This window comes from Myripristis murdjan, chromosome 6 (genome assembly GCF_902150065.1).
Source record: "Myripristis murdjan chromosome 6, fMyrMur1.1, whole genome shotgun sequence".
NCBI classification, from domain to species: domain Eukaryota; kingdom Metazoa; phylum Chordata; class Actinopteri; order Holocentriformes; family Holocentridae; genus Myripristis; species Myripristis murdjan.
Window position 1 is genome coordinate 25071930 of NC_043985.1, and position 60948 is coordinate 25132877.

The following is a 60948-nucleotide window of genomic DNA, read 5'->3' on the forward strand; positions in this document are numbered from 1 at the left end:
CATTCTTCCTTTTTTCCCCTGTGGATCATATGCTAATCAAAATATGAAGTATTAAAGATGACACTAACGGGCGTGATAAGTGGCTAATGAAAGAGGGGCGGCAAGCAGGATAGTAATAGACATACTCCGGCTAATAAGTTCCTGTTCATTAGAGCATGCACACTGTACCCTCCTCCTGTCTTGTCTGTTTCTTCTGACTGACAGCTTTGACAGCCTTTTCTGTCAAAGAGAAACTTTTGACCGCATCCTCAAATAAAGCATTAATATTTCACAGCACCAGTAAGCAAGTCATAAGCCTCTTTATATATGGATCAGCAGAGTGCTATTATTGGAGGGTGACACAAACCTCTACTTGACTCTCTATTTAAAAATAGATGACACTGTCTATAATGCTAGCATTTTGATGACATTCTCTTGTCTGGCAGGATGTCTTTACTGCCTCTCACTATGTTGGTAGGCTGACTCACACAGAGTGGAGTTGATATGACAGACTTTGATCTCTCCCACTCTGTCTTTCCCTTCTGCTATTCCCCCCCAATGGACTTCTGCATATGTCGACCCACATCCACCCTGAAAAAGCAGAACGAAGATCCATGAAATGAGATGCCAAATACTAGACTCTCCTTGTGATACGGCAAAAGAACTGAGACAGAGAAGGAATAATAATAATAAAAAAAAAGAAGTTGCGAATAGGGAAAAGCAGGCCAAGCCATTGGCCGTAATGAATAGTGTGTGACTCCAGTTCAGTGCTGATGGGCGTATTAATCTTGCTGCAGTAAAATCTGGTCAGGCATTCACAGTGGGACGGCACCACGTGCGGCTTAGGCCCCAAATTACACCCTGGAGGGGCTTTACCCTTTAGAAAGAGGAAGGAAAACTGCTAAAAAACAGCCGGAAAATAGCACCTGTGTTACAAATAGGCAGCAGAGGGGATGTGTGGAGGGCTGGAGGCAACTAGTCTGTAACCCATGTAGGCAGGAAGGTGCCAGGGAGTAGGAGAGAAGTATGAGTGGTGGGCTTTACCAGTAGGACTGGAGCTATCTGGTGCACATGAGGAGAAGAGAGGAACTCTCAGAGATAATCATGCTAATGCTGAATTCCCTCATTACCTCTGAGGCTGAGCTGTGGGCCTAAGTCCAACTCTCACACATACACGCAGAGGGAGAGCGAGGGGAAGAAATTGCAGAGGGCAGTATATAACTATGCAGAGTGAGCTCTTTGCGGACTCTGGGGAACAGAGCCAGTATGTTGATCGTCGGGATCTATGGTATGCGGAAAGGCTATTTGTACCAGCCTATAGGGATAATAAGATATGCTGTTTGGAAACGTGATGCATGTCTCATATAGTGCTGATTCTCAGATGATTAAAGTGAGCACATATTTGAAATCTAGCTTGATATATCTATATTGAATGATGACAAAATAATTGGGTTTATTTATTCAGTGTCGCCTATTGTTTCTGCTCTATACAAATGGAACTTTGTGCTGGAGAAGCTCTGACAGAAGCCTGACATACTTTCCTCACAGACTTCTGCCTGCTTGAGCCTATTATACAATTCAGCACCGCTCAAAGTCACTTCAGTTACCAACATGATGCTGTTAGCGCCCCCAAACACGTACAGATGATCCCCAGAGGTTTTTGTATTGGTGCAATGCTACAGATCAGATAGATCTCAGATCAAAGATGTTACATTTTACCCAAACCCTAATTGGCGTCAAGCAAAAATAGAATATTTGAACTTCCTCTGATCATTGTCAATATAGGACAACAGCACATATAAAGAGTGACAAGGTTCACTAAAGTTGCTGTTGCAACATAATCAAATTAAGTTTCCCATTCAATTTAAATCTGCATGAGTATTGTGTTTGATCTATTTTATCTGCACAGTTTTAATATTTGCTGAATGTGCCCGGTCTAAAATGAAAACCAGGACTTTTTCAGTAATGTGTACAATGTAATTAACTGACAGTTCATTCATTGCTTATTATTTTAGCACAGCAACTCCATGCTGGTGAGCTGAATAGAGACTTGATTGCGGATTACAGTGAATGAGCGCTTACTTAATTCGCTATCACACGTCAGTTAATATTTGATGTCCTCTTCAAAGACAGCTCATCATGTGAATGACATAAAGGGAAATACATGATAACTGAAAGAAGAGAAACACTCGGCATGGTGCATATGAGCTCCAACAAAGAATCCACATATAATAAAGCCACTTTTGATTCTCCCTTCCGGTCTCTGTTTTGCATTACCTACTGGGATCCACAGGACACACACCAAAGCTAATTGTCATCTGTCTGTCTATGCACAGATACCTGTAGATCACAGCGTGTTGGTGGAGGCGATTTGGAGAGCGGATCAAAGTCTGAGGTGATTGACTGCAGTGAGGCGGTCATCAACAGCTCTAGGTGAGACTAAAATAAGCTTGGCCTAAATAGCGATTATCACTCAAAGAGAAGCAAAACTGGAATACAAGGAGAGAATTCAAGACTCAAAAATGCCTTAAAAAATATATAGCTATTGAAAATCAAGAGCTCTGTAAATTTTCTAATCCTTGAGAAGGCATTTTTGTGTATTCCTTTTAAGTGCACAAGCACACATGCTTTTTTAGCATGTGGAACAAAGAAAAAGAAAAAAATATATATTCTCTTAGGTCCTCTTACCTAAACTGTCAGTGCCTCATTCATCATGATGAAATAAGGAAAACAAATGTTGTGCTACATAATAACACAGGGGAACATTTCTCCAAAGGTTAAACACTATTTTAAGGTAGCATATGAACAATGACTTCAAGCAATTTAAGTTTCCCTCTCTGGGCTTTTGGTGTCTTTATGCATGTCTTTGTGTGTGCCATCGAGAGTGTGTGCTTTCCTGTTTGTTTGTTGCATGTGTGTGTCTGTGTGTGCGTGTGTGAATGTGTGTGTGTGTGTGTGTGTGTGTGTGTATGTGTGAGAGGGAGAGAGTGTGTGTGACTTTGAGAGAGCAAATGAGAAAAAAAAAAAAAACCAAGAGGCTGTAAAAGTTTCATCAGGTGTGCGTGTGTGTGTGTGTGTGGGTGTGTGTCTGTTGGAATCCACCCCAATGCAAATACCTACCTGCTATGAGCCTGGCTAGATAGCCAATTGGAGAAGGATAAGGAAGTTAGGAGAATAAAATACCCATTGTGGTGGGGCAGCACCTAGTGCGTCTGTGTGCTGACACCTGTTAATTGAACATTTTGGAAGCAAGAGAAGACACAAGTCCTCTAGAGCACTGGAATCTGCCAAAACTTCATTAATCTCTATTCACCGGAGTGGGACTACGTGACACCTCTCATCCTGTCCCAGGCCTGGTCAGACCCCATTCTACAGCTCTGGTAAGCTGCCATGTGAGAATCAGTGCCAGGCTACAAGCATTGCTCCTGTGTTGTTAACATGACTTGAATGCAGCAAAAAAAACTTTGGTAGGCTTCATGTTTTTCCTAGTAAAACATGCATCCGAGAACCCTCCTTAAGCTCATTCTGACACTGTTTTTAGGCTCTTTTTATGCATTCATTTGGCCAACATTGTCGATTATCTGTTCTGCAAAACTCTGGAAAAGGAAAAAAAAAAAAAAAAGATAAAATAAATTGGTTATTTTCAGGCTACGAAAAAATTTGGAAAGTGCACAAAATTGTTTTGGAAACAGATGGAAAAGTCTGTGTATGGGTTTAGAGACCCAGCTGCCTCATATACTGTCACATTGTTGTTGTGAGGAGTAGAACTCATGTGGAGCGATGCCATAGCTAATAGCGGATAGAAAGTGTTACACTGGAAAACCAGGAAACCTGAATGCTGCAAACAAAGAAAAAGAACCTTCTGACCCATACAAAAAACATATTTTCCACTTACATTAACTGAGAAATTATAACCTTGAGAAGCACATAATACTATGCCAAATTAATGTGTTAATCTATTATTTATTATTTTCTGCTATTTCTTTCTTTCTTTTACAGCACTCTTAAAAAATGTTACCAGCAAAAAACCTCCATGGCTGTTTGGTGTAAACAGGCTGCGTGTTTCATGGCACCAACAATAATCTTAGAATAGGGCTCATACCTAATGTTGATGACCTACTTCAGATAAAGCATGGCAAATTGCCACCTGTCTTCATAAAGGCAAAGGGTACATGAGCACATGAGTAGGGTGTATTACAGCATGACTTAGCTCGTAGGATATTGATCCATGTGTGTGTGTGTGTGTGTGTGTGTGTATTCTCTCTTCTGTGTTCTGAGCTGGTAAAACTGGTCCATCGTTGTGGTATTGACAGAAACTTTTGGTGTTTTGTTGATAAGATACCTGCCTGACAGAGACAGACAGCAGTGAGGGTTAACACATAGCATAAGGCATTTGAGGACACTTGGCAGACTGTCAGCTGTGCCGCTGATCTAACTTGTTATAGCTGCGTGTGTCACGTATCTCCTGAGGAAATCTCAGCCGGGGATCTTGACTTAGGTTCTCGGAAAACTGATTTGCCTAATCCTAAAGAGGATTCTTTTCTCTGCTATGTCAATAATGTGTTAGCCTGTCACTCAAAGTACAATATTTACAGTAAAAATGTGGCGTTGGACTTAGTGTAAGGTGATTTGGTTTTGTGGCTTTTATAACCTGCTATAAAGACATTGCCTGATCCGGCTCAGATGAGGTAAAATATGGGTCTCTGTAAAGAGCTATTGAGCAACAAACTGAAACTGGTGTTGCTCACCATGTTAACCTTTGGCCACTTTGACAGACCAATGATAATATGATAACTCCATGTGACTAAAATTTACAAGTAAACCAGGTAAACCAGATAAACACACACCCATTCCATTATTTGTTCATGTGAGTCATCTTATGTTGAAGATTAGACTTTTCTCAAGGGGAAAGAGCCAAACTATGGGAGCGTTGTTTAAAATTAGGAAAATGTTAGTTCATGGAAGAGGGTTGTGGACAGCATGATCCAAAGTATGGGTATAAATACCACAGATGCAGCTGAGGTTTATTTTGACATCAGTATTAATAGCTTACATTTATATGAGGAGGAAAGGCAACAGTCTGGCATTTGCTGACTCATCTCTGAACCCTTACAATATAGTTCCAAGTAAACCGAGCACTGGAGTACCATTGATCTGGATGGTGATAAGCAGTGTCAGATGTGACTTGGCTATTGTGACCAGCAGTCTAAAATACATTTCCACGTCATGCTGAAGTTTTATTTACATGGAATGCAAATACACCTGTGGATAAATTTGAGCCATGCCTCTATTTACCCCCATATACATACAGTGCAGAGAACTCATCAATATTATTTACAATGTGAAGCATGTGGCGCTAAAAACCGACCTGTGAAATTCAGCAGGTACAGGTGTGTAAAACTGCTCTTCCTTAAGGAAACCATAGTGGCAACATTAACGCACAGTAAAAGCCTTAAAAAAGCCTGCCGTGTCTTTTTAATTAAATTCCTTGTCTCTGTTGTACGTCAGCCTTGTGGGCTTTCTGAGAATTTCTACTCTGAACTACAGATACGCCAGGCAATCTAAGGCATAAACATAATTACTCAAAGATTACATGGAAATACAGGAACTGTAAAAACAAATAAGCTTCTATTTTTACAGAAAGAGTGACAGACCCAGTAGGCTTTCCTTCAAACGTGCAATAAACAGCAGGCAAAAGCCATCGCTGCTTTATAACTACACCATGCTAACAGAGAATCCCTTTGTTTTAGCACAGGTGCTCTCCATAAGCACCTTTTTAGAAAGCTTATTAACCATAACTTACATATGCTAAATAAAATAAAACAAATCAAGCAAATTTAACCTTATACAAAACAAACAAATCTCACTTTATTATAGCTGTTTAAATTTATCAACAATGTTTTCTGTTAATGAAAATAAAATCTTAATTAAAACATCCCAGTATGTCAAGAGTTATTTTGTGTTTTATTCAAACAGAGTTATTTTGTGTTTTATTTAAACAAGCTACATAAATGGAATATTGAGTGTTGTTATCGAGCCATCCATAAATCCACAACATTTCTCTGTATGACTCTGGTCTCCCTCCGCAGCCTCTGGGCCATGGTACATCACAGTGCAGCAGCTGCAATATGAGCATCACTCCATCCACCATCCTCGAGAGCCAGCTGCCCACTACGTGGAGCCCTAACTCCTACCCTGATGGTGAGAAACATGACCAAGACCAAAACAAACACTCAAGCCATAACGAGGCCTTTGTTTCTCCTGCTGTAATGTGTGCACTCTTCACTGAAGTGCTGTAGATCAGTTAATAAATTGTCTGAATGAGTAATGTTTTAAGAATGCCTCAAGAAAATATGATAATTTTGTTTTGCTGAGTGGTTATGATTGCTCTCTATTCAGAGACTGCAATGTAAAAAGCCTGTTATGTTTCTGGTTTTGAAACTACTGTGCAAAGTGAAATTCTATTCAAGAGCTGACAAGTGGCACTGAAATATGTCCTCATCACAACCACAATTGGATTAAAACAGAACTGATTCACAAATACAAACAAATGTAGCTTTAAACATGTATTAATACACCCCCACTTTGTAATTTGACCTCTAACTGTTGATCTCTACCCCCAGTTTCAATGGTGATGTCTGGTTACCCCAGTCGTTTGTGGTCCCATGACTCCCAGCCGCAGTACTGGAGCAAGTACCAGGTGTGGGAATGGCTGCAGCAGGTCATGGACATGCATCAGATTGATGCCTCCAACATTCCCTTCCAGAACTTTGATATGGATGGCCGCCAGCTCTGCAGCCTGAGCTACCAGGATTTCATCCGTGCCGCTGGCAGTGTGGGACCCCTTCTCTTCCACAGCCTCACAGAGCTCAAGTGGAGTGGTGCGTTTTCAAAGGGGCCTGATGGAAAAATAAGGAAAATGATTTGTCCTTGTGAGAAAGGAGCTGGATGATTCAGGTTGGGTTTGGTTTTGGGGTTTGAAATGCTGCTGTGAGGTGATCACAGTGCTGGTCAGGGGTCTCACTGCATGGTGGTGCAAAGAAGAGGAGGACTGCTCAAAGCAAGGGGGATGATGGATTCATCGTTTGCTCTTGGTCTGTGCTTCCCCAGGAAAGCACAGAGCTTTCCAAGGGAAGCACAGAGGGGGGTGTGGAGCTAGGAAACAAGCTGACAAATGGTTCAGGCATCTGTGTAATTGGACTTCCAGTTAGGGAATGTGAAGCTTTAAAGGAGCTGGAGTTCATCGGCCCTAAGGCCTCACCTTTGGGGCAAAAACTGAAACTGTTGTTCATGGTCAACATGTGCAGCAGACAAACTTTCTTAGAAGACGAAGAAAAAAAGATCATGCAATAAATCAAACGTGATTTGCATCAAAAAAAATGTGGTTCAAGGTGGCAGTTATGGGAAACACAAACAAAGCAAAACAAAACAAAACAGGAACAGCAAGTTTAACCTCCGAGGTGCAACATACCAGCTGTGCCAAAATTCAGGTCAAACCACACTAGAGTACAATACTACAGTTGTTGTTATTGTTGATTATAAGAGACTGCAGTACTCAGAAATGCTAAGCAGACTATAGCGTTTGAAACATCAATATATCATTATCAAAGAAAAGATTTCACTTTGATATATTTATCGCAAACAACTGATATTATAGTGCAGCGTCACACCAGTGGCCTTGATTGTGATAGCTGTCAAAATTAAGACCACATTTCTCATAAACCCTGTTGATTGCTGTTGAAAATGGGCCGCTGCTCCTTCTTTGCTGAAAAACCTCTCCCCCAGTATGACGGATCACAGTTTTAATTTTTTCATGGGCTTCCTTTCACCATCATGTTCTTAAAGGTTTAGCTCTGTGCGCTCCAAGGCACTAACAGAGGCCAGCAGTATTGTCAGCGACGGTCTCATTTGTTTGGTGGTAATTACATTAATGCCTCAAAATTAATGCATCAGTGATTTAATGGTATTTAAATTATACTGGCATTTTTTTTTAATACCTTGATTTGTGGTAATGGCTACAAGTGCACACACATGACCTTTTCCCTTCCATCACTACACAGGACAGTACCATGTGGAAATAGGACAACTGGAAATCAAACCATCAGAATGTAAGAGTCTTTAAAACTAAACTCAAGTTATCAGTCAAAAAAATGGTCAGCTAAGACAGGCATGTGCATCAATCAAATTTATTATCACATTCTTATTAACACATTATGTTATCTGTTTACTTCTTTTCTTTTGCAGTAGACTTCTCTTGTCCATTTCCAGATGCCAGTTATCCACCTGGAGGTAAGGCAGTCTTTAGTCATATATAGCCTTTAGCCATGTATAGTGCCCTTTTGATATGAAATGACTCTTATCACAGAGAGATGAAATGTTAACTTCTATTTTTTTCTCTTTTAATTTAGAAATCTATGATCCCTCATTTCAACCCCTTGCACCTGTTGCTTCTCCCACTCCCTCTAGCCCTGGTAAGACATTCATTACATTCTGCATAAAGAACAATTATTCCATTAATCCACATCTTGCTGCTTATGGTAAACAAATAGTGGTGTTGCAGGCTATAGCTTCACACAACGACTTGTTGGCACTTGTTCATATTTGTTCAAGCTGGGCAACACTCTCAAGCAGCTGCAGAATAAATGTAATGATTGAAATATGTAAGACCGGATGATTCAGTAGTAACTCTGTTCCTGTTGTGTCTACCACTCAGACATAAAAAGATCCTACAGTCGTCCTCATCAGGTCAAAAAACACAGTGAGTAAAGTATATGTTGTCCTTTTGTAAATATATGACCTATCAGTGATGCATGGTATGCAAATTTTATCCAAATATGCAAATCTACAACTCTTTTCCCATAGACCCAAGGGGGACACACTTGTGGGAGTTCATCAGGGACATTCTGCTGAACCCGGAGCGCAACCCGGGACTGATCAAGTGGGAGGATCGGACAGAGGGTGTTTTCCGCTTCCTCAAGTCAGAGGCAGTGGCACAGTTATGGGGCAAGAAGAAGAATAACAGCAGCATGACGTATGAGAAACTAAGTCGGGCAATGAGGTATGAGTATAGTAGGACAGATATTGTAAATGTGCTTACACTAATACAAACCTCATGTCTGCACACTATAATAGAGGAAGCACACACACACATACACAAGAAGAAGAACACCAACATCAACTCTCCCTCTCTCTTAATAGGACATTAGGCCTTTGGCTCCACTGGAGAGATGAAACACTTTATTTCCTCAGGAAATTGCAGATGGTGTTTCCTTTTAAGTGCTGGAAATGCTTTTACAGACGCTAGTTCACAATCTCCCTTAAGCTTTCATTTGGAGATCAGATTGCTAAGACAGCCATGACATTCAGTTCACATCGATTTTAAATGCTCATCAGACTATTTGATGGACATTCATGCCCCGACGAAGCGCTTGAGTCCATTAAGTGTCAGAATGCAGGTGGTTGCAGAGCTGGTTTTGTGTTTATTTGCATTTACTTCTGCCTCAGAGAGATAAAAATCAACTGAAATCTCACCTGATAAAATGAACTCCATGCACTTTCAATATAATTATATCCTTCTTTACATAGGGGGCTTGCTTTATTTTGGCAATTGCGTGTAAAATCTGTGATCAGGAGGAAACTGAAATTCACTTGTTTCTAATCCAATTTTCTTAATCAGCTTATAATGCTCTCGCTATAGAAAAGATTCCTGTAACGACTAAGAAATTTACTTGAACCAACTTTGAAACAACAGAGTTACAGATCTGCAACCAACTAATCCAACTCTCTAACACAAACAAACCATTTTCTATTGACAATGACCTAAATGCACTAATTTTTTGGACTGCTGGATTTTTTTGAGCTTTTCCCCCCAAATGAGCTGAAATACCCTTCTCAGAAAATCATCTAGGCTTCTGCCACAGTCACAGCTTTACATTCAAATGAGCTCATTTAATGAGCTTAATTTCATTGTAGTGCAAACAGTTAAGAACCAGAAAATGTGCCCTCAGGTACTGTCACTGTGTCCACAAAGCTGATTTTCTATTCCCCATGGTGCAGCTCAAGGATTTGCACTTTGATGACATCACCAAGAGAGACTGCTTTTCTCCTTTCTAGCTTTGGCCCATTGTTATAAGATTTTGTGGTCTAAGATTGTGAAAAAAAATGAATTTCTGGAAGTGTCTGGATATCTTTTTTTTTTTTTTTTTTTGGATTGATTGGTTGGTTGAATCGAATAACTACTTAATTAACCAAATTTGCTCAATTTTGCAATACTAGTCAAATGCAAAATGTAGGAATCATAGATAAAGGAGAAAAAAATCTAAAGTTGTGCTTTGAGTATTGAACTTTTTTTCTCCTTTACTTGGCTTAAAATCAAAACAAGGTCACTAGCAACTTCCTCTTTGAACACAATGAAATGAAGGATTTTTTTTTTTTAAGTTACACAACAAAATTGGTGATCCTGCTCAAAGTCCTGTGAATGGCTTGCCAATTCATCACTCATTTATTAATAAAGTTCCTCTAAACTTATCTTTCATTCATTGGATGGAGAGTAACTGAACTGCTGAAAGTTATAATAGATCAACCAGAAATAACAGGTGTCTACCTGGTCTAAATTATACATTAGATTGGAGAGTGGTTGAGTGTGATGGGCATACAGTAATCTGATTTAATAAATAAATAGATACGGTAAATAAATAATCTGATTAAGTCCACATTCACAAGAGGAGGCATTACAGTGCATTACAGTATACATTACAACTTTAATCATGTAATCAGTGATGTGTTTTGATTAAATTCTGCATGTACCAACTAGTCTTCTGCCTTCTCTTACAGATATTACTACAAAAGGGAAATCCTAGAACGAGTGGATGGACGCAGACTGGTTTACAAGTTTGGAAGGAACGCAAGAGGATGGAGGGAGTCTGAGAAGTGAATTGCTTGAATTTCATTAATTTATGTTTTATTTGGCTTTGTATGCAAATGTGACATTTTACTCGAGTTTCCACAGACCCCTTTGACTTGTAACTTAACGTTTGTAGAAATGTTTGATAAAAATGTGTTTGAACTTGTTACATTCTTGATAACTTCTGGTTTGCTTTATTACATTTTTTTTTTTTCCAGTTTCTGTATGTTTGTGGCGACACTGCACTGAGATGTCCATTACTGTGCCTTAAAATCACTGCTGATTTTACCAAGACGATATGAAGTAGTCCCCACACACATTTGTTTACATTGTGTTTCACAGAAGAAAAGCAGATGAAAACTGAAAAGAAATGCACTTCTATTTCCAGTTTCCTGTCTGTTTCCATACCAGATACTGTATAAAAATCTCAGTGAAGTATGCGTTCATATAGGATTCAACAACATGTGGCTAAAGGTTTTGATATTCCTGTATGTTGAGTGTTTTTCGACACTGATACTGTGAAGTTTAACTGCTGCAAACAAACCAGAAAACACGCCATATGCCTAATGCACCAAAACACCAGCAAAAAAAAAAACAGAACAGGTAACAATATTTTTAATTTACAAAAAAAAAAAAAAAAAAGCACTGTATGTAAACTAGATTGTAACATGTTGTCCATTTCATTCCTTGCATTCAGAATTTAACTGCATTGACTTGTAAAATAACTGTTTTTCTGAGATGATAATGACAAATAAAGGCTGTCATTTCTTTCTTGTTTTTATGAAAGCCATTTGTCAAAATTCATGTCTGCCATTTCAGTGTCACCGTGTCAAAATCGAGACAATGCAGGAAACATGTGGGGCCTTTCAAATGAATCTTGGCAGTATTGGTTAATTGTCATGAGGCCAAGAGACATTATTCTAGCAGTTCATCAGTCAGATTTTGACTACACCTGAGCTCTGGTAATGTGGAGTTTTCTCTCTTGATGCAATCACAGCCATTTGTTCACTCCGTGTTGGGGCCTCTTGCTTTCACAAGGTTTGCTGAATTGGATCCAGCACGGCAAGCCTTGTCTCATTGCACCTAACATCACAGTTGACAATGAAAATCCATGCATTTAGAGATTGAAGATTGAGATTGAAGTTTTATCTTCATGGTGTGAAAAGCCGCACAGTTCATTGTTGGCTGGTGCGTGCCATCCTTGCCATGCAGGTGCCTGGGCGGTGATGGTCAATGCGATAAAAGCGGTGTCACCACAAGGCATCGTTCTCAAGCCTGTGTTCACAAGCAAATCTGTGTCTAATCTCGACTCTGCTTTACCTCTCTGTCCCAGCCCTTCTTTACATAGAACTGATTGACCCCACAGTCTGTTGTTGGCCCATCCTGATGGCTTCAAAATCAACCCGTTAGTGCATCCATGTTACTCTGAGTTTTGTCTCTTTGTAACAAGTTAAAGCCATTACAATCATGTTAGCTGCAGGGAAATCTGTGTAAATGTAGCCAGCACTCAGTATACTCAATATGTGCTCATCAAGAACTAGACATTAATCCTCCAATAGCGGACCTAACTGACAACATTAACAGAACATCTGTTTCTAATTGTATGAAACTGTGATTAGAGGAGCCAGCTATAATTTTGTCACTTGAGACTTGATAGAAAAAAAAGAAAGAAGGAAAACTGAGAGAGTCCACACTGTGCGGGCGGGAGTGACTTATTCTTTACTGGATTATGATGGTAGCTACTGATCCTTGTTTTATTACATACAACAACAAGGTAAAATGAAGTGCATACCCATCATATTCCTCTGCCTGGATTGAAGTGTGTGCTATATAATTATTCACAGGGAGCAATAACACTTTGTAGCATCTCTTGAACACCTCTTCTCTTGTCATGCTCTCACACATATTACACTACAATAAACATTATGATTATACCTTCTATAAATATGAAATCCCCACGAGGCGTGGAGGTTATGAATGATCACACTACCTTCGGTGTGCTGCATGTGTGTACTGAATCACAAGAGCTGTCGTTAACCAAAAGTCTATCATTACAGAGAGGATTCATGTATCATGTCTCATGTATCGGCCTCCCAAGCACTGCAGATTACAATGCCTCATTGTATTTGCATACCATACCGATAAGACACAAGTCATTCTACATGGACATTATTATAGCGGAGAGATCAAGGGAGATATTAATGATAGCATCCATCTAATCAGCACAAGCAGAGGACAGCATGGGCATTGGAAATCGGGTCTCATTTTCAATTTTAAATAATGTGGATTGTCACTGGGAGTTCTGATATAGGGAAATGTTTGAAGATGTGACACACAGAGATAACTGAGCACTCAGGCAAATTGTCTAGACTAACACAGCCTCTATAGTACAAAGGGAGGGCAGCTTGATTTTCCTAACCGACCGCTGACTTGTGAATGACTCAGTGATAGGCAGACTTTACATACCCTCAGTATGTGAAGAGCCATAACAACCGCCAACATCTGATTCAAATTGTATAGTTATGATATGCATATACTGTGCGTGTGTGTGTGTGTGTGTGTGTGTGTGTGTGTGTGTGTGGTGGTGGTGGTGGTTGGGGGGGGTGTATGTGCATGTGCATATGTGTCTCTGTCTTTGTTTCATGCTGTAATCAGTGTCCTCGTTGGGAATCAAGTCACCGACAGAGAATAATGAGTCATTCTTTTGATTTTGGGAAAGAACCTGTAAACCAGCAAGACAGGGACTTACGGGACTTGGCTGTAGGGCACTGGCATACGGCACCAGCGGCACTTGGGCAAGCATGCACCCAAACCGGTTGTAATAGATCCAGTAAGGTCACAAACACGTAAACACCTGGTGGAAAGAGAGAGAGAGAGTTTATGTGTCTGCGTAGTGATATTTAATCTCAGTGTCTCACTTTGACAGTGAGTGGCTTCATAACGCAGAGAGAATACAGCAGACATTGTCTGGGAGGATGACAACAGATGTGTTTACTGGTAAAATTGCTAAATGGACTTATGCATTGTGTGCAACAATAGACAAATGGAACAATAAGTCTGCTTGGTTTTGCAAGCAAAAAACAAAACTGTGTAATCTGTTCACCACCATCTCTATCTCTTATTGTCACGAAATTATTCTCAAATTTGAATGAGCCACGGAAGGGCTATTTTATTATTTAAAAGGGACATTAATGCAATCAGATAGACATTGGAGGAAGAACAGGGAAGTGATGAGAGATAGCCTAAGTGTGGGCATAAAGACAACCAGCTGGCACTGTCTGTGTCCCATTCGTGGCTCAGTGGGACTATTGTGCTCTCACAGCACACAATCAGAGCTTTATCAGGACCTCTTATCGCTCTCTCTTCACACTCAAATGGACCTCTAAGGCATTCAGCCCAAACTGGAATTTAGTTAGGCTTTAAACGTGGTGAACAAAGTGACTTTATTTTACTTTTTGGGTGGAACTGTGTCACTGTTGACTGCCCATTTAGAAAGTACATACTCTGTTTTTGTTGTTGTTGTTGTTGTTGTTGTTTTTAAGACAAAAATGATGATGGTAATAATAATAATAATAAAAGACTGTGAAAAAAATGGAACAATAACGAGTCAACAAATGATTCTCCAGTGCTCAGCATGGAGTAGAAACCAGCCTGGCATAATTCTACATGGCTATGCACCTGTAAAATACTGATGAGCTGTAATTAACACTGCATTTACAGTATCCACTGCAGTGTCTTCCCATGGAGTATTTTTGTTGGGACCAAATCAATGAGGAAGTAATGAAGACAGTGCAATGATGGTGCCAGTCATGTCCAGCCAGTTTCCTGCTCAGATTTTTCTGGATTTCCCTGCATGCTTCTTTCACTTTGCACTTTTCATTGTTCACTTTTATTTATAACCAAACCAGCAGTTATCTGGGTCACACAACAAAATCTAATGGGTTTGACTTGAAGACACTCACATAAGATACAGCACATATACATTGGGTACAATCAGAATTGTTTGTCTTTTTCTTCTGAGAAAATGTATGCCTCCCAGCCTCAGCCTGCTTGTTTGGAAATCTTAACTCCAGTTTGAATTTTTACATGGTTCTTGTTAAAACTAATGTGCAATTTGTTATATCAAAAGAATCCCAGAGAGGAAAATATGCATAGTTAACAGACTTATCGTCGATGCACATTTTTCATCCAGTGATAGCACAACAGATTACATGTGCCTAAATAGTCCTAATCTCAGGGACTCCTTATGTAAGAAAGAGCTGATCCAGAATTTTCATATGAAACACCACAGGGAGTCACCAGTACCCAGCAGTTACATAAATATGTAACTACTCAACAAAAATAATCCTTATTTACATATTTATTTAATGTTTACATTTCAGCATCAGTACATATGCAGTTTCAGTAATGAGGCACATATGTAAAAATACAGAATTATAAGCATTACGTGGTTTGAGTCCACTGCCAAGGACGGTTTGTTTTCATTATTTATCAACAAATTATGTATTTTCACATACTACTTATTCAAGAATATGTTATTTAGAAATGATACAAATAGATTTGAGAAATGCTTGTAAAATCCATATAGCCCACTCTCAAACATGGTAGTGGAAATATTCAATATTCAACGGTAGGGATGGATTGTCTATTCTGGAGTTGCTGATGTACAGAAAAACCCTCACACTGACCAAAGAGAAGTCCCACTCCATTCTACAAAAAAAAAAACAAAAAAACATGTCATCATTAGTGGCTTAAAATTGTGTGGAAGACGTTTCATTTTCCAGCAGAACAATGACCAAAACATGCATCAAAGCCATGTCAGACCTGTTTGAAGTCCAAGGAGGAGGATAGCACGGTGTTTGCATAGCTTTCCCTTTATAGTCATCCCCACTGAGCACCTTTAGGAATCTGAAAAGGGAAAATGTCATGTAACATAACAAAGCAGTCTTTGGGGTGATTCAAAATAATTCGGGAATAATGTGGACACTTAAATTCTGCAAAATCTTGCAAAATCAATGCTGAACTGCAAACCGTAATTGGCCAATGATGGACATAGGAAAGTTTTTATTTTGAACAAATAGGCCTGCTTTTTTTAATTACAGTACGTCAGCTGTGGAAAAAAGTAACCATGTTTGAGAGACTTTTTTTTTTTTTTTTGATAAATGATAAAACAATGATCACCCATCAGCCTATTATGGTTTATATAGTCTTTGTTGACTCTAGCAGCGCCTCTACTAATGGACAACCATTTCTGATGCATAGAAATCCTCTAACCCAAGGTATTGACCTGAGGCTGGGAATCCAAGGTCTATTTGAATGCCATTTAATTTGTAGTTTGACACACCAATATGGCAGCTCTACGGGGCTGTTGACTATCACTAATAATCTACTCACTGCATACTAATGACTGAAGGGCTGATCAATCAGACGACTCACTACTACATCGAGTGGGCTGATGATCCGGCCTTAGCTGCTCTGCTGAAGAGGAATCAACGAAAGCCCTGCGGCCTCTCAAGGGAAATCACACACTTTACCAACTGGTGTGACCAGCAGGTCTTTGATACGAACGTCAGCCAAACCAAAAATATGATGACATCTATAAAGAGAGACAACCTGTTACAGTCCTAACTAAGTGTAGGCGATCAATATTGTAACCCATTTGCCAGGATAAAGCCTCTGGACAATATCTGGACAATATCTCCATTTGGTTGCATGTCAACATTTGGAGCCTGCATCAACATGACTTATACCATAGTCTGTGAGTGAACACTCTTTTCTGATTGGCCAGCGATCACCGTTATAAATTCATAAACCACCCAACTTGTAACCATAACAGCATAACAGCATAAAGCACAGCTGTCAAAGCTTATTCACTATCAACCACAACAAGCACAGCTGACTTATCGGCTTGATAAACTAACGACCAGGAAGGAAAACACAACAATGGAATTTTTTTTTTATAGTTTCCTCCTCTTTCCTTTAAATTGTTGGCAAATGACCATGGTCTAAGCTGGGTAATGAACTCACTGGTGTGTTATTTTTCCAAGGTTTTTTTTTTTTTTTTTTTTTTTTTTTTTTTTATGAATTTTAAGGTAAATTCAGTTCCCTGTTTTATCAGCCCTGTTGTGCAGGGTGTGCTCACCTTTGTCTGTTGCTTTGGATCCAATACAAATCAGTGAAAGCAGTCTGCTGTGCCAGTAAAATCACAGCCTCAGGCAAGGATCCTTGGCTGGCCTTTACACTAAGTTAATGTCCAACAAAATTAAACAGGTCATGCAGGACAGCATTCGTTTACTGCAAATGTAACCAGTGTTTTAATGCAACAGGTTTATATTTCACCAATAATCCATCCCCCATTTCTGCTCGGGTTTTGCTGTTTTTCCATGTATTGAATTGAATTGAATTGAATTGAAACCTTTATTTATTCTCGGAAGACAGTTGAGGTTTCCCTCTTTTACAATGCCGCCGAGATACACTTTAAAATACATCAACAACAAATAGGATATACCTCATACATTATAATGACAAGAAATACACATAATAAACAGAAGAAAGGGAAATACACATAATACACGTTAATAAATAAAGTTATAAAACTGGCTCATGTATATAAATGTTTTTGCAGGGCTACTTCAGTGAGCGCCTGCATCAATGTATCGTTGGAATCAGAATATCAGAATGTAACGCTGTTGTAGTGGGAGTATCTAAATCTTACCTGGATACAGCAATGCTATTTTCTGATTGGCTGTTCGGTAGCTGTATTCTTTTTATTTGATTAGCTGGTGTGTGGCAGGGCCTTCTGAACTTTACCCAGAACTCACTTGATTCCTCTACCTGTTCCACTGTTATAAAAAATAGCAGCACAATTTGCTGGGCGTTATCCTGATCATTTCTCTGTGTGAGAAATACAAGGTGTGGCGTGTGAACGGGTTTAAATGCATGTGTCTCACACCCAATGCATGAGACTGGAGAGCTTTGTTTTTGTGTACGACCTTTGACCTTTAACATTTTGGCAATGCCGTTTGCTATGGGTTCATGCTGTTCTCCAAGTAGGCCACCCTGAGGAGAGTTGAAACCACATGGTTGCTCATGTCAATAGCGTGTTAAAAATGTAGTAAAATCGCAAAGCTGGGGCACAAATCTTACTTTGCACTGGTCACAAACACTGGGCTTTGTTTTCAAAATGTTTACCACAACGTGTAAATGTATTTTTTTTAATCCATGTGCAGCACTTTTGTGTAACATTTTCCTTAAAGTGTGACTCCCCTTTATATTGGTAATTTCATATTTTTATAAACATAGCATTTTTTATGTATGTATGTTCACATTTGAGTTTAATATTATTCCATAAATTACAAAAATTGTTGCTGGTGGCTGGGGAAATGGCTTTTAAAGGTTATTCTAACTATAGGATCAGGATGATGTGTATGTTTGTTTTATTGTTTTGGTGAAAGATTAAATGTAGTGGCACACAAGTCAAACTGTGAGTCATGTGAAGCTGCTGTACAGATATTATTGTGTTTTCACAGTCTTTGAGAGAATAAATCCCCCCTGGCTGGCAAGGCAGAGGTTGTCCTCGTCTCATTCGTCGTCATCATCATCATCATCATCATCATCATCATCATCATCATCATCATCCACAAATACAACACAGTTTTTTTGTTTGTTTGTTTGTTTGTTTTTGTTTTGTTTTTTTCTGACATGGATGCCAACATGGATGTCCCTGTTTTCAAATGAATTTTCCCTCTGGAAATGAGAAATCAACTGTGGGCTTAAATACAATAATAATAAAATAAAATAAAATATTTCTTTGTACAATATGATTGCACATTCCCCTCAGCAGATGGCAGTAGCCTACTGACTTTTGAGGTTTTTCAGCCATAGTTCACCCAGTAGAATAAGAGCTCGAAGGCCCTCTAAGGACCCACAAGATGTAGTTATTTCCAGCCTAGTTGTTTAGCTTACTACCAAAATTGCAAATGGTATAAAATATCAAATCAGCAGATCTCTTATTCGATTAGTTACAAGATTTTACTGAGATTTGATCGTGCCTAGAAGATTTATATATATTGACTGCAGTGTCACCCTTTTCCACGGCTGTTTATTTACTGTCAGGCACATTCATGGGCACCTCTCACCGAGCGAGGACGACAACATGGCGGCCTCCTTGCGTCTGGGTCGTCAGGGAATATTATTTGGCCTCAGATTAGCGCATGTAAAACAATGTTTATGGACGTCACCGTCATGGCAGGAGCATGTCAGGCTCTTCTTTCAGTCGCCGTGTTTTCTCGGTGAGTGTTGCTGCGTTTTAAGCCCGAAGTTATCGACTTTTTGTTGGCAGTCGACGGTTGTGCTGCTGTTGCTGTGCGGGCTAACGGAGTTTACCTCTGTGCTGCACCGTGCGACAACCTTGACATTGCCCAGTGTGTTGGCTATATTACATGGCGATTACTGCCAAGGTTTTTTAAATGGAGGTGGCCTTAAGCACTGTAAGATAACACTGAAGCAAGCCTGTTAAATTGTGGCTGTCCATCTTAAAAGATAGGGAGTAAAATGATTTACGGTTTATCCTCTGCTAGCTGGTTTTTGGCTAGGTAAAGTAAGTTAGCGTCAGGGTCAAGCCGCTGTCAAGAACAACAGAGAAAACCTGAGACGTCCAAACATGTGCCGAAAGAAAGACCTCCCTTGGGGCATCTTTAAAATTTTGACAGCTCATTTTTTCGGTCCACGGAAATTGCAGCTCGGTGAAGTTTAAATGAAACAGATGTGACTCTACACATACCTCTGGGAAGCTTATACTGCTGGATATTCCCACTCTTAGCACAGAGCTAACTGTCCCTGGTTTTCAGATGGTATCCCCAGAAAGTCAGGGTTTCAGGGTGTGGAGCCTAGAAATTTTGAAATTCAGTCTGTTGCAAAATGTTTGTTGCCCAATCAAAACTGCGGTAACACAGGCTCAGTTAGCCTAGAGCTAAGATACCCCAAGTGTGAAGAGGGTGTGTTTGTCCACTGCTGGGTGGATTACTGTGTTGTACCAAAGTGAACTCCCTGCTCTGTAAAACACACTCTACACTTGACTTGATTTGGTTGTTTTTGCCACTACAGCAGCACATCTGACGTGAGCAGGACTCAGCCTGTTACCTGCAACTGTACACACCTTTGTCAATTTTGTTCTCTCCAGGCTTGAAAGAGATTCATCCGAAATGTTTCTCCTTTACGTCTTAATTTCAGTTTATCTACTCAGGAACTGAGTGCAACAAAGCATACGTGCCAAAATCAAGTGAGCTCTGAATCAGGTGTAAATTTAAGCTCTATAGCTTCTATTATCATATTGTCTTTGATTGTGTTTTCTATTCCATCATGTAATCTGCTCACTGAGGCGGACCTGTTACACACCTGTCGTGCCACAAATTGGCTCTCCTCTCTCTGTGGTCCTTCTCAAGAGTCCTTACATATTTTTATTGTTTTTTTTTTGTTTGTTTGTTTTTTATTTTTTGTTTTTTTTGTTTTTTTATTTTTTGTTTGTTTTGTTTTCCTCCCTCCAGTGGGATGAGTAACTCAGAGTTTTTCTTGCTCGCCATGAGGGTTAAATCCTCGGTTATTGTCCTGTTTGTTGTAAACCTGTGGACATTTAAAGCCCTTTGAGGTTGTAAACAGTGATATTGGACTTTAAATAAACTTGAACTTGAACTTAACGGTTCCACATGATACAGAATTACTCTTTCATTAGCCTTCCATTTGAAATACATTTCTAATACCCAAGAACTCCTCCAGGTTTGACACACTGTGTTTTCTTGTTTAAAAATCAGGTGATTCTCAAAGTGGTTTTGTCTTGGAGTCTTTAGTAACCTCGGGTAGGGCTAAGAATTTGCATTTAACAATTCCCGTGTGAATAACCTCTCTCCCTCCACAAACCTCATTTTCTAACTTTCTTGTTGGAGCTGAAAGTCTAGTTAGAGCAGTGTTTTTCCATTTGCATAAAACCAGTGACCACAGAAAACAGTCTTTTGTTCTCAATGGAGATATTTATGCTTGTAGACAGACCAGCATGCATGCAGTGTACAGTACTATGACACATTTCAGATTAATTCACATATTTTTGCAAGTTGGAAGTATTGACACAGACACAAACATTATAATAATGTCCGTTCATTTTGGCACGGAGCCTTCATCAGAGCGTTGCATCAAATTCTCTGATGAAGGCTCTGTGCCTTTTTTTTTTTTTTTTTTGAATATGCTCATTGGATTTTGGGTTTAGCACCCCACTGACATTCCCATTATTGAAGTGCCTCCTCCTTTTCCAGCACAATACAGTAATATTAACCTAACAAAAGACCTTTTTTCCCCCCAGAGCAGAATATTTGAAACCAGCACACTGCTCCAATCCCATAACTGGAATGCATTTTGAAGGTTATAAACCACATTCAAAAGAAAATAAGTAGCCTAAATCTGTCTTTAGGCTACAGTGACCACATTAAGATTTTTTTTTTAACAATAATTACACCAAGACAATGTTGCAGCTCTTTCTTGTACTCTGTGCTGTATCTTGAGGCTATCTCTGACGAGTGCCAGTACTTTATTTTGAAAGTGGTGAAAATGGCGTAGATGCTTAGCCACAGTGAATTTTAGTGGTAGATTTAACCCCAGGAAACATTTGCACAACATTTCAACATAGAGACTGGCTCATTTATCCAGAGCAATCATTCACCAGTAGCTGTTTAGCCGTTCACAGTTTTCAGGATCAGTCTTGTGCACCATTAAAAAAAATCAGCAGATATCCTGTGTATAAAAAAAAAAAAAATTACAAGTGTGCACACACCTGTTGACCTGTTGTGGCAGTGGCACTGTTACTTGGACTCTAAAAAGCAGTTATGAAAAAAAAAAAGCTATTGATAAGTAGCACAGGTCCAAATCTTCCTTGTGCTGTGCAAGTTGTGTGACTGCAAGATATCCAGCAGGTGGCAGAAACACACAACAAAGTCTGATGCCTGCAAAGGAATTCACCTTTTCAAGGAATGTGAAGTTAGCCTAATTAATAGTAGACAAAGTGCACCACATCTGGACCATGATGAAATTTTAAGTGCTTGACCATATTGTTGTTGGATGTTTTGGCCAGTTTGTTAACGTTTTGGTGAATTGAGTTTTATCGTAAATGGAAGGAGATTAACAAAGAAGTGATGGTGATTAGTGATTATAAACCAAGACATCTGCTGGGTTATTGGGGCAAAAAAGCACCAGTTAACAGCAGTTAAGCAGTTAACTGAGCTTAAAATGTTCATGTTTTGATGTATAAAAATATGGGTCAAAAAGTGGCTTTTTATGGCCAGTTCATTTTTCAGCTATCAAAATGCCCTAGTCAGTGTAGTAGTGTTTTAAGATTTCTTTTACTGTTCAAGCAGCAGAGGATCTGGTTAAAGAATACGATCTTGCAAAAGATGTCAACTTTTGTATGCTTTTCCAGTGGTTACATCACAGGTATTGCAGTTGCATTACAACAGATGGCACAGTCATAAAGCCAAAAAAGATAAGGATCTAAATGAAAATGTAAATCATTCTCTGCCCACATAGTACAATGATGGAGACACAGCTTTGAATACAAAACAGATTAGAAATCAAGCTCAAGGATTTAAAAAAAAAAAAAAAAAAAAAGAAAAAGAAAAATCCTTTCCAAGCACATTATTTAATATGACAGACACTTGGTGCTATCAGCATTCAAAAGGAAAAACCCAATTCACTTTTTTCCCTTAACATTACATTTACCTTTAAGGGTTTTAGTTTCAGTTTATTTCAAGAGACTTGCAACAGTAGAGTATCTGTCACCAAAATAATTAGCAACCCGTAGGAATGACTGCAAGGACCTGATCTCAATGATCATGTATTAAACCAAGAAATGAGAAACTGCTAAGGAAAGGGGTAGGCATAGTTTTTATGCTTCAGCATAAAGAGTATATTTGAGCAAAAGTAGTGAGAAAAGTAGCATAATTGGAGATGATATATGATTCATTAGTGTGAGATATACTTCTTGAAGTTTACAATGTGCGATGGAAGACGGGGTTTGTGGCTGCACTGGGAGTGGAGGTGACAAAAGGGAGAAGAGTTTAACTCTGGCGGGAGTGATGAAAGGAGATCTAAATGGTAGAACTCTAAACAAATGCACACATTGTGGCCTGTTTATTTTTTCTGCTTTTCTCATTTTGCCTCATCCTCGCTGTCACTTTCTCTGACCAACTTCTCCCCACCCCCCGTAAGAAAGAATGGCCTCAGAGTCCCTTAAGGTTTTATTTATTTATTTATTTATTTATTTTTGGAGCTGTGCCATGTCTAAACAATAAGCTTGATTGTGATTTGATCTAAAGTGCTACAGGGTAGTTATCATATAATATACAAGTAATGCCACTGCAGTTTTGGTTTGTGGTGTCCTCAGTCAGCCTGGAGACGCATGATGCTCTGAGCCAGTTGAACCCTACCCCTCTGAGTGACTGCATTTGGTGATGGTGCAAGGCTATCGTGGCAGCTCGGCAGCCAGTGGGAGTACTAGTGCAGTTGCAGCCTCTGGTGCAGTGTCAGCCAGCATCACAGCACATCATTACTTTGCTGACCTGCCAGCAATGCGCTCTTCTTTCATAGTGCTGCCATCCCTTCCTGTACCCTGCTCATGACTTTGAGAGTCTGCAAACTCCTCTTGCACCCACACACACACTTTCCTGCCCTTACAGCCATGCATAGCCTAGTGTAAGGTTTGATCGTAGCAGATTTCTTATTGTAATTTTAGAGAATAATTGTCTAGTTTTAGCACTCATGATCTTTCACATTGTTAAAGCATCTCTGTAAAATGTGTTGTGCTCTTTGTGTCCGCTAGGTGTCACCCCCCTGAAAGTGCAGATGCCGGCTCTCTCCCCCACCATGGAGGAGGGAAACATAGTCAAATGGCTAAAGAAGGAAGGTAAGAAAAAGGGAGGATACAAGACTCCATTAATGCATCTGTAGATCTTAGTCACACCCCTCCTCGTTCACCTGCTTATCTAGCCATTCACCATTTTTGCCACCTCTATTTGTCTCTTGCTGTCTCCTCTGCCAAGAACCACACTATTTCTTCTTCCTGCAGTGAGGGACAGGCAGTAGCGTTAATTATTGACTCGATGACATCACATCTCTCTGTAAGGCAGAGCCTGGCCTGTGGAGGCCAGAGCATCAGAGCACCTGAGGGCTTCTGGTGGCTAATTGGCTCAAGGAAACATGGCAGTTACTATTCATCACCGCTTAGCAACGCTTCTAGGCCGGCCTCCACAGCCACACTCTCATTCATCAGGAGGGAGCCTATACTGCATTCTGATTGGCTGCTTGCATTCACTGTGTTGCCATGTGCTCCTATGATTTAGGGTAGGGTGTGAAAAAAAAAAAAAAAAAAAAAAGCTGTATGAATGGTAGCTCGCACAGTTATCATATTTACACAAGACAAAAGGTCTTAATCTTTTTTCATCATCTGTGATGATGAACATTTGCAAGGCATTTGAGGGTTCTTTATTCATCAGGATGATTTTTCTAACCCTAACCCTAGACATATTTAAAAGGAAAAGAAAAAAAATAAGTTAATGGATGTTTTAAGTTTTACAAAGCTTGTATAGAGCATTTTGTGAGGAAGTGAGAAAGTATTGATTCTAGTGTAGTAAACCACCTATTTTGCAGCTTCTTGACTAATGCCTCAGACTATAAGCAAGGCCATCTGTTAGGACCGATACAATCGATGGTTGCCCCACACAGCTCCCTATTTTCAGTTTTCTTCTGTATGTCTAAGCAGTAGTCAGCATCTTGAGATTGTAGGTTTAGTCTTTTTGCGCAGGTAATTTATCTTGATGTAAGGCCAGCTCTCTGTTTCTTTTACCCACTTCCTGTGCCTATGTAGCCCAAATACTGTATCCTTATTGTCAAAATCTCAATCCAATGCCATTTCAGTAGAGCAGAGGTGAGAGGGCTTGGGGTCGCCTGTTTAAACTTTAATATTGCACATCACACCTAACCCCTTGGGTCATATGGTGTTAAGCCTCATACACAAATCCAATCTTGGCTTTGCCTCTCCTGGCTCTCTGGGGGTTCTAATGTCAATACTTTTTGTCCCTTCAACCTTCCCCTCGCCCATCCCTAGCTACATTTCCCTTGCCTTCATCTCTATCCCTATTTTTCCTCCACATACATTTCTTTCCAATATTTATATACACAGTTTATGAGATCCTATGTCTTTTTTAAGATGAGTTATTAATATGAGGCTTCACAAGGTGTCATGGTTTTATCTTTATTATTGTGCTTCAACATGATGACCCGCTCCCTCCTTTCCCAGCACTCTCTGTTCGAGACAGAAATGAGACCAGGTCAGGATGACCCTTGACCTTTATCTCATCTACCTTACCTCCTCCTCTCACCATAAAGCGTAGACACATGTGTCATAACAAGGATTCAGTCATACAGTACTCACCCTCTTCCAGTCTTGACTGTTCATATGGATTGACTGTATGGATTGCAAATCCATACGGGGATAGTTATAAATTATACTTTCTGAATGACATTGGCTCGCAAGAACATTTTTATCTGTTAGATTTCCCAAGGAAACAGCTCACTTCATTTCTGGTAGGGCTGAACAATTGAGATATTATCACAATTGTAAAATGTCCAAATGTAAATCTATATGTCCATCTGTACTTTCATCCCCTAACTCCAATGCGACATATCTTGAACTCTACTGGGCAGATTGCAGTGAAGTTTGGTGACAACATTCATGCTCCATAGAGGATGAACCCTGCCAATTTTGATGATCTCATGAGCTTTATTTTAGTGTTGTTCTCATGCCAAAATGTCAGCTTTGCAAACAAGATATCACAAATTGAAATTAGTGGATTACCATGACATTTGGTATGTGCATTAATATTGCCCAAACATGTTTTTTACACAACATATCTGTAAATGTAATGGATGAATTGTCAAATAATTTTCTGAGTGTACTCATGCTTTCCAGGGAATGAACCTTGTCAGTTTTGGTGTCGACATTATCTTTCTTCTAATGCCACCCTTAGGCCAAAATGTCAAATTTGACATCTCACAATCTATTGGGCAGATTGCCCATTAGATTTGCATACTCGTGCTCCCTAGAGGATGAACCCTGTTAACATTGGTGACCTCATGATTTTTTTCTGTAGCACCACCCTCAGGCCAAAATGTCAAAGACAAGATCTCACCAAATATAATGAGCACAGGTTGCCTTATTTGCTAAGTGTGTTCATACTCCCCAAAAGGAAGATTCCTCTTGATTTTGATGACCCCATTACTTTTTTGCTAGTGATACCGTGAGGCCACATTGTCAAATTTAGTACCTAAAAATTTGTCAGGTGGATTACCACCAAATTTGGAAAGCACATCCATGCTACCCTGTCAACTTTAGTGACCTCATCACCTTTCCTGTAGCGCCACTCTCAGGCCAAAATGTACAAACCCCATTCTCCCACTACATGCATTCCCCTGACATGCACCAAACCAGCGCATAATTTGTAATATATTTTTCAATGACAATGGTGGTGGACTTGCACTACTATGTCTAAGCTATAGTTTTTAACTTTAACATTCTTTGACTTCCACATTAAAGTTTCTTTCAAGCTTGTCTTCTAGAGCAGTTCTTGTTTTTCTGTTATCTTCTACTCTCTGTCTGTTGGAAGCCTTTCTGTGTTGCTGTACATACAAAGAGGTGAAACTCCATATGGATGCCTGAGCATGCACGCGAGAACCAATAGTTCCTAATTGGCATCCTTTTTCATTGTTAAGCAGATGCTAATGTATTCAGCTCTCACATTTGGTGAACCCAGTGGGAATCTGCTGGGATTCTAAGGATAGGAGAAGATCTTGTCTTGTATCAGACACGCCAAGTTCCCATATCCTAAATTCTTTCTCATGAAAGATTGAATAGGCTGTTCCTTAGATATGTAGGCCAAAGCAAGGAAGTCTCTCTCTCTCTCTCTCTCTCTCTCTCTCTCTCACACTCACACACACACACACACACACACACACACACACACACACACACACACACACACACACACACTATTTTGCACATTCATATTTTTAAAAATCTGTTCTGTCTATATCCGTATTACCAGTGAAAGAGCAGTTGTTCAAAATATTATGGCAAACACCATGGTTCATGTATTTGCAATCACACATACGGGGGATCTTTTGCTTTTAAGCTTGACAGAGAGCCTTAAATTGCAAGTAAATTTTCATTTTACATTGAGGAATTATGGTTGTGTTTCTTTTGCAGGTGAGGCAGTTGCGGCAGGCGATGCCCTCTGTGAGATTGAGACTGACAAGGCTGTCGTTACCATGGAATCTAATGATGATGGTGTCCTGGCAAAGATCTTGGTAAGTAAGCACAACACACGTACTACCACTGCAGGAGATGATGACATGCAATTATTTACTGGAAAGCAGGCTCGCTTTAAGCCATCGGATATGGCTTTAAACTGTTACCTGTGGACATGATAGGTTCAAGGTGTACGTGAATGCTAATGCCTTTTAGCCCTTTTAAAAATATCTTTTCTGTTCTTTAAAGCCAGATGTGATGTGTGATACTTTACATAAAAATGAAAACCAGCGGATTTACACTAGCCATAATTATATTTGCAACTGAGTCTGTACTTATGTGGAGACCCTGTGTATTTCCTATGTATTCCCGTATGTATATTGTGTTCAGTTGGTGCCAGGTTTCCTCACATCCCTTCATAATTGGCTGTGCTTGTTAAATCCAGCTCTCCCGTACAGTGACAGTAAAGCACTGATGAGGTGTCTTAAGTGACAAATATTTCTGTCTTCCCATTCCCCATTGTGCTATTTGATGTTTGAATATTTAATAAGCTGCCAAAGACAGAGTAGTCATTTGTCTTTCATCAGTGCTGCTCCATGTTTGTCCTCTGGAACAGATGGATAAGAGTGTTTTATCCTCTTTCACTGTCAGCTCAATCTGCTAGAGATCTGAATATGTGAGACGGGAAGATAAACTGATCATTATTTCTTGGCAAGAATTTCCCCATCAAATCTCTTATTTTAAAATCCACAGCAATAGGTTAAGCAATATGTTTGTCAGATTCTTGTACTGCACTGCATCCAGAGGGATGATAATCAGAACATGGTACATGCTCATGTGCCTAAAAACACATACTTGCTAATTTCACAGAGGGCCTTAGATGATATAGCTAGTCTGCCCTGAAATTTTGGATATGCTCAAACTGGTGAGGTTTCACTGGTGCAGGGTTTGGGTGATGTGTCTGTTAATGTAACCTAAATAAAACATAGATACATGACCAGTCTGCTCTAGCAGATGCACATTACACATGTGCACACTGGTGCTGCACAATATTGGAAAAAAATGATACATTTATGTGTGTGTGTTTGTGTATCTGTCTGTATCAGGCAGTAGTTTGTTGAGTTGTCCTGCATGACACACTTAACTTGCCAGCTCAAGTCCCGTATTTTCCTGGGTACTTGGTCAAAAATGAAACTTAACTGGACGTTTGGGTGTGCTTGTTTACTGTGGAATTGAATCCTGTTCGGTGAATGAGAGAATGAAGGCACTGCGTTAGTATCATTAGGGAAACAATAGGGTGCGTCCCCTGGATGCATTGATAGTGAGTTTACTGCGTCCAAATCACATTTTAATGTATCAGGGACTCAGGACGCATTGTGTTCAACATCACTGCAGAGTCTGTGTGTCATTAGTGACAAACTCTGTATATCCAAGAAACCTTAAGTCAGATTAAATTATTTAATATCACAGAAAATTTCTTGTAGACTACTCATAGAAAATGAGAACCTTGTGTGTTTTCTTTTGTATCAAGCAGCGAAGAAGTTGTACTATAGCATGTTTTAGTTCATTTGCCTTACTTGCTATCTCACACCCTGCAATGTGACTACTGCACATGTGCACATGCGACGTTGATGTTGAAACAATATATCGTGACGCCCTGGTGTGCACAGATTTATCGGTCATAAATAACGCACTCTGCAGCCACATGCATACACATTCAAATACAGATTAATAGTACTCTCCATATTATCAAACAGGGATGATGAGCCATCAGACATAGGCTTATCCCTCTTTCTTGCACCTCTCCTTTCTTTTCACAAGCTTCCTGTCTTCCAAATTCCTTTACTACATCCTTGTATTAGCTGCTGTGGGGATGAGGCAGTTTCCATAGCAACCACCCAAGAGTTGGGGGTAGGGGCTTTGGAGCTGGAGCTGGCAAAGAAAGATTGTCTGTATTAGATAAGCCCCCCAGCACTCAGACCCAGCAGCCTGTGTGTGTGTGTGTGTGTGTGTGTGTGTGTGTGTGTGTATGGTTAATAAGAAAAACAGAAGCTAGTAGCAATATTTGAGAGATGTGTTTCCTCCTCATATGTGGCATGTGCAATATGACATTCCCTCTCTCTGGGTCAGAGCATATTTGCCCACAGTGCTGTAATCGTGGCTCTCTCCAATCACCCAGCAAGTTTCTAATTTAGAGGCTAGTATAATTACCTGCCTGTGGCCAAATACCCAGCCAGGCTGCAGTCGACAGGAATCTTCCTGTACTCCACAGGGGTTATTTATGGGGGTCAACTACTACTATGGCCCTCTAACAGTCTTCAGCCTCGATACCTCGGGGTTAGTGAACAGGGGGATAGATGCTGCTCATGGGAGGGGCTTACTAGCACCATCAACACACAGATTACCCAATCTCATCACACCCTTACTGCAGCTCTCTACCCTGACCTCAGGGCTTCAATCTGAAAATCTGCCCTGTGTACAATCAATCATAGTCTGCAGAAAGCAACACTCAATATGTGTTTACAAAAAAAAAAAAAAAAAAGCAGAAATGCACATACACTCATGTATTCTGATGGATATGAACATGAACGGTATTGAACAGTAATGGAGAAGCTGTAGTCAACAAATGGACTGATGTGTTGATCAGAAGGCACTTGAAATCACAGGAATTCATGTTTTCTGTAACGGCCAAGATGGCAGAGAGGATAGATAGATGGGTGGTTAAATCAATAGATCAGTGAATGGATGAAGATATCGAACGTGTTCCACGGTACTAACCTGACAGCCCGGTTTCCCATTTATCATTCCATGCGTCCCTGCTTCCTCACACTCTCACAAACCCACAAATCAATTTAAATAGCAACAGCAATTTGTGCCTTCTAACCAGTCATTATTGTAAATCACTGCCTACCCTTGCTCATTCCAAAGTGGGCAAAAGGTCATATATTTTGTCTGTTCTGAAATTTCTTACCAATCGAAAGCCAAGGCTGTAGAATACGTAGCACATAAGACATTGGCTAATATGGGTGAACATTTTCCTCCAGGACAGGCGGGCAGATTTTAGGGGAGAACCAATTATGAATTAGGTGATGCTAGAGGTGCTGCTCCTACTGTCTGTATTTTTTAAATGTCCCCTTTTACATTAGCTTAAAACCCCACTATCATTTGTGACTTTATACTGAATAAACAAACTACTGCTGGTTAGACAGGATGCCACTGCAGTCGTGATAGTGCTATATTGGTTTCACTGTGATGATGGACAAAAAACACCTTGTCTTACTCGATAGGTAAAATCTTTCTTTTTGTAACTTAATGCCTCAGCACCCTCTTGTCTTCCCCTGGCATCCTCACTTCTTTGTTATTTATCCCTCTCTTATTTTGCAGACCATTCTACCTTTTAATCAGAAGTGTCTGATTTCCTCTGAGGAGGGAGTTGTATGACTGGCTAACCTTCACATGGCCCCCCTGGTCCTCTGTCTAATCAATAAATCAATCAATCAATAAATCAAATTCCCTCAGCATTTACAGATGAACTAATGTATGGATCAGTTCAAACAAAAAGCCTCAGAGATTAGTGCATGTATTAAAGAGCAGTAAATTGGAGTTTATAAAAATGTGTTTCTTTTTTTGATTAGAAAGTCTAGCATGTAGCCAAGCCAAATATGCATAGGCTGACAGTAATGCTTTGCAATAGGAGAGAAGGTCTAAGTCTTTATTTATTTATTTTATTTTATTTTATTTTATTTTATTTTATTTTATTTTATTTATTTATTTATTTTTGACGTTTTATGGTTTCTCTCAAGCTCACTTATCCACCACTATTACCGTGTCATCATACTGGGTGGGTTAGGAACAATTGTCTGCTCAAGTGCATGTCTAGGCTAAGAGTGTGTCTGTGTTCAGAGCAAACTCACTTAACACACTGTACCATCTGGGGTCATTTGACTGGACCTGTGCGCCATTCTATTTTTACCTTTCATTGCACACTATGTGGCCATGAGCTGATGCTCCCGTAATAGTTGCCTGAAAGATGAGCAGGTTTATTGGATCTAAATCACAAGCTTTACAGCCACAGCAAACAGCAATCTGTTCAACTTACAAGGAATGCTGACAGCTGTCAAGGCTAAGAACAGTAACTGAGCTGTTTAGACTCTCGAGGGACATGTACGGCTGTATGATAGCTAACAGTTTGGTGATAAGTAGGTTAAACCTCATAAAAGGTTTAGTCTGCCTTTGTAACATCATTAGCCTTGCTGGTGAGTTCTAGATAGATCCCTTAGAATCCCACACTTAGATCTCTCAGATTTGGACATGGTGAGAATGCTGCCAAATAAAATATAGGCCTATCTGATAGCAAGGGGTTATGACACCACTTGCCTTTTGGAGCACCACCTGGAGTCAGATTCAGTTTAGTCCTGGCCAGAAACTAAAGTTACTAGACTAGAGAAATATTTTTGAATATGCTTGATTTATCTGCAAAGGATGTATCTTGCAGCAGATTTATCTTTTTAGGCTACCTGATGTGTGCACATGACGATCAAAACAGCTAAAAGAGACCAAGTAGAGGGAACCACATGTTTTGCTTCCCATCAAGTCTTGATTGATCTAATGAATTTCATCATAGACTCGGGCACCATGACTTAAGTTGGTTAACAGTGATTATTAGGAATTAGTTTTTCCCTCCATTTTCAGCAGAAAGAAGTGGAACTTTGAAGTTCAGAGCTTTAGGTAGCAGAACAGGGACAGTTCAACGGGTGAGCATCTGTGTTTACAACTGTTTGGCTGACACTTGTCCACGTCACTGCAGCGCTGAAAAAAAAAGTTGAAGTCAGCTCAGGTTTTTTGTAGCCTGTCACACCTGTCACAGCGACGTGGCAGAGGGGCAATTGTACCTTCATGTTGCTGGCTTCCACTGAAAACAATTTGTCACCTGCTGTGTCACCCTTCGCGTGAACAAAGTAAAACAAGTGCCCATTTAGTAGCTCAAACATTTGAAACCATACTCAAATTGAAAGTCCAAATATCACTCACACACCTCCCCTATACTCTTCAGTTGATATTGAGCAGTTCAGTGTCCATACAGAGCCCTGCACTGTTCAATAAACCGACTAATTTGGGCCATTTTGGAAGTCCCAGATGTGTATCATTCCTGAGATCAGCAAATTGCCTTATGCAGATGAAATGTTTGCTTCTCCTGCAATTAAAAGAGCCAGATCATTTGACTTGTTCATTGTGGGGAACTGGGAGACAGACTTAAAAAACTCCTCTGACATCTTAGTCAGTGTTTTCTTTGACAGTTAAGAGCTCTTTGAATAAGTGGCAAAGTTCCTCTCACTTTAACTTACCCCTGGAGGACAACCTCCTATTTGAACACTCACAAATGCTAAGTTATGAGGATCATTTACGTCTCCCATAGGCTTAAGACACTGTTATTGCATAACCAGTTGATGGCAGTGTTGAGCCCCACACTACAGTTAACATATGTGTTAATGTGCCTGTGCAGCTTGTATATATTATGTTTGTGTATGTAACAAGGGCATGCACACATACATGCACATTATTTAACGGAGACCTCCATGCATGCAACGGCTCATTGTCTGGAAAGTGGATAAAAACGTGACAGTTTGAAGAGAATAACTTGTGACAGCTCATGACTAAGGATAGCACAGAGAGAGAAAGAAAAGGAGCTTTATTAAATGAGCCTATAAATACCCTGGCCCCTAATTGGTATTTATTGAGATTCTAGCTTTCAGTTGGGGACATTACAATGCTGCTTTTCTCACTGACATCTCATTGAGTTGAACAGTGAGGCAGAAAAATACCCAGTGTTAATTTCCTTTTTCACTGCTCAAACTATGAACAAGCAATTTGCATGATTTCCATGCTGTAAATAGTAACTTTAAAGAATGGGAATACATTTATCAGGGAGGAGAATAAATTGTAGCTTTGGCTCTTTCTCATGCATGAGAAACATGTAATTGCAGCAGACTCTTCTGCATTTTTTTCAGGGTAAACCAAGACTTAATAAATCCAGAGAGTGGGAAAAACACTTCATGATTTGTAGACTAAGATAACATTTAAGTGCCCAACCTTTTAGTCGTTTGAGAGATTATTTTTCTGCAGGCACAGGTTTGAGCTCATCCAATTGTTGCAGTCAAAGAACTTCATTATCATTTGATATTGTTTTTAGTTTCCTTTTTATTTTTTTCCCTGAAAAGCCTTGCTTTTTTTTCAAAATGGAAATAACAATTTAATGGAAATAACAATTTATAACAATATAATTTATCATTTGCATGTATTAAAGCAATCCAAACAAGTGCTGGTGAAAAAGAAAGGCATGGCTTTACTTCATTAGTCTGTGGCCTAACCCATGGAGACATACTGGGACTATGGCTGGGCAATATATCAATACTGTATCGATACTGTGATATAACACAAGATATCATCCAGGATTTTGGATATCTTATGTCATGCTGTGGTGTATGTGTTCTCATTTTCTAGATTTAAATATTTTGTAACAGTTAATGGATACAATTTTCTAAAGTTATTAAACCATTGTATTTGTTCTGTTATTTGCCTTTATCTGTTTGCTCATCACATTCACATCACTAGTGACTGTTTATCAGAAGTCTCTCTTGTGTAAATATTTTGTGAAAGCACCAGCAGTAACTCCCATAATATTGTCACACTGCCAAAATTGATGCATTTGGTCAAAAGTATTGTGATATTTGATTTTGTCCATATTGCTCAGTCCTAGTTGGGAAAGAGCTGTCCTTTAGTTTGTGGACATTTGGACCAACTGTGGCCTCAGTTCTCTGCCACATCATGTCTCTCTGCCTCATCTATGTCATAGGTCAGGTGTGTTACTGTCCATGTGACTGTTTGTCCCGGCACCTATTACGTGCTCAGCCATATAATAGGTGCCAGTTGCGGATCCCTCTGTGACTCAGCTTGCCTAAAGTTTCTGTCTTGTTTTCTTTACTTTTGCAGTATTTTTGTAGAATTTGTTTCTTGCATTAACTCAAAGTCTAAGGTTAGTGGTGCCAGATAAGCCACACTGTGCAGGATAGATATGCTGACTGTGTCCTCCTTGAACCCGCTATTGTGTGTGTTGAGTGTTTTGCTTCCTCATGTTTGTGTTTAATAAACAGTCTGTTGTCAGATTGATTGCTGACTAGTTAGACCTAGGTGGCCTCATTTCTTTGTAAAGTCCTTTGAGACATGATTATGATGAGGGCCATTATAAATAAATGAACTTGAACTTGAGGGATGCATTGCGCTGCGGTCCCAGTTTAATTTGAAAGAACTGCTCCATCAGCTTTGGGTACAGGGAAATGTTAGTCCCCACTTTTACTTGGACAACGATGCTTGTGAGGTGCTGCCTAAGGCTTTATCAAGTGGTGTCGTGGCAAATGGTATGATAAGTCTTGCATTAGCTGCTTGCCTCCTCTTCTGCTGAGTCAACTGAATTAGCTGTCAGGCTGCTCATAATAGTCTCTGCTGGTGCTTGTAGTTTATCCAGTGGAGACATTTAAGGGGTTTCTTGACGATTGGGTTTCTTTTTGAATGACCACATGCCCATCTTAGCCTAGCTGCCTTTGTCCATTCTCTTAAAAGTTAATGTGAATGCACATGCTTTCTGAGTTTTGAGCGAATGACAACAGTGGTGCAAGATAAATGAATAAGTTTCATTTGCCATTAATGAAAAGCTGTCACAGTTTTAATTGACATTTGAAGTAGGCTATGTATAGCCCCTATTAGTTATCTCCACTTTTTTTTTTTTTTTTTTTGAATGGCTTTAGCAGGCACCAAAGTTTTTTGAGGCGCCAACAGGCACCTCTCTGTGGACTAATTTAATCATGGAATATTGTCCAATAAAGCATCCAGTTGTTTGGGGGATGAGGGTCAAGAAATCTTCCTTGCATTTTGTGTTGTGTCCATGTGTAAAGCTGTCACCCTGTCCTCATTTTTTCACTGACGCAACTTCACTTTGGACACTTTGGACTGAGTATAGTTTGTTTTTTAGAATTCTGATAGTTCCCTCATGTTACTTGTATAGTGTGTAGAAGTGATCATTTTCACATCTTTGTTGGCGTTTGGCATCTTACGAGTCACCAAACTGCCTGTCCAGCTCAACTCATCAATACAGGCCAGAAAGTTGCAGCAGCAGGTGTTAAAATTTCATACAGCCTTTACTGTACTTAATTTAAATTATTTGAAAATCTTTTTTGTAGAATTCAGCCTCTATCACTGGTTGACCAGTTTTGTAAAATTGACTTACATTGATCTAGTACACAACAGTAATATTAGGTGGGCTTTTTCTTACTTGGCTAAAGAGTGTAAAATAAATGTATGATGTCTAATTTGCCTTAACAGAATTAAACCAGTTGGAGTCACAAGAGGATTGGGTTGACTTCCATGTCACCACACACTGCCATTTATAGACTAGCTAACTGTCTACTTCATGAGAGGTGGAGTGCAGTTTGCTACGGTTGTTTGTAATCATCATCGTCTACAGTAGCCTATATGTTTATATTTTAAATAAGCCTAATTGTTGTGCTATTGCACCACATCAAAACCAGCAAAGACATATGCATGATGACAGTGTTTTATTTGTATTTTTTTTTTTTTTTTGTATAATTAGAATTGATTGATTGCTCATACCATGTCCTCTCCCCTTTTGTTCTGGGTATATATCTTAACTCTTTCTGGATGGGAATTGGATATGAGTGTAATTTCATCTACTGAAGAAGTAGATGGCTCCCAGTTTCTGTTTTCAGTCTCTCTACTATGTGGAAAAATCCCTAGGGGACTGGAGGGAGTGACTCTCTATGGAAATTTCCAGAAGTCCTGATTTCCCTGAGCGGCCCCTGGGCTCTACTGTCATCCATCACCTCCCGTTGGGCAAGAGAGGTGCCATACAGACATTAAACATGGAGGACAAGTGAGAGAGCTGTGCTACATGCACACACCTACACAAATACACTCTAGCCTTTGGAGAAAAGGTTGGATAGTCATACAACAAACATGTCAGGTAGAAATGGACTCGGTCAGGCATCGGAGTGGCTGGGTAAAGCATAGGCCTGTATATAAAACTTTTGTCATGGACACTTTAGCCTTGCTTGGGCTGCTTTTTACTCTTTGTCCAGACTTGACAAAAGCTTAGTGAAGCTATAAAATGGAATTAGTTCTTTTTTTCTGTTTGGATCTCACCTTTGTGTCTTTGTCTCTGTACTGCCACCACAGGACTACTAGCTCTACAGTGAGCTGAAGTGAAATAGATCAAGTGCAGAGTTGCTGCTCTTTCTACCAGTGAGCGCAGGTGTTCATATTTCCTGCTGTTCTTTCTGGTTAGGTGGAGATGATACATTTATTGGAGCGATGCCTTTGATTTGCAAGTCCACCGGAGTTGTGGGGGTTGCAACTTCACATCCCTACTGATATGGTCTGTCTCCAATAGAGAAGAGACGATATGTATGTCAAAATGCTGTATGTCGCAATGCAAAAATGTGGCAATACAAATTGAGAGTCAGAAAGCTGAATTATGATATAACCCACACTTGGCTTGCCTTGCCAACCACAATTTCACAAGCTCAAAAATGTATTGTTTACCTTTTTAAATTGACATATACATTCTACCAGTCCTGTGCCACTGCTAGAAAGATAGAAAACAAGCATGCTGTAATTGTCATACTTCCATGTCATTGAGCCTGAGTTTATTACATTGTATCATAGTTATATTGAATTGGGAACCTCATGTCATACATACAATCATATTGTGAGATAAGCATCATCTCATCCCTAGTCTCTTCTAAACTACTGTCTCAATGTCAGTACTTTCAAACTGGACCGTTGTGTACTGGTATCATCATACTGATCAGTCAGATTATCGCTGATCGGTATGATTGAACTCAAATAGCTCAGCAAAAATCTGTTTTTTTGTCTCTCTTTGCTTGCTGTGCTCTTCCTTTTTTGTCTCTTTGGACAGAGCCTTCACCTTTGACAGAAATGAAAGCTCACTAAGTGGATACCTTTTGATAATAGATGAAGTGCAGCAGCCCTACCCTGTCCATTGTGCCTGCCCTTTCATTCAGAGCTAATCAAATGACTGAGTACATCTAGTGTAGATTGAAGTGGGTAGAGAAAGGCTTGCAGTGGCTTTGGATTGCCACAGAACAAGGGAATGAATCAATGGTATATGGCTGTGAAGAGTTGCGCTTCATTAAACATTATAGGTTATGTTGTGTGGTTTGTCCAATCAGCAGAGGAAGGAACTTAAGTGAATGGAGAGGCAGTGTGACTGCTCAAGAGTTCCCTGTGGTAGTAGCCATAATGAATGGGCTGTCAAAAGGTGTTCATCATTGTAACAACCACTGCAGATTCACTCAAATACCACTTCTCCTCTTCTTATACTCAGCTCTGTCTTCCCTAAACCCTTCAATTACTTTCCCCTGTTATCTTCCAGAGTGATTCACAAGCACGCAACAAAGGAGAAAATATTTTTCTTTGTCTAATGTAAGGTCATTCGCTCTTATCAATTTAATAAACCAATATTGCTGGTGTTCTCTCTCTCTGTATATGTGCCTCTCAATCTTCTCACAGATGGAGGAGGGCAGTCGTGGTGTGCCACTGGGCACTCTCATTGCCCTCATGGTGGAGGAAGGGCAGGACTGGAAGCAGGTGGAGATGCCCCCTCCAGAAGCTGCACCCTCCTCCACAGCCCCAGCTGCTGCCCAGGTAGCCGCTGCCCCGGCCGCAGCCCCTGCTGCTCCCTCTCCACCATCTCCACCAAAACCAGCCACCTCAGGACCGTAAGTGTTGCCTTCTTCTTCTTCTTTTTTTTTTTTTTTTTTTTTTTGCTTTTCCCTGTATTTTGGCAATTTATTCTGGCAGAAACTGCCAGACTTGTTTAGAATGCACCAACACAGCCTTGCACTTGTCCAGCCAAGTCTTAGTCACCACCGTCCCACACAATATGTTGAGTTAGATGTTGTTCAATTGTCCACATTTCAAAACATGCTTTGAATCCTGAGATGCACTTTAGTACTGGTGATACAATAAATACTCTAGGAAAAAGTAGCCAAAAACAAAGCAGGGCCTATTTGATATGCAAAGACATTTTTCACTGAGCCCAACCACATGTTCAGATTAAACCATGACTAAATAAAATCAACAAGGTGGAAAAGTTTTAAGTTTTGCACAGCAGCGGTGATCATGATGAGCCAAAGATGGCATGGTGATGGACCAGAATAAGGCATTCAGTGTTAGCGCAATGGGCCACTGCCTCCTGTAGACACATTTCTCTCTAAATTGGAAAAGAGAGTGGTGAATAGTAGTATACAGTTGAAAATAATGTAATAACCCAGATGCAGGTATAGTCATTATGACACATTGGTAGCTCTCTGATTTACATATCCTATCAGATAGATACTGTTGTGGTGACTTATTTGAAGATTTGTCTGTATTGATGTTGGAAGCATCATTTAATAAATAAATAAAAATAGTTGTCATTGCTTCTTAATTGTCCAGGTTACGTCTGAGCCCAGCAGCAAGACATATTCTGGACACCCATGGTCTGGACCCTAAATTGGCCACACCTACAGGGCCAAGGGGACTTATCACCAAGGAGTGAGTATCAATGGACGAGTTAGCTTTGGGGAACAGATAGCTATGTGAGGGGTCTCTGTGGCCAGATGAGATCAGAATCAAGTCGCGTGTGGTGCACAGTGTGAATGAAAATGGAAATGTGAGACAGAGTAGGTAAGTGAAATAGTGTGACTGAGAAGTGGTTAAGATTTCAGGTACTTTAATCCTGTTATAGGGGTGCATTCACACTACAAAAAGCTGTGAAGCCACACACACACACACACACACACACACACACACACACCTCTAATGGCTACCTGCTGTCAGCAGGGACCTGATGGAACGTTCTCGTTACCCATCTCACACCCTGCTGGGGAATCTCATTAAGCCACTGCTGTCGCCATGGCAACCCAGTCTCCAGGACCCACTGGTGACCATAGAAACGCAGACCATATGTTGTCAGAGATGTGTGTGTGACAGAGTGAAGGAGAAAGTACATGAAGAAATATAAAGCCAATTCTTGTCTAGAAAGATCACCCACAAATTACAGAAACTGATAAATACATTCCTCTCGATGTATGCAATCTGGCTAAGCATGCAGGAGATGCAATTTAAAGCCACACAAGACAAAGTGGAGCAATTGAGAAGTGCCACATCCTGTCCAAATTAAATGCTTGCATTGACTATGTACACTTCTCTGTCAACAGCAAATGACAAATCAAAATTTCAGAGCTAAATAAAACGCTCTTTCTGACACACCAGCAAGCGAGCACTCCAATCAGAGTTCCCTGAAGTCACCCGTCACCACTATTAAATCTTTTGTTCCTTTGGTACAAAGCAATCACCAATGTGCATGCTGTGCATAGTTTATGGATGTGACTACATGATTTTTGATTGCTGAGGGTAAAATTTCTAAAGAAATTAGTTTCCTCTTGCTCGCTTATATTTGCTCAGTAAAGCTTAATGTCAGTAGTAACAACCTCTGCATGTGTAAATTTATTCTGACCTACCCAGTTACAGTCAGTGAGAAATCAAATCCCATTTACTGAATCGCACCGTTGCACAGTTTTTGTTCATGCAATCACAAAAATCTCAGAGGACAAAGAAAGTTTGGAAAAGCTTTTGGAAAAGTTATGGAAGTGTAAGTGCCATGTAGTTTCCACTTTGTTTCCTTTACGTTTAAGATTTCTGAACATTAAAATTACATACAATAAACAGCTATCACATCAGTTGAAAATACACAAGGTGTGTGTGTGTTTTTTTTTTTTTTTTTTTTTTTCATGTTGTAACACCGTGCTGGCCGCTGTTTGCATGTGTGTCCGCTAGCTAGCTACTCATTATACTGGTAGAATGCAGCTTCAGTGATCCGTGCCTCCATATGGGCATTTACCAAGTATGGATTACAAAAAGATGCAGACCAGGCACAAAAATGTAAGTTGTGTCAAGAAGCATTTGAAACGTGGAATATGGAAGAGGCAGGGCTATCTCACCGTGTTAAAGGAAAGAAAATAACACCAAAGTGCTGCAGTGCTAGTGGACAGCAATCCTCATTAGTGAGATAATGAATCTGACTGCTAAGGTATCTGCCAATGGCACCTTCTTCCCAAAGGCTGTAAAACAGACATCATTATGAGATGCTTCAGTGGAAAAAATCCTCGCAGCTGAGGTAATGCGGGCTCCAAAGATATGAATTCATACTCATAGGTCGAGAGAGGGATGTCATATTGCTGCAGGATTTGTGTCTAGTGAGTGCAAGTTGCTTATCTCTGCAGACTCTTCCTTGCATTAATAGACTCTTGTTGTCAGAGGTGTCCAAGCAAAACAAATACATTTGTTCATTGAAAGTCTAAACCATTTTTTTCCAGTCCAACCAGAGTGATTTGTATGTAAGGCTGTGGTTTGGGTATAGGTGAAAACTAAACACACAAGCTCAGTGTTTTGGGGGCATTGATCAGCCTTTGATATTGTGGGGTAAATTAGCGAAATGCTATCTGAGACTTGATTGCTGTAAAACTTTTCCTCATGATAGATCGGTAGCTAAAATTCACAACTATGGGGGAAAATAAGTAAACAATAATTAACTATGGGTATTTGTATTTTGTTCCAATGACCAGGCCTCATTAATAATTGTGCAGCTGACCAGGCCTCAGTGTTTTTTGTAAAATAAAGCCTCTTGGGAGAATAAATTAGGCTGACAGAGCTCCTTCAGGGGAGACTAGAATAGAGAGTTTTTTTCCCGCTTTTGTGCTCCGGCAAATCAGATAACACTGGGGCCAGGAAAGTGGCACCCCTCCCACCCCACCCCCTACTCTTGTGAGGCCCCCTGTAGAGGGCATGGATAACACTGGTTGCATAGCCCAGGGATGAGATCATAGGATATTACATAATCTGCAAAGAGCATAACAGGTATTCACAAACAATGACTGCTTAATCCATGGCAGCTCCTATGCCATCCTCCAAAACAAGAATTGCATGTGCAGAAAACCTTACCTCTGTACTATGCAGCATCTTGACACTGGCATGTCTTGCAGTTAGAATTTTACATTATCTTAATCTCCCAATCAGATTGAACAGACGACCTACTTTACATTAAGGCCATGTGCATGTCATCAGTAAAAGGAATATGCCAATAATGATCTTTTTTTTTTTCAAGCTGCAAACCCCATCACTGCCTCACATCAATCTTTATGTCATAGCCTGTTTCTACAAAAGCTTTCATAAGATTTGGATGTTTAAAGATTGGGGGGAAAATAAGTTACAGAACAGAAAACTACCCTGGAGAGACGTGGTTAAACCAAACTTTTTAAACTTTCATTTATCCAGAGCAGTTATGACTGAGCATGCATGATCTTTTACAGCATCCCCCTGCTGCACATTCACATAGTTACACATATTTACAGCTGGGAGTTGCACAGTACAACCACAGTCTTCAGTTCCGGCCACAGCAGTTGGGGGTTAAGTGCCTTGCTCAAGGGCACATCAGCCATGGTTACTGAAGGAGAAGAGAGCACCACTCATGCACCACGCGGACATCATTATCCTGCTGTTCCAGGGATTGAACCAGTAACCTTCAGGCTACAAGCTTCTGCTGTAACCTTTAGGCCACAGCTGCCCTCGTACCGCCATGTTTTCTCTATACAACTGTGTTATTATGGTCCGTCAAGGCTTCTGATGTTAAAGAGAGAGCCTCTGTAAAGCATGTCTCCTTGTTTTAAGGGTTTCACTCAGATGGTGTATTATGTGCCAGCAAGCTGGAGGACTGAACAGTGACTTGGAGCCATATTATTTTCATGGGAACGGGATGGTGTAGAAATGAAAACATTTAAAGGTTTGGAAGGAAGTCCAGTGGTAACTACTAGATTAAATATTTATTTCACGGTGCGGTTTAATTTTAGGTGCACTTAAAAATTTATGCAGGAGGGTTTTGCCAGTATTTTTGATCAAATCATAATCTTGACTAAACGATAGAATTAGAAAATGATCAGTCACACTACAACATAGTCCTCTTTTCCACAGGGCTGAACTCAAACCCTTATGAAATGCATAATGGGTTGATTGAAGCTGTCATTTGCACACACACACACATACACATACACAAAAAGATAAATATGTAAGATACATATACCATCCTAGTAATATAGTGTTTTTTGTTTTGTTTTATTACATACATGAAATACTGTATTATCTGCTTGTTATTTTTAATATAGGGTGCATATAAAGTGTGGTCTGAACTTTGGACTTGATGAAGCTCAGTCATTGTATCTTTTTGTTCCCATGTGGGTGAAAGTGAGCAGTATAGTAAGCTTACAACTCCCTCTGTCCTAGATGGCAGCGTAGAGCCTGAGATGGGAAAACTGTGTACTTCTGTGTCTGTGTATGTTTGGTACTTGTTTTATTGCGTGTGAATGTGGACGTGTGTGTGTGTGTGTGTGTGTGTGTGTGTGTGTGTGTGTGTGTGCGTGCGCGTGCATGCGCGTGCGTGCATGTGCGTGTGTATGTGTGTGTGTGTGCACAGGCAGTGCCTCGTTCCCTCTTTAATATTCCAGTCACCACCTCCCTGGCTTTAAGAGGCTCCTTTGCCTTGGCTGTCAGTCGGAGTGTAAATGGTCGGTGTGAAAAGCACATGCCTCCTGTGAGAATACATCAGCCATCCAGCAGCACAAAAGCTATCAGTGGTGTCATCGTCAATTGCCCACTCTAGAGCGATACTGATCTTAAGTCACAGATCTTCTTCTCATTCATATCAGAAGCACTTCATACATTTATAGGAAAGTTATCCCTTAAGCATTTTTAGTAAAGAATGTGGCATTTTTTTTTTTTTGATTATACAATTCATTATTGAGTGGATTTGTTTTTCAATTTGGAAAATCCCTCTACATCATTTTCTAGTCATTTTGTGTGGAGCTACATTCAGTAATGAGATTGTCAGCAAATGACTTGTAATCTTGTCAAATCTCATACTCTACTTATTCATTTGGATTGTTTGACTCTTCACTCTTGTTGCTGCAATTGGAGTAACATGCGTGCAAAACAGCACAAAGGATTGACGAGATATTGACGAGATTTCTTCACCATCTTCTTCTTTCTCTAATTATTTGGCTACCCCTGCAAAGTGAACAAAGGCCTTTGTGGAGACATCTCCTGTGTTTGTTTTGCTTGGTGAGACAGCCTCAGCCTACCTGTGACCTTTTTGGTGGCCCGTGATTTTCAGATATTCAGTGTACTTCTCTCAAGTTAGCATGGGGAATTCCAAATGCCCCCCAGTCCCTCCACAGACAATTACTACTAACAAAGAGAGAAAAGGAGGAAGCAAGTGTGCAAGAGGGAAAAAAAAAAAAAGAAAAACAGCTTGCAAAGAGAAAAGAGCCGTGGGGCCCAGACTTCTCCCGGCTACATGGTGAGGTCGACGGCAGCTGGTCCAGACAAAAGACTTAATGCATGTGGATAGGAGGGCCCCAGTGCACTGAATTGGAACCAGAGAGCTCGAAGCAGGCACACCTGATACCTGCCCTCCCCATCACAACTTATCCTGCAGAGCACACAATTAACGGGTGAAAAAAGGGGAGAGAAATCTAGGGCAGACCTCCCAGTCCATCATCATTCCCCCCCTCTATTGCCTTTCTATTATTATTCTCTATCAGTAATCACTTGTGCCGTCTGCAGAATCCTGCCCCCAAATGATATCATCCCTTCCCCTGTTACCTTCAGAGTAAGACAGCAGACATTCTAATAGAATTACATGTGTGAAAAGTAGTAGGCCGGTCATTGTCGCATGAATGAAACCTAATGTGGAGAAATGTGCCCTATCATCGTTAACAACATGGTGATGCCCAAACTGATGCAATTCCAGTGGAAGCGCAATGATCCTCTTTTCTCCCTGTAAGTTTGAGGTGGAGCAGCTGCCTCAGGTGAACTATTGGATGATCTGGTTGATAAGTGTGGGATTCACCTACATCATAGACGTCAACGTGCCTTTGAACTACGGAAGTGCTATGCCAGATGTCTGACTTTTCCTTTTCTCTCTAATGGCTGGCCATCAGACTGATGGAGATAATGAGTTTGAGGCTTATGTGTGGGTCATCTTGATATTTATATCTCCTAGGCAGTGTCAGGGATAGCACATTATAATCTTTAGCATTTTTAACCTATTGGTCTGTGTATTCTTATTTGAAAGATTAGGCTGTCCTTGTCTTACCTACCTTTGAGTTATTAATATCACAGTTAAGAGTGCACAGGATTGAGCCAGTAAAGTGGTTCATATGACTCAGCTGGAATTTAATAGGCTCATTTTTTTTTTTTTTTTGAGAAATATCTATATTTCAGAAAAAAATGGGAAAGGCAGGGAGTATTTAATTGATATGTTATCTGATGCAGAGAGGGCTGTAACAGATGTTCACAAAAAAAAAAAAAAATCAGTGCTAAGAGCACTGCAGTTGCAGAGCTGCTTGTTGATGAGTTGCATTGGAAACAGTTTTGATTGAGAAACTAATTATGCAAAACTTACTGTTGACAAAATCATTCATAATCTTTTTTTTATTATTATTTTTATTTTGGTTGGCAAACATGTGAAGTAGCCTAACTCATTCACATTTATGTAATGTATCATTTACGTAATATCCTGAGGACATGTTGCAAATTCAGTCTTTGTGTGCGTCCAAACCAAAAATGAAATGAAGGTGGACGGTATTTAAAGGTAATGCCTCAGGAGAAAGATCTGAAAGGGAAAGAAGTCTATGGCCCGATTTTTTTTTTCTCCCACCATACTAATTTGGAAAGATAATGAAGCCAAGATTTTGAATAAAATTGCGCGCAAGGGAAGTCCGCAAGGCATGTCCCAAATCTTCATTGCATACATTGAAATGTTTGACTTGGGCACTGTGTTTGATTCCTGCACATCTAACATGCACGCCCCATTTCACCATCTGGGAATGATGTGCCTTTGACACCTGATCCTGGTCTGCTTGTTTTGTTTGTAACTGGAAAGTAATTGTCATAATGCTTCTCCACTGGGGCAGAAAGGATAACCAAGTTACTTCTGTCTCTGAGTCACAGATACACACACATATACACACACACACACACACACACACACACACACACACACACACACCTCTCTATCCCAGCCGGAGCATTTTTATCAAGTGAGCACTGGCAGAGTGCTAATTATAATCTTACCATGCGGGAATATATGGGTTAATAATGCTGTGTTGTTTTTCATTAACTTCCCTATAGTTGTGTTCCAAACTGAAATTACACAAACTGGATACACACATTTATCCTCGGCATATATGTTATCCCATCATGAGTAATTAAAATAATAAAATTAAAAATCATGTATTGGTAAATCACACATAGTTTTAGTGTAAGTATCCTGAAGCATGGATCAGTAAAGTTTGACACACCAAATTGTGCCTTAATATTAATCAGGTAATTAAGTATATCATTATTAAATACTAAAACAGTATTACTTGTGACAAAGTGACCATAACCAGTATGTTTAGATCATGGGTCAAGGCAGCAGTGACTACCTTGTCATGCTTTTTGGCTCAAACAGCTTGTCCTATGACGACAGGTTGGTTGAAACTCACTTGCTCTGAAAACACTCACATGCTCGAAATCGCACAAGAAATGGAAATGCAAATAGGGTTGCAAACAATGGGGTTGAAAAATTGTCTGCCACAAAAGATCCAGTTTCTATCATTTGAAGAGAGATTTATAGTGAATCCACCGGCCAGTTTACAAATGTGCAAAATTTAAAATGGACTTGAGCCTAATGGACAGAAAAGAGTGACTGCAAACCAAAAACCCTATTTCCTGTTCTTTCAGAAAAGAACATACACAGGCGAACTCATACTTGGACTTGGTTTCACAGCCTGCAAAACAAATCCAGTCTGTCTCCAGAAATGACCTCACCATAACATTTCCTTGTTTGACTTAGAAGATTAATTATTTCAAACCATCAGCATCCTCTGTGCCTTTTCTCCCTAAAAGAATGTCAGCTACAGAAATAGATTGTGTTGTTCTGAAGATGTTAAAATGTTTGCCCATGTAAATATTTGTGATAGAGCATTAGATGTGATAAAATGAAAGTCAGCAGCTCATCCTTGTGTAATATTTGTATGATGAGCCAATGTTCCTGTGTGCACTGTTGAAGCATGTTCAGTAGCGCCAGCTGCAGTAGTGGATCAGGTATATTTAGGTATACCCCCCCTTCCTGCCCCAGAAATCCCTCCTCAAAAAGCATGGCACATATCAATGGACCCAGTCAGAAGTTGAAGTCCAGTTACTCCTGTTTACTCTGGGATAAAATGTACATTGCATATGCTTTCCTTAGACTTAAAATAACAGGCTTACAAGTCAAGCCCATACACAGACACTTCTGTTCTCACTGTCATCACCACTGCAGCTTCGCTAACACAAAGAGATAAGTCATATTTTTGTTTTGTATGGTAATGGATGTGCATGTGGAAATGAGCATCTGAATCTGTGACTGTGGCAGCGAGTGGTGTCAAGGGAGTGGCGTGGGGTTATGGCATTTCAAATGGCTTCAGGTGGCTTGAGTCATAGCTCTATAGCCTCATAGTCATGAGTTTGGAGTTCCCCAATGCTAAAATGATCAGAGTAGTTGTTCCCTGTGCAGTTTCAAATTATGTCAGACAACCTTTTGTACACGTTAAAAAAGGCAAACCAGTCTATTAAAGTCACAGTGAAAGCCATCACAGCCTCATACAATGAAGCCTCTTGCTTCTGTAACTTTATTTAATTCCTGCTGAAGCAGGCCATGGGGTGGGACATAAGACACAAAGGTATCTTTCAAAACTATAAACGAGTTAATTACAAGTTTATTTACAAGTCAGAATCGGTTTGGTAGAAGAGGTGTGATTACTCAAATTATGTTAACTGAAATACAAAAAAGATAGTTAATTATAGTGCTTTTATTTGTAAAGACCCCATGAAATGGACTCTAACTTTCTTGATTTTATGTAATTCCTGTTGAAACAGGATTTTTTAGTGCAGGGAAGGATCTTTTTTTTTTGAAGGGGTAGGTGGATGAGATAGGACTTTTAACAATTTGTGAAGGTTTTATTGGTTGAAATTTTAATTTATACCCACTGGTGCAGAATTATGTCACTATTTAAGAGACTCTATTTTACAGGAAGTAGAAGTCATGTGAGGTCATTTCATGGGAACTTTAAGCAGGTGAATATTCTGCCACTGAAAATAAGCTAAGAAGTTGCAGTGTCATTTTTGGTTTAATTGTGACTAATGTCCCCTACTAATGTCCCCTCTTGGTCTTCATATTTTTCTGCCACTTTTGTAGAGATGCACTGAACCTTTTGAAGACCTCGCCTGCACCCAAATCAACTCCCGCCATGACTGCCGCAGCTGCCCCGAGTCCTACACCCACGCCAGCAGCTGTCCCACCGCCTCCAGGAGGCAGACCCAACATACCTCCACTCTCTGTACCAGGGAAACCAGGAGCACCGGTGAGCAAACACTGCTTAACCCATGAAGCACACACACATTCAGATGCCACACTGTTCATCTTGTAGTAAAGTGGTGTGTTTGACATGTCTGCTCTGACAGATACAGTCACATTCATCATCATATTAAAGAATGATGTCAAGGCCAGGGGTAGGGTTGAGCGGTTTTAACTCTTCAAGCCTCATGGGTTCGTGAGGAGATTGATAGAGACATGGCCCTTCTAAAGGTTGTGACTCATCGTGCTCCCAAGGGCTTCCCCACCGTTGAGTGGTGTGCTATATCCCTTTTTCATTATGTGCACTCTTATTTTGTTAATACTGCTAATACTATAACATTTTTCTCTTCATTTACATGATAGGCAAAGCCTTCTTGACTTGACTTCTTGATCTTCTCAAGGAGATTCAAGCACTGATTCACTTATTGGCCTTCATATTTCTGTCAGTGCTTAGTAGTGTAACTTGTTTGTGTGGGGGAATTTGCATGGCTATATTCAGTAGGCTATGTCTTTTGGTTGAAAAAATTATGGGGTATTTTTATAATTTTGACAGTTTTATATTATAAACTGTTGCCTAAAACATAATTGTGGCATGTAAATGAAAGAAAATTGTGGGGAAATATTTTTAATTAACCTATTTTTGAGGGTTCTTGCATCTAGAATCGAGTAAACTCTTTTGGAGACATTCATTTACTATTAATGAGCAACTTGCTGGTGATTGGCTGACCAGCATCGGTGGCCCTGCACCCCTACCTGGCATGGCTGCTACCCCAGAGGGCTCCTAAAGCATGGGCGGGATGATGTAAATTTAATATTCACAATGATTGGGTAGTTTTTGATGAGGCCAATTGGTGACACAACAACAGCAGTCAATTCTAATTAGCATGCTTTCTTCTGGTGACACTAGTTCCCTGCAGAGAGCTTTGTTAAATAGCAAAGAGTAGCACCATGATCTTTTATCATCATCTAAATATCATCACAGACTGGAACATCCATGCCAAAATTAGGACACTGCTCTTTGGTGTATTTTCTGTAATTGTTTCTTTTTTAAATTACTTACAGTTTTTCTCTCACTCAAAATTAACATCTGTTAATGTTGCTCCCATGCTGTAAAGAGGTTGGTCATGATCAGCGCTACAAAACTGTCCCACTTCATTAATATAAAGTGCTCTGAAAAATAGATGACAGCCTCACACTGTGTGTAAAGGTCATTTAAGCTATTCCTATTGATATTGTATTGTTTCACAGTCTTCCATTCATGTGATCAATAGCTTCTAATATAGCAGTTTCCTTTTTCATGCTTGTGATACGCCACAAGCATTCTCACCACCAGCAGTCAGACTCCCTGTGCCAAAATCACCTTGTGGCTCAAGTGCCACAAGAGCTTACATAGAAGTCATGAAACATGATTTTGTCTTTCCTATGTTGATTCCAGATTTTATGCATTTTTAGCCCTTATCCATTATTGACTATGCAAGTTCTAAAATATCATCTATTGCCTTGTTCTCTCTTTCTATCATTTCCTTTTTCCCCGTACCGCCTCTTTTCTGCCTCAGGGCACTTTCACAGAGATTCCAGCCTCAAATATCCGCCGTGTGATTGCTCAAAGACTGACACAGTCCAAGACCACCATCCCCCATGCTTACGCCACTGTTGACTGTGACATGGGTGCAGTCTTACAGCTCCGCAAAGACCTGGCCAAAGGTAAACATTCATGATTCAAAGTGAAAAATATAGATCGGTCCAGCAGCAGTCTGCTTCAAACAATTTATTGTGCAATTTATTGACACATTTTGACCTGAATTAGTCACCATAATGTCCTCAAGTGAATGTCTAACGTCAGAAACTGGAAGGAAAATGTTCTGTGAAGGTGTGAATTTGGGGGTTTTCATATGTTACTTCAGATGGGCTATGACATATGTGTGTATCTCCCATTACAGATTACATGAATCACCTCCAGAGGGCTCAGTTGTATGTCATGAGCTCCCAGAGGCACCCACCTCTACAGCTGGTCTCAACACTGATGAGATCTATGGTTTACTATAGCTTAAGTCAGCTTTTACAACAGCTACATACAGGTGTACACATAGCCAGCAGAACCTCTAATATATAAAAACAAATTAATTCCAGACTCATAACTCAGTCTCAGCAGTTGTCTAATAGGATGGCTGACTGCTGGAAACAGGTCCTCAGTTGTTCAGAAAGGCAAATGATCTCATGACAATGTTTGTTAGGAAATTTGCAAGTTAGCTGGGGGAGACCCAGAGCTTCACGGGAATACTCATCCTGTAAACATGAAAGGAATCTGTTTTCATTAATACTCTCGTTCCAGGGTAATTATTTTTCTCTGGTTCAAAGCATGACAGATGGACGCATTTTTCTTCAGAGTGATGATGCTTTGACTTCGTCATCAGACTGTCGAATGGTATCTGCTAAATGACCAGTTAAAAGAAACCACAGAGTGAAGTTAAAATGTGCATTAAAGTGGGTGGTAGTGATGTAAGTAAAAGTAGCAAGAGTATTAAATGACTGGAGTGTGTGTGTGTATGTTGAATAAGGGAGGAAGAGAGGAGCAAGCCTGGTATGATAGAGAATTACTTTTCAATGTGAGCAGGTACCCACAGTGTTTTCTCCAGGCTTTGGCTAGGTGCTCTTATACTTTATCAGCCTCACTTTGCCTTCCCTAGCAACCACAACCACACAGAAACACCCACCAGGGGTTTTTTCATGGTGGGTTAGTCCAGAAGTACAGAGAGGAAACATTGGCTGTGGTTAAACTAGCCTTTTGACTCTTGTCATCTAGTAATGCCAGGGCGCATTATCTGTCAAGTCTGTACGCTCCAAGATTGGTTTTTGCTCGCATTTGGATCCGATCAGCTGGACCACATGCGGATGTGGCCTGGCTCTCGGTGAGTTTGGATCTCCATGAGATGTGAACAGCATGTGGGCACAATCTGCTCAATTTATCAATTCACATAGTGAAATATATCTGTACGGGGAAATATCCAATCACTATCCAATCTGGCAGGTCACATTGAAGTGTCAAGTTTGGGCACTAATATGCGGACACAGCTGGGTTCCGATCTGGCACATCCGATTACAAAAGTCACATTGAAAAGACTGAAGTGTAATCACGGCCACGTGTTTGTATTTGTCACAAAAATGATGTATATTTCCCAGTGTAGTGTATTTCACATTGAGATTGGAAGAATGCTTTATTTACTTATCAATTTCCTCTCTTTAAGACAACATTTAGTTAAACACTGTGTAGCTCATATTTTTTTTTGTTTGTTGTTTGTTTGTTTGTTTGTTTTAGCTTTATTTAGCCTATCTGTCACATATACAGTAAAGCTGCCCAGACCCTCTCTCTCTGTGGTGGAGGAAAAAGGATGGTCATTCCAGACCTATTAGCGAGGCTGTGTGTGTGTTGAGGGATTCTCTCTCCGGTTGTTTTTGCGGTCTCTCTTTGTTCAGGGGCAGAGCGATTTCACGGTTAGCTCGTTAATCATCCTGCTTACAGCATTCATAACTGTCTGGCACTAATGGACTCTCGTAAAATGTTGGCAGTAGTGCCAGGCCAAGCCCGCTTTGCCCACTGTGGTCACACATGGAGAAGGAGGCGTAGCAGAGGTTTCGGACTGGGTGGTATGGGAGAGAGGGACTAAATCTGGTCAGCTCGACTATCGTGAGCGATTCCAGAGCTTAAAATGCAGGATTTATATTGTTTATTATGAAAGAGCGGGCTTGTAACACTGTGTGGACAACTGCTTTACAAAAGAGTATTTGTGGTGGAGGTTTAGGTGAAGAAGCACATTTGTTCATTCAGAAATTGACAATTGCAACACATCGCTGAAAAAAAAGCCAGCTTTGTTCTATATAACACGTCTGATAGTGTATTTTGTGCTATTTGAAGGTCTCCAGTTGATGTCCCATAGCTCTGTAGTCCCACAGCTGACTGTTGCTTCACCAGTTCTTCGCCCATCTTAATAGCTTTAGTCACACTAGCATACAAAACTTTTTCTTGGTCTCCAGTTCCTTGGTCTTGGTTGTCATTAATTCTCGAATTCAGGTATATGACGTCCTCACAGAGTTTTCTCCTTTGTCTTTTCAGAACAGATCAAAGTGTCTGTGAATGACTTCATTATCAAGGCAGCTGCTGCTACACTTAAAGTAAGTATTGTCCTCTGGAAAAAAAAAAAAAAAATCCACCAAAAACATGAATACGTTAATACAATCAGTGAACCTGTATGTTTATCTGTATTCAGACCACACAACCTATTTATTCATTCTCTGACCTTGTGTATACTGTATGTATGATGTCATCTACCCGCTCTGGTCTTGTATATTTTTTTTATGCTTGAGGGGACCTGGCGAGGCTCGGATCTTGTTCAGACATGGTTTCCAAGGCAACATCATTTGGTCACCAAATTGCATAACACCTGCAGCCAGTTTCCCCTGTCATCCCCTTTTTAAATTCATTTAGACGTCGGAGCAACTCACAGCAAAAGGCATGTCATCTTAAGACAGGCCTAAAAATAGACCCAGATTCTCAGTTAATTTCATCCTTTCTTTTCCGCTGGTTAATGGGAATTCTGGGCAAAATATCAAAACATCAATCTCCCTGAGCTTACTTGGTTTTGCTAATTTATTTGAGCAAGACAACAGGAAGTAAGAAAAATATCTGAATAAATGGGTTTGTGGTTGCAGCGCTTCTTAACCACTTTGATACTGGGCTGTCACACAGAGGAAACAGGCTAACCCACATGTAGATTAGTTATTAATACTTTTTAACCAGTAAGGTCTTAACAATCCGCCTCCTCACATCCCGTTCTCAAAAACAGCTTAGCAACACCCAATGAGTAAAGTATTTAAATTATTTAAATATACTTGGTTGGCATGTGGGATAAATAAGGAAAGGACAAAAAATAAGACACACCTTTACAGTGTTTTCCACAGTAAATAAATAGATAAAAATTCAAGCAGAATGGACATAATTAGTGTAAAGAAATTCGTTTGTAGGGATGTGTGGAGGTAATTGGCAGTAATAAATAGATTTGTCTACTAAATTATTCTGTCCTGTCCAGGGTGGCTCAGCGGCATCTGTTAGGGACTGCATTGTGCCCATCTCTTACCTTCTGTGCCTCATTTGTCATGGAATATTGTTTCTACTACAGTGGATACATGTCAGCCATAGCCCATTGCATGTGCCCCGAACCATGGGGGCCTGGCATTGCTCCCAGACATATTGTAGTATTAGCAAGATATAGACGAAATACAGCCCCATAAAATTCAAGCAGTTATTGGGAAATCTCTCTGTCCAGTGCATATGATACAGTAAATGTGGAAAAAAGTAAATGCACGCTTACCAGTATATATGTACATTTTCAAATTCGGTAATAAATATGCACATTTCTCACATGCAACATCTTGTAAACAACACATTGTATAAATTTCTCCTTTAATTTGAATCAGTTAACTTTTTTTGTTCATGGTTAGATTATGAAATACAGCCCCATTTTCATTAGTGTTGCAGGATGGGAATTCGTCATTCCCTGAACAGAGCTCTCACACTCCAGAGTTTTATTTTCAAAAAATCAACAGGACCACCTCGAAATGTCTGCTTCACATGAACAATATTAGTGTAAATAAGAGATTCACTGAAAGAAAAAAAAAATCATGGCTAGATTTCAAAATATGGCACAATATTCATGACTGCAGTGGGACGGGACTTCCGCATCCTCTGAACAGAGCTCTGGTTACTAGCTGGTGTGTGAGCAGGAGGGAGGGGGGCTGTTTGCATATTTATAGATCTGCACAGTTTTAATGAGGGCAAGGTTTAAAGTTACATTTAAGGCACTAAGGGATGTTTTTTCATGGGAATAAAAAACTTAGAAACATGTAATTCTAATGAACAGAGATTATTTTAGGGGCTTTTCAGGAGCTTAATAAATGACTGGAATAGGACTTAAAAGAATGTAGAAAAACATAATTCCATGAAGCCAGTAACTTCCATTCTCTCCATTTTCTGTATTCACTTATTCCTAATAAGGGTCGTGAAGGGGCTGGAGCCTGTTCCAGGGTGCATTAAGCAGAAGGCAGGGAAACACCCTGGACCGGTCAATGCACAAGGCATTTCAGTCAACATCCTGATCTGATCGGTTTCACCAAAACGCTCAGAATGTAGTCAGCAGAGCGGTCAAAGACTGTGAGAGAGCCTCGCACCACTGTGAATAGTGTTTTCCACTCACATTAACCAGAAAATGTAGACATTTAGCAGATTTACCTTGAGAAATGCGTACATTTACCATGCTGCTTGTTTGATGTATGATCTCCTCTTAAATACACACATTTAAAGTTTTCCTACACTTTCCCTAACTTATATAATACATTGACCTTTTTCTGTGATGTCCCCCTGCACATGATGCAGGTCTTATTGTGGAAAATTATACACTATATTAACCTCTCATTCATTCCTCCCTACTCATAAACTGCACTGTAACATTATGTAACCACAGCAGAGAGACTTGCAATATGTTACGCTTTTCAGTTTATCTGTCTCTCTACAGTTACTTTTCCATATCTATTTTTCTGATCCTATCTGACAGGAACTGGGCTGACCTCTCTCTCTCTTTTTTTTTTTTTTCCATTTACACTAGGAGATGCCAGAAGTGAATGTGACCTGGTCTGGGGATGGCCCCCGAGCACTTGATTCTATCCACATCGCAATCGCTGTGGCAACCGAGAAAGGCCTCATCACCCCCATCATCAAGGATGCTGCAAGCAAAGGAGTCCAGGAGATCTCAGCTAATGCTAAAGTAGGAAATGGACAGCGATCCTATGTAATTACAGGGTTGAGAGGAATGACAGACACATGAAAACATGACATGAAAACATGATTTTATTATATAATGTATTATATATCAGCGAACTCCCACTGTGAGAGTAATCTCTTGGATTCTTCTCAGCCATTATTAAAGTGCGTTCATCTAATGCTTTATTTGCATTTGGTTGATTACAATTACTGCTTGTGGGGGCTGGTGGTGAATCATAAAAGACAAACACATGAAGGTTTGTGCAGGGAAACAGGAAAGCAAGTTTAGATAATAAAGTCTGTGGGGAACTTTTGCTCACACCAGTCCATTAGCTACTACTATTTATGCAAATGTTTTTGTTTTTTGTTTTTTTCTTCTCTCCTGCTACCCTGCTATCAGAGCAAGATAGTGCATAGTGCATCAGATCAGCCTAATGGATCAGTAGATCACTGAGTGGAGTGGATTTGAGCTGGTGCAGGTCTCAGCTGTCACAGGCCACAGATGGACCGCAAAGCAACAGCGGTCAGACCTCACCCCTGATTACTGTCAGCAGCTGGGGGCACACATTCATACACACACACACATGCACACATACAGCCTGATATGCATGTACAGACACACACACAGGGAACCAGGTCTGACTCTCTTCCTTGTTAACCACACACACACACACACACACACACACACACACACACACACACACACACACACACACACACACACACACACACACACACACACACACACACACACAGAGAGAGATCAGACAGATTGCTGTCTCAGTAGAGTAATTAGCCTAATGTCTCTTTTTGTGACCAGTTTTATTTATTTATTTATTTTTTCATCACCATAAGCTGAATGCAGGTACATTGGGGGGAAAAAAACGTTTTAAAAAAATAGGGTTGTCTTCTCTTTTCCCCTTCCCCTCTTTCCTGCATGGATCTGAAATGTAATCTGAATATTCTTTGAATGAAGAATGGAAGTAAATGGATTTATAAGGATTAGACCAGGATTTTCAAAACATGTGTCCCAACCCACTGGTGTGTCTCAGTGCGGAGACGGATGGGTTTTGGGAAGGCTGCAGAACAGAAATTTTAAATAATGCAATGCAGCCACAATTTCTGCATCAGCCAGAGTAAAGCAAAACTGAGCATGATGCGCTGCAAAAGTGGCTTCTTAGCTCGCTGACAGCATGGACACCAAGGAGCAGCTAATGTGCTGCCTAAAGGCAACAAGCGTGATACTCCAAAAACACAAAAAAAGCAACTTGTAGAAAGTAGTTATTATGGTTTTGTAGCCTGTAAAGGACATGACGATGTGTTCTTTGCTTGGTAAAGTTCTCCTGTGGTAACATCAGACTCGAAATTTAAATGACATGAAATGTCTTACTCATATTGAATGTAAGACAGTTTTACAGTTTCACAGCTAAATATAGAGGAAATGTAGAGTTCACCATAATGATGGATGTAAGTGCATCAAAAGCTTAATTAGGCTACTTTTTTTCTTTGTCTATAAATTATTTTTAAGTTAACATAGTTTTAGCTAAAAGTAATGTTTCCATTCAAACCTTAAGGCTCCTCTAACTAGCATGGCTCTTTGCTGGCACTATTGATGGATTGATGATGAAAATGAAAGGTAGCCATCCAACAGTAACTATCTCTCTAGCCAGTGAGCCCTGAAAGCATCAGCTCTCTTAAGCTAAGCCCTAGAGATTCATCACCATTCAATAACATTAAATGTGGTGAATAATGTAATTCTATTCTATTAAAGTGGACAATTTTCAAGAGACCCTTTCCCAGAAAGCTTGGACCTCTTGGCACTCACAAAAATGCCATATCAGGTTGAGATCACATTAGGTATAGTGCAGAGAAAGGTATATTTTTTTATCAATTGTCTTTAATTAGTAATGAGTCCAGCAGCTTTTAGCAGTAGTGACTGTATAAATATTAAGGGTGCAGATTTCTGTCCATTGCCCCTCTTTTACATTAAGATGTTATATGCACACATATATAAAGCAAAAAGACCAAGATATGGGCTATAACCCTGTGAAGAAATCTCAAAATCTGCTTTCCAACCTACAGCCATGAGGCAGTTAGGCTGCTGTCTTGGGTTAAAACAAAATTTGAGTCTCAGATTGAAGTCATTGTGGTACGAGTGAAGCGGGGAACACTGTCTGCTAACTATTAATGTGATGGACTGGAACATTGGATTGGTTTTCTATGGAGGGCCCTTATCTCAAATGTACCTCGCATTGTGTCTCCTGCTCTTTTGACATACTCTGGCTTGTATTTGTTGTATTCCTGCGTTCACCATTCAACTAAATGTCATGCTGACCACAAACTAGGACTGTGGTGGCATATCCATCAGTTTGAACTCAATTGAGGCTATTATACACAAGAGGCAGAAAGCAGAAAGACAGAGACAAGTTGAAAGGTACTTTGTATGAAATCTTGGCAATTGCTGGAGCCAGGACTTTATTTTCAGCAGTATCTGTCTGTTTGACTGAAAAGTTAATGTTGGATCTGTCTGCTAGAAGTTGTGTTTTTACATTTAGGGGATCACAGGAGTCACTCACAGCAGATATAATCATCAGCTAAACAGAGCACACACACTTAGCCAAGACATAACACCAACAATGCACACCTTGCTCTATGCTCTACAGATAAGTAAGTTCTAATGCGTCCATCTTTGCAATTCCCAGCCATGCTCCAGTGGCATATTGATTCACTTAACCTAATAAAGTGAGGTGCTGTCAGTTTTCCTTTGCTCTTAAAGAACCATCACGTCAGAAAACTCATCTTCCCTTTTCGGTCATGTCAGTTCCCTGTCTTCATTTAAGCAATCCACAGTCTGATAGTTTCCATTTATGTCACTGCTTGGTATTGGAAGTTCAATCATTTCCTTGAACACGGGGTTTGAAAATTGACTCCTGCAGTGTCTTCCACTATGAAGCAATCTGACCCATGAAACTATGACTGACAGGCATCCGGCATCTTATTAAACTCGTCTGGATAAGGGCATTGGCTAAGTGTCTAGAAATGGTGACTTGCTTTGTTTGAATATGTCAGGTTTGACATATTGTCCATACAATATAGCTTGTACAGCGAATAAGCGTGATTTATTTCCCACAGGATAAATCAGGCTGTTTATCTGAATATTTTGCATTATTTGTGTTTAACCTACATGCCCATTTTTTTCAATTTTCATTAAAAACAATGGTTTGTTGGGTTGACTTTTGTAGAGTAAATGAAAAAGTATTGTTCCTGCTACAGTGTAAGGTTCAGAGATTGGTATTGTGAACAGCATTTAGTCAGCACTGTTTGAGGTTACAGCTGATTTTAAATGGAAGCGCCAGGAGCTTATGTAGTACCCGAGGTTTCTTTCTTCTGACGCAAGGATATGTTTTGTCTTAATTAAAAAGTTTGTTATGATGTATTTCATCAGATTACATGTGCTCTACTCTGTTTGTGTTCCATGTCGGTAGCCTGTCCAAAGATCTGTAATAATAGACTCAGAGTGGCTTATAATCTGTCTTCGCAGGCACTGGCCCAGAAGGCACGCGATGGAAAACTTCTACCTGAGGAGTACCAGGGAGGCTCGTTCAGGTAAACTCATGACTCACGTCTTCTTTTAAGGGGACGGAGGAGGTGCGTAGGATGTCAAGCTAATATAAAACTGATATTTCATTTTTCTTCTCTGGTGAAACTTTTAAAATTTGCTTTGTTAAAGAAACATTTTTTTTTTTTGTATGTGGAGGGATAGTTGCCACTTTATCTGTAACATCTTAAATTCCGTATCAGAAGCTAAGCATGTAATTTCCGTTGCGGCTTAGTGGCCTGCTGGTAAGATAGCAATCATAAATTTCCGCTATTACAAATTATATATCCGGTTTCACAGACAGTCATTATATCATGCAGATTCTACATTTTATGTAGACATGAGCGGAATGTGTTCTTGGGGGACAGGAACCATCAATTACGTTGCCATCAATTGCAGAGGAGTGGAAGGGAGGCTTTTTAACTCATTAGAATTAATGGTGTCATTTAAGCATAAATGGGGTTTCTGTGTCAGGTAGGGACGATGAATTCCTATGGAGATGCAGCCCTCTCTTTGTCCTCTTGAGGATATATGTGTACGCCCTTCCTCTATCAATTCTTCCATTCCTCCCCTAAGCTAAAATTCTCATTAAAGCAAACAGCAAACTGCCCTTAAGTCAGTATTACTCACAATACACAGAGATTTGGAGGTTGTTGAAGCTATATTAATCTTCATTCACCAGTGCTTTTTTGTCTTTTATGTACTGTAGAAAATGGCAACATGTCCCTAGCCCATTATTTTTATACACTTAATTCACCTTTTTGCACTTTATTCACTCACTGTAATTGGTAATGGTCTTTTTGCATGAATCTGTATCAGGGAACTGGTTATGGCACCACCATTATGTCCCCTTAGTTAATTTTATGCATTTTCTCACCCTGCTGAGTTTGACTAATGATATAATGTATGCTCTCTCCTTCATACTCATACTCTCTTCCTGCCTCCCTCCTCCTCTCTCCCTCTTTTTTTTTTTTTTTTCTTTTCCTCTCGGCGGCAGTATATCTAACCTGGGGATGTTTGGTATCAGTGGCTTCAGCGCGGTGATCAACCCTCCTCAGGCGTGCATCCTCGCCGTGGGAACGTCCAGGGCCGAGTTGCAACTCTCTGAGGATAACGAGACCCTGCGTACGCAGCAGCTGATGACCGTCACCCTGTCCAGTGACGGACGCCTGGTGGATGACGAATTGGCCTCACGCTTCCTCGATAAATTCCGCGCCAACCTGGAACGACCGCAACGCATGGCCCTGGCCTGAAAGATGAAGAGAGAAAGCGGAGTGAGAAAGTGGAGAGAGAGAAACACCTGCATGATGAAGCCTATTTAATGCCTGCCAAGGCAGAGGTCTTAGACAGTCGATTCCAGTTCGTGTAACTGTTACCATTGTCATTGCTTGGCTCGCAAGCTAGTGGTACTCTTGTACGTCGTGTATACTCTTGTTCTACTTCCTCTGCCGCGGCTTGCTTTAACAGATAACCACCAGGCTTTGTGATGGAGGAGTGAACCTGGACTGCTGCTGGAGTGGGAGAGGTCTCTAGCAGCAGAGAAAGATGGCATAGCAGGGTTTATCCTACATAGTGGGAGATGTTCTTTTGCAGTGGTGGCTGTTCTCCACCACACTACCACGTCATGTTTGTATATATATAAAGTTATTGTTCCAGTCCAAGTCATATTTTTAAATACCATTGCATCTGCTCTGTCACAATGAGTTGATACCCCACATGGAACATGTAACAAATGGTGCTGTACCTTTGTTTTAGTACGCAACGCCTAAGATATTTATTACAAGACATCGGCTGGACATTAACACGTTACTGAATGTCCTCTTGACCTTAAACTCTGCCTCCTGCTGCACTACGAAAAAAAAAAATCCAACAGAGCTCTTAAACAAATCATCCATTAACGTTAATATGCCCTAATTTATTTAAGATGAAACATTGTGACATCCTTTGAAACAAATCTTGCAAGTTCATATGTACAAAAAATAAACACAGTAGATAAATTGTTGGTGTCTGTAGATGCCAATAAAACAGCACCCTAACTGTTCAACCCTGAGATGTCTGTGTGTCTTCTTGAAACTTTTTTTTTTTTTTTTTTTTTTTTTTTTTTTTTTGTGATACAGCACTACTGCCAATGAAAACACAGATGTGTCTGCACCTGTTTATATTTAATAAGAAACTAAAGAGATTGCATATGATTATTATAGATACCAATTAGGGTAATTTCCTAGGTAGAGTACACAGGTCAGTCCCTGCATCCAGATGTGTCTCAGTGCTCTGAGCATGTGCTGAGTGGCTGTGAGGATGTGTGTCTGCACTAGTGCAAAGATCATATCCACAAGCGTTGGTTTGGTTCTTTGTTTCTTTTGGAGACGGTGTGACCTTTCTGGGCTTTGGGTGTGTTTATGCATGTCTGCGCTTTGGTATGTCATGAGCATTCCAGTGTGTGTGTGTGTGTGTGTGTGTGTGTGTGTGTTACAAAATGACTCAATAGCAGTCCCTGCATTTTTAGATAAGCATATTCATTACCTAAGGTGGGAGGTGTATTATGTAGGTAGCAGTAAGAACAGGAAGTATATTATTCTTTTTCCAGCTATCACCAGGACTGAAAAGACAGTCATTGCCTTATAGTAACTTTAATAACTGCCTTTTATAAACAGCTTTCTCGCTTCTATTCGCCGTATTAGTTCAGCCCTTTAACCACCAGACAACCACATTTCAATAAGCATAGCAAGAGAACATTTTGTTCTTTCAG

General features: G+C 40.1%; 2 protein-coding genes and 1 long non-coding RNA gene across 3 annotated transcripts in view; 2 read left to right on the top strand and 1 right to left on the bottom strand.

Moving 5' to 3' along the window:
* The window catches only part of ehf (ets homologous factor), a 19709-nt gene extending 8153 nt beyond the window's left edge, over positions 1-11556 (top strand). Inside the window, exons 2-10 of the mRNA XM_030053881.1 lie at positions 3298-3359; positions 6069-6180; positions 6603-6860; positions 8040-8087; positions 8224-8268; positions 8388-8450; positions 8693-8737; positions 8842-9037; positions 10813-11556. Of these exons, the coding sequence (XP_029909741.1) occupies positions 6108-6180; positions 6603-6860; positions 8040-8087; positions 8224-8268; positions 8388-8450; positions 8693-8737; positions 8842-9037; positions 10813-10912 (828 nt within the window). The 5' untranslated portion in view covers positions 3298-3359; positions 6069-6107 and the 3' untranslated portion in view covers positions 10913-11556. The remainder of the gene's footprint in view (positions 1-3297; positions 3360-6068; positions 6181-6602; positions 6861-8039; positions 8088-8223; positions 8269-8387; positions 8451-8692; positions 8738-8841; positions 9038-10812) is intronic.
* A 3877-nt stretch (positions 11557-15433) lies between these two features.
* On the bottom strand, positions 15434-19745 carry LOC115360773 (uncharacterized). Its single transcript, XR_003928361.1, has 3 exons — positions 19665-19745; positions 15707-15790; positions 15434-15592 (listed from the first exon to the last, which is right to left on the bottom strand). It is a non-coding gene; the product is annotated as an uncharacterized LOC115360773 (long non-coding RNA).
* On the top strand, positions 18988-60243 carry pdhx (pyruvate dehydrogenase complex component X). The gene is made up of 11 exons (XM_030053908.1): positions 18988-19173; positions 23742-23825; positions 27183-27283; positions 37827-38035; positions 38754-38852; positions 47632-47797; positions 49347-49494; positions 51902-51960; positions 54447-54605; positions 58143-58207; positions 59197-60243. Exons 1-11 carry the CDS (start codon positions 19038-19040, stop codon positions 59450-59452), a joined length of 1482 nt encoding a protein of 493 aa, XP_029909768.1. The 5' UTR covers positions 18988-19037; the 3' UTR covers positions 59453-60243.
* Positions 60244-60948: the final 705 nt, after the last annotated feature.

Bases quoted from the DNA above. Each gene is read 5' to 3' on its own strand.
- pdhx (XM_030053908.1), top strand. From the start codon at position 19,038: ATGGCGGCCTCCTTGCGTCTGGGTCGTCAGGGAATATTATTTGGCCTC. The intron at 49,495-51,901 runs GTAAACATTCAT...TTGTCTTTTCAG, and splicing joins CCGCAAAGACCTGGCCAAAG to AACAGATCAAAGTGTCTGTG. The intron at 51,961-54,446 runs GTAAGTATTGTC...CATTTACACTAG, and splicing joins CAGCTGCTGCTACACTTAAA to GAGATGCCAGAAGTGAATGT.